The following is a 72,089-nucleotide window of genomic DNA, read 5'->3' as shown; positions in this document are numbered from 1 at the left end:
ACCGGAGGAGTTGTACTTACATCTTATGCCATCAGCTTGTCCTAGGTCACAGTTTCCTTCCACATAAAGCTTTGCAAAAACTGCATAAAAAGCGCTTGCAGGAACAAAAACGTAATATTCCAGAAACACGCTTTGCCGATCCGATCAGCTGTTCATAACACTTCCTACGTTGGAATAGAGTCAGTGCAAACTTTTGCATTTCCGCCATTACCTGCCCGAAACTGGAAGTGACGTCATTTTTGCGGAAATGTAGTCTTTTTTTACCATCAGGGCCTCAGGGCCTATACTGGTCTTTTTAAAAGTTATCTTTGACTTTATGACTTTCTGTGTCATTTCTGGGATGCTTAGGACTCATATTGCACTGCTGGAAATAGTTTATTTTGATGCATATGCTGCTTTTTTGCAAATTTGCAGTATAATATTTATTTTCATTTTTCCTGCAGTGTATAAAAATTGGTGTATTTCAAAAATAAAACTATGAAGACACTCAAAATAAATTTCCTGTGGTGGGAAACTATTTGTGCAACTTTTTTGTATTTACAGTTTTGAGGGATAAGCCTCTTAAATTTCTACACTACAAATATATGTTAAAAAAGCAAAAACGATTTTCAATTTTTTTGTAGTTTATTGCACTTTTTTACAATTTATGTAATTACTATGCACTTAATGAATACATATTATTAAAATCTGGGCTATAATGGTTGTATTGATGTATAGCAACTTGAAATGCTCCCAAAAATGGCTCCACAGCATGTAAAAATATAATATAAGCTCTGGTGGACTTGGTTCCATGGTAGGTCTTAAAGGGTTAAAATTATAAATATATATTTTAACTCAAAAGTACAGTTTTTAAATTTAATGTTGCTGAAACAAAAAAGTAATAAAAAAATAAATATATCTGATTGAGAAATCACTCATCTTTGGAAAAGAGAGTTTATTACAGAGAAATGGTTCTTTCCAAAATAAAAGCTATACTATACGCTTCTTCTGGGCTATATTCTCAGCAGCATATTAAACATATCAGGTCCCCATAAGGAGAATCATGTGCTAACGGCTGTCTAAATGACTCCTGTAAAGTTTGTAGCATGCGTGCTTGTTGTTTTTGTCTGCTTCCACTTGTCTTTGCACTAGGATGATGTCAGCGTAAATGTGCAGTCATATTCGTTGTTTTCCCACTAGTGCTGTCAGCGTTAATCTCGTTGAAATGACGTTAACTCCACAACACCACAAATCTCCGTTAACGAGCTACCGCGGATCGCCCCGTGCGTGGGGCTGGACGGCCAACACGTTAACGAGCAAACTGCACTAACACACTAGTTCCCACCAATGTAATTGAGCATTGCGTGGCACATCCGACATACTGTTTTACTTTAGTCCATGACGCGCTTACCTTCAGGGTCATACGTCACATGAAAACCAAAATAGTTCCAAACGCCAGATCTGAATGAGGGTGGGGGAGGTTCAATTTGCCATGTTGCAAGGAGAGCTTAACTTCTGTCTCGCTAGCTTGCCCTGCCCTCAGTGAATCTGCGTTCGACTACTCCGCCTAGGCTGCACTGTCGAGCGCTCAACACAGACAGCATCGTCAGAAGGAAAGTTGATAAAATAAATTAAAAATTTTGTATTGTTCGATACATATGCGTACCGAACCGAAAGCACTGTATCGAACGGTTCAATATCAATACGAGTATCGTTGCACCCCTAATATATATATGTCCAGAAGAGCGCAGTCCTGGGAACAGCCAAGATACTGGGCAGGACCCTCAAGCTCCCAGGCCTCTGGTAGAGGACCTGAGCTTGAAGGATAAACCGCCTGCAGGGGCGAGCTGGGTGTTTTTTTTTTTACATATATATAAAGCCAGGTAGAATATATATGCATATATTCTACCTGGCTTTTGCTTGAATCTACACTTTAAAAAAATTTTAAAGGAGGATTTTTATTTTTTTCAACTTTGTAAAATAAATGTTTTAACCAAATGCTGCTAAACACTATTTCGTTCCTGCAAACTGGAGACAGAGAGCTGCACTGTATGTCACTTTCAGCCATGTCCACTTGCTATTTTGGCTCTGTAATGATACCTTCAGCCTGGGGAATAGGATTAGTAGTGATGGGTGTGAATCCAGTTACTTCCGCAGGGGCAGAAAGGCTCCATTTGGATTTAGCAGCACACTTTGTGCTGCCACTGCTTTTCTCTCAGGCTGCACCCTAATTTTTGACAATAGGATTGTCAGGTATCCTTTATTGCCTGTTATGATGAAAAACATGATTCTAGGGCAATGCTGCATAAAATCCATAATTAATAAATAGTAAACTGATAATTATACAGCTTAAAAGCCCCAAAATTACATGGTTAGGTTTAAGAAAAAAAATGTTTTGTATAAAACATGTGTATTCACATCATTAATCCTGCACTTTGCTGAGCTGTACTGTTTGGGATACAATAGGTTGTTGTTTTTGTGTGTTTTATATATTAAGCTTATGTGTAAGTTCAGTGACGAAGATCTGCAACCACTCATCTGTGTTCTTTACTGAGTGTTCAGCTGCTATACTCTTCTTTCCAGCACTTCTGCTTTCACAATGTAAAACTCAATGCTGCCATCATTACTAATAAGCTTAAATGTAATTGCTCCTGTGTCATTCTGCCAGTCAGTCTCTGAACAAAAATGTGAACAGGGCATGCTAGACTGACCTCGCGACTGACATCAACATCAGAAAGTATACGTTTCAGTTAATATAATGGAACCTACTACAAAGTAAGGGGACTTTACTTCCAACAAAGAAGGTAAAAAGGACATTCTCAGGGTAGCTTACTTTGTCATTTGTAACATCACCATAACCACCTAGATCAGCGGTCCCCGGTACCGGTCCATGAGTCGTTTGGTACCGAGCTGCGAGAGTTGAGGCTCAGGTGTGAATTGTATAGTTTTCAGGGTTTTTATTGGTTTTCAGCATTATTTTGTTATCGTTTTTATCGTTAACTCGGTTTTCCTGGGTCTTTTCACATGTGTTATGAATAAATCTTCTTTTTTTCGGTACCGGTACTAGTTGTAGTTTGTTGTATTTATCCACGACATCGTGAAAATATTGTCAGGCATAAACCGGTCCGTGGCGCAAAAAAGGTTGGGGACCGCTTACCTAGATAGCAGATGGTTTACAAACTGATAATCAATCAGTACATATAACTGCAGAATTGTTTAATAATTCAGAAAAAAAACAAGACTAATTGTTATTACTGTCTAGAAATGTGGCATTAATTAAAAAAAAACAGTCATCTTACTGTACCAATTTATTCTCTTGCATCTCTGTCCTTAATACATTGCTTGGCATCCCATCTCGTCAAGGGCAAAAGCAATAACTTGAATGGGAGAAACAAAAAACGAATTAATAAATAAAAATATAAAGAACAAGCGACTGCATGTAATAATATTCCCAGTAAATCCCTGCGAGCATGAGAGCATCAAAATCTCTGGAAGGTAATAATTTTCTAAAGGATGTCTGAAGCTTAAAACTAATTTCACAACTGTTTGTAAAGTCCTTCTTCTTGATTTCTCTTCCTGTGTGAGTGGACGTTGTTAAATTGTGATCTTTTTGATAGCAGGCAGAGAGGGTTTTTTCTCTTTCCTTTTTTGCAAACACTGTCTAAGTCAGAGCTTGTGAAATAAGTGCAGAGACTAGATCAAAAACACAAGACTAAAGAGGGTTATGACTCACACTGAGAGGCAGCACAGCAGAACACGTCAGACATTTGTAATGTTCAATGTATTTTTTTTTTTGTTCCTTCTTGTCTTAAAACTTCTCTTGGCTTTAAACATTATCTTTGCCTTAAGTTAACTGTGACATTAAATGTGTGTGCCTATCATATGACAAATATTGCACTTACTCTGGATGTTCAAAGCTAGACTTTCTCCTATTAGGGAAGCATTTGGAGTTGGGGCTCAAAATCCAAAGTGTGCCTCTGTGATTTAATTAGAGGATTGCAAACGAGGAGGCAGGTTTGTCCTGAGATGGCAGGCTCATAACTCACCATTCCAATACCCCTCGGCCTTCTGTCCGTAAGACAGAGTATTCACGTGATCCAGTGCTAAAGTTACAGAATCCCCTTTGCTATGGTCATTTTAGCTCCTGCTCCATTTCTCTGTGACTCACATGAAATTGGTTGCAATCTTTTTCTTGTACTTTTTAAACCTCCCGTAGCTCCAAATGATATTCAGTTTTATTGCATTTATCCATAATTGTCCATGACTGTCCATTTTGAGCCCCATTAAGACCTTCAATAGGGATTTTTTTCCAACTTAGTTTCCTGAAAAGTGGGAGATTTGTGAAATTTAAATCAGAGCAAGGTTTTTTGCAGTCTTTCAAGACATGTGTGATGTCATCAAATCAAAACATGCCAGCAGAAAAATCCAGGGAATAAACAGATAAGGGCAACCAAAGTGATATGTATCATACTGGCTTTCTACTCTCTTTCACAGTTCCACCTAACTTCACTGGCAACATCTTGTTTGCTTTACCATGCATATAACTGTACACGGCTGAGCAGTAGAGAAACAACCCAGCAAGGTGGGATGTTATGTGATCATAATGATCAGACCCACTAAAGTGATCGCAACCGAAGGAAGACCCCTTAGGTGTTGTAAAACACTCGTGTGTCAGGACAGGACAGGGCAAAAAGAAAGACGCCCACTTTTGTTCTTGACCTATGTAAAACTGCGTTGGTATTATGTAGCATGATCTTGGCATTAAAATATGACAGAGACCTTCAAGATCACTGCCAATTTTGACAGGCTCCAAATGTTCTGTGAAATGCTCAAAAATCTTCTGGGTAGCTATTCTTAATGTTTTGAATCTCCAGAAGAGCTCTTTTACTAATGGATGTCCAAAAGCAACACGTCAGACTTCCAAAGCACTCTTGCTTCAAAATAACAGTAATAATAGTAATTTTGTTTTATTTCAAACTTGATTGATATCTTGTCAGTTCTTAAAGGATTTACACTGCTTAAAGCGTTTGGACCAGAAAGTCTGCTAATACTTATTAGAGACAGAAGACAAGCTGGGAGTTAGAAACTTCCAGTGGCAGATATCTGTCTGAGGTTTTGTTTTGTGGGATTTGTCTTGTGTGTGTGTGTGTATGAGTTGGTTTCTGTGTGCAGCACAAAGGCAGACTTGTAATATAGATCCAATTATATAGCTTGCCTAAAGCAAAGCGCAACGAGGCCTACTTGAGCATCTGCTACTATCTGATACAGTTTCTGACCTCGCACTGTCTTCTCTACTGGGGTATTATTTATCATAAAAATATAAAACAAAAGGAACCAAAAAGTAAAACTTTATCTCATTTTGATGAGATGAAGAAATTGTAACTGTATGAGAACCAGGTTGCATAACACTGTAAAGGAATATAGTTGTTAGCAGTTTTTTTTATGTATTTTTTTTAGTAAACTTATTGCATAATTTTAGTGCCTAAACTTGACAACACTGGTTTCGGGTAATAATAATCCTAACCAAATACTGAAGCCCCAGCATCTGGGGAACAGCAATTCGATTTGATTTTATTTATACAGCGCCAAATCACAATAACAGTCACCTCAAGACGCTTTATTTTGTAAGGTGGACCCTACAATAATACATACAGAGATTATTGGGCAAGCACTTTGGAGACAGTAGGAAGGAAAAACTCCCTTTTAACAGGAAGAAACCTCTGGCAGAACTGGGCACAAGGAGGGGGAATCATCAGTCATGATGGGTTGGGGTAAGAGAAGGAAGACAGAACATGCTCTGGAAAAGAGCCAGAGATTAGTGACAAGTATGATTCGATGCAGAGAGGTCTATTAGCACATAGTGAGTGAGAAAGGTGACTAAAGAAGAAATTCTCAGTGCATCATGGGAATCCCCCAGCAGCCTACACCTATTGCAGCATAACCAAGGGAGGATTGATCCTGATCCAGCCGTCACTATATGCTGGTCTACCTGCCATGTCTGTGTTGCTGTTTGGTGTTATCTATTCCCAGTCCCTCTTTTCCCTCTGTACACATTGGTGTGTATGTGAGTGTGCGGCGGTGTTTGCATTTAGCTGCAACACCAGGCATGTCGAGTTTTCCCGCTTTGGAGCCAACCACACCTGTGTTAAGTAGTGATTTCTTGATGATGGTGATCTCAACAGGTGAGTGTGATTACTCCAGTCGACAGTGGATTGTTGAGAAACACAGTCAGTTCTCCAGCTCATTAGGTGAAAGTGGTTCTGTTGGCCGGTTGTTTTGGATTGTACTTACTGCAGCATCTTTTGTTTCTGGGAGTATTGCGGAAATGTGTGGAGGGAGCTGAATACTAATGTACACACACACCAAAGGGAGCGAAATATTCAGCACGGACCACAGGGGGAAGTCACTCCACGGGAGCTGGGAACGGGCACACGACGAGAGCACGCTCTGTGTATTATTTGCACCATTGCTGTTGTTTCACCGAATATAAACATTTACACATTGTAGACATTGTGGTCAACAGTATCAAATGCTGCACTGAGGTCTAGCAAGACAAGTCCACTGTCAGAGGCCATAAGAAGATCATTTGTAACCTTTACTAAAGCTGTTTCTCAGCAGATGATCTGTTAGCTGTTTGACCATTACTCTCTCAACAATTTTTGAGATGAAAGAAAGGTTGCTAAGACCACTGGTTCAAGAGATGGCTTTTTAAGTAACGGTTTAACTACTGCAGGCTTGAAGGTCTGGTACATAGCTGATTAATAGAGATAAGTTGATCATATTTAAGATTGAAGCAATGATTAATGGCAGGACTTCTTTTGAGCAGTCTTGTAGGAATGGGGTCTAAAAAACACGTGATAGTTTGAAGGAAGTAATTATTGAAGTTAACTCCGAAAGATCAATTGGAGAAAAAGACTCTAAATGAATATCAATGGTACTGAAAGTAGCTGTAGATAATATTAAATCTGTGAGATGATTACGAGTATATTTTTCTCTAATGGTTAAAATTTTATTTGTGAAGAAGTTCATTAAGCCATTACTAATTAATATAAAAGTAACAGTTGACTCAACAGTGGTCTGACTTTTTGTCAGCCTGGCTAAAGTGCTGAAGAGAAGCCTAGGGTTGTTCTTATTTTCTTAAATCAATGATGAATAGTAAGATGTTCTAGCTTTACGGTGGGCTTTCTTATACAGCAGCAAACGATTTCTCCAGGCTAAATGTTGATCTTGATACGCCATTTCCTCTCCAGCTTATGAGTTTTCTGCTTTACTGTATGTGGTTGAGAGTTATGTACTTCTGATTTGAGGCTCTCTTTCTCACAGGGGCTACAGTATCCAGTTATACGTGGTGAGGAGGTACAATTTTTTAACAACATAATTGACCTCTGTTGGAGCAGCATTCAGGTAGCTGTGTTGTGTTGGCATTGAAGATGATAAGAGTAAGTGAATTATATTCTTAAACTTAGTTACAGCACTGTCAGAAAGCCATCTACTGTGATGAAATCTACAGCCCTTTCACAATACTGGGTCTGCGATCCAGAATTTGTGTTTCAGACTTTGTAATTATATTATTTGATTATTGTTTTTCATGGTTTTGGTTTTCTTTAGTTCTTAGTGATTGCAGTTCTTCCTCCCTTAGTATTTATCTTGTGATAAGCCTGTGTTCCCATGTCTGCTCTATGCTTTTCCTGTGTCCCACATTTCATGTCTAGTCTACCCTTGTCGCTATGTTCCATATGTCTCCTCAGATGTAGACATGACACACAAGCTTGACAACATGAAAGAGGCAGACAAGAAACACACGACATGTTGACACAGAAGACAAGAATGACATAAATCAGGAATTACAGAAGAAACAAAACTAGAATGAAACTCAACTAAATCCTAACTAATAATAGCAACACAAAAACTAAGCATATTTTCATCATAACATGAAATTACCTCAAGGGGCAGATTCCAGATGCCTGTAACTTTTGCAGACAAAGAAAAAAAAAACAACACAAGCCCCACCCTGGGCGTGTGGTGGGGCTCCAGCACAGTTCGTTTTTTTACAACCAAAATAAAACTGACTCCTCCCTTTTAATTCATCCTGACCAAACTGGGGCCCGTTCTTCGTACCTCGCTAAGTAAGTTAGCTGGATTAGATTGTTGACGATTTCGCGTGATCTTGGATCGTTCGGTTCCCCGAAGCTCATCCGGGACTTGCTGTCATAGCAACAGAGCCGTAAGCGTAAACCTGCTCGGGAGCAGGTTTACTTTATGTAGACAGGATTAGATCGCGGCCACGCAGGTATGTCCGCTTCATTTATACGAAAGCAACAGCGATATTCCACCACTGTTTCACCATAAATAAATAACATCAATGTAACTAAAGATAATGCAGCACTTGGTCCTTTTATTGATGTCACACAGATACATACAGGTCATTTCCTAAAAAAGGGAAATGTACTATTAACATTCTATTACATGTATGTGATTATTACAGATGTAATTCATATTTCAGAGTAGTAATTGTAAATTACTTCGTGTAATCAAGATGAGAGACCACGGCTATAAAAGCGAAGGTGGATCTGGGAAGTCTGTCGCAGCCATGTCCTGTCCGTATACGCGAGCCACCCATTGCGGAAGGTGCAAGATTGATAAGGAGAGTTTTCAGAATCCAGCGTATATTGCGGGATAGACAGGATCCTTTAGCTCAGCGCGACAGTGTGCTCATTGAGAGATATCGATATTCCCGTGAGGGTATTATTTACTTAACCAACTTGTTGACGAGGGGGTGCAGGACCACCACCTGTCTTTTTTTTGCTCTGCCCTTTTCTTGGTTGCTGTTATGAACAAACAAACAGATTATTTCAGGGTCTCTTTTCAAGAGACGAAAAGCAATATAAGTGATAAATATTACCATTCTGTAGAATATTCTTATATTTCACTTTTACTTGTTCCCATGTTCTAGTGGGTCCTGTTGTGGCTCTAATGTGAAAGAGGATATAATGTAACATAATATAATGTAATGTAATATAATATTGGATAATATAGTGTAATATAATACATCTACCCTACCGCCTACTGGTGTTGGCCAGAGGGGCCGATGGCACGATATGGCAGCCCGGCTTCTGTCAGTCTGCCCCAGGGCAGCTGTGGCTACAACCGTAGCTGCCTCCACCAGTGTGTGAATGTGAGAGTGACTGAATAGTGGTATTGTAAAGCGCTTTGGGTGCCTTGAAAAGCGCTATATCAATCCACTCCATTATTATTGTTATTATTAGATTACTTACGAGTTTAATTTGTCAGCAACTTTCTGCCAGCCCTCTCTCCTTGCTTTTGCAGCCTTTGCAGTGTTCCCTTGCGTTCTGATTAAACTCTGATTATTTATTTATGGTGAAACCCCTCACTCAAGAGTTCTTGCTCTGCTGCCGAAAAATACCGAGCGCGCTCCTTCGACATTTTCGCCGACCAATCAGAGGGTTGCCGATCAATGTTTCTACTATCGATGCGTAGCCCCTTTTACGACACCCAGTGATCTCACATTACTTCATCCAGCTGTACTAATCGTCAACAGCAGGTGTGTTCGGAGAACCGGATTAGTGAGCTCACGGTTAGCGCGATGATTTGGTCTTGGATGTGTCATTTGATCTTGGATGTAGTAAGCGACGTACGAAGAACGGGCCCCTGGTTTCATAAAAGGTAGGCACTAATAAACAAATACACGTAGATTACTTAATTTAATAGACTACTCATGCAGTAAAAACATTGAAACCATAATATTTTCTTTAGATGCGGAAAAAGCATTTGACAGAGTTAACTGGACATTTCTATTTGCAACTTTACACAAATTTGGTTTTGGACCCTCTTTCATAAACCGGTTTAAAATATTATATAATTCCCCAACAGCTTGTGTCAGAACAAATGACCAGACATCCTCCAGCTTCTCTCTCCTGAGGGGCACCAGACAGGGATGCCCACTCTCCCCTTCACTGTTTGCAATTTTCATTGAGCCACTAGCAGCAGCAATTAGACAGGCTATAAGAATTAAGAGCATAAAATGTAAGAATGTAGAACATAAAATCAGCCTTTATGCGGATGATGTGTTACTTTTTCTCCAAAATTCACAAACCAATATCTCTGGGGTAATTGCATTGATAAATTCTTTCTCAAGTGTCTCAGATTATTCAATTATCTGGTCAAAATCAACAGTTCTTCCGATTAATTGCTCCTTCCATAATTCTTCTCCTTCCCCACTGCAATCTGGAAATATAAAATATTTAGGTATTAATGTCTCTCCTAAACTTTCAGAATTAACTAAATTAAACCACATCCCACTTTTAAAGACAGTAGAAGGCGATCTGGCTAGATGGAAATCTTTACCCATATCACTCATGGGAAGGGTCGCCGCTATAAAAATGATGGTCTTGCCAAAAATAAACTATTTATTTTCAATGATCCCAAATAAGCCATCACAAGACTGGTTCAGATCTCTACTCATATATTTCTAAATTCCTTTGGAAAGATAAACCCCCACGTATCAGCTTAAAAACACTGCAAAAGACCAAGGATAAAGGAGGATTAGATCTGCCTAACTTTAATCACTATTTTTTAGCCAACAGGCTTCATCTCTAGATGGTTTAAACACACCCTCTTAGATGAACCTTGGATAGATGTAGAACAGGCACTATGTAATAACCTAGAAATTTCAGACCTACCATTTATCAGCTCAAACATCAAACGACATGAATGCTTTAAAAGCATCAATATCAGCTCTTCTCTGACAGCATGGTGGGAGTTTCTAAAAATGACAGTCTTCATTAATCCCATGCAAACGTACACCTATCTGGAACAATCCGGACATATTACAAAACAATAATATGATAAACTTTCCAGATTGGAGTTGCAAAGGAATTAAATACTTGGAACAAATATTGGAAGGAACAGACTTTATTTCGTTTGACAGGCTAGTTACACAATATGGGATCAACAAGAAACGATTTTTGGAATATCAACAAATTAAATCCATAGTAAAAAAATAAATTTAATCCCAGTGAAGCTGAATTACAAACACCACCAAGTGTGGTACAATTTTTTAGTCTAAAACCCCCCAAATCATTGTCTAAAATATACAGAACACTTTCTAAAATAGATGAATCAATATCCCTTCCTATTGCAAAATGGGAAGCAGATTTATCGATCAGCTTAGACCCAAACCTTTGGTCTCAGATATGCTTAAAAACCTTTCAATTGATCAGAAATCCCAGTTTGCAATTAATACAATACAAAATATTACACAGAGTGCACTATACTGGTCATAGGATGTTCAAGATGGGCTATACGCCTTCCAACAACTGCTCACACTGCACAGCAATTACATCCACGCTCTTTGGTTCTGTCCACCAGTTCAGAAGTTTTGGCAAGAGATATGTGAAGACTTATCAAAGTGTCTGAAATGTAACATTCCAGCCTCCCCTTTAGTATGCTTGCTGGGCAACTTGGATGAGGTCACTGCAGAAATAAACACAGCCCATGGGTCCGGGACGAGCGTGGAGGCTTGGGGGTCTGGGGGTGCTCCGCCCCGGGGTCTGGGGTTCTGGCTGGGCCTTGGGGGCTTGGGTCCTGGTTGTTGTGTCGCCAGAGCTGTGGGCGGGTGGGTGCAGGGGGGTTCAGCCCCAGTGCAGGGGACCTCTGGTGCGTCGGCCCTACTAGGGACCTCTCTAACTGGTGGGGAGGTTGTTATATCTTTGCAGGTGGTCTCCTCTCTACAGGAGCTCACTCTGCAGGTGGGGGAGAGATATAGGAGAGGTGGAGAATGAACTCAACCTGGGTGTCTATTGTCTTGTGTAGTTTGGGAGATGATTGGATGATGGGGTTGGTGCAGTTTTCTCTGGGGTGGAGTCGGGCGGGCTGCCCCGGACTCTGTGGGGCTGGGCGGTGCCCCGCGCCGGATGGGCCTGGGCTCCCTTGCCCTGGTGGGTTCCAGAGTGTGGGAGTGCCTACTGGGGTCAGCGGGGGAGCTGGCCCCAGGGAGGGGCCCCTTGCCCCTCCCTTTCTTCCCTCCCCATCCTCAGCTGCTTCCCTATTCCCGCTCTACCACACCCACCCACACACGCAGGGCTTGGGGTGCAGGTATGTCACCAGGGTGCAGGGGAGGCACTCCCCCTCTGTCCCCTTCTGGCCGCCTGTGCCTCAATTTTATTCTGCAACCTAGACATCCACATTACTCACACTCTCACATAACACATACATATAGGGCCTTGGGGGTGGGCACGTTCTACAGCATCCAGAGGATGGTCGGTGTATTCCAACCCACCTCTGGCGCTGGTGCCCTACCCTCAATTTTAAATGCATATAGACACTAAGAGTTTTCGGGAGAAGCCGTGCTGCTCTCTGAGAGGAAGCTAGTACCATGCTCTCCTGTGTTTTAAATGCACTTTAGAACAGCACACAGCAACACTACATATGAGCGGGCGTAGGGAGGTTTGGGGTCTTCACTCACCCCGGTTCTGTTAGCCGTCAGGGCTGGGGGGCTGGGAGGAGGTGCTACGTTGTAGCCACAGCTGCCCTGGGGCGCACTGACAGAGGCGAGGCTGCCGGACACTGGCGCCACCTGGCCCTCTGACCACCACCAGTAGGCAAACATGGGGTTGGTATCTTGCCCAAGGATATTTGGCATGCAGCCCGGAGGCAGCCTGGGATCGAACCACCAACCTTCTGATTAGTGGCTGACCTGCTCTGCCACCTGAGCTACAGCCACGCCCTGAGGGTACATCTCAGGCCCTCCAAAGTACGGAGGCCTATCTCCCCTCACCACACTCCCTGCCGGTGGCTGATGCCCTCAGACGTTGGTGTGTTGGTGGTCCTTGTCGACTGGGGCTGGGCGCTCATGTATGTACCGGCTCACTCCTGGTGGCCGATTGGCAAGGCCTGGCGCCTGTGGCCCAGCTGGGTCCCTTCTGGGGGGTGGGGTGCCCTCAAGCCTCTGGCCTCTGGGCCTGGAGCTCGGTCCTCTCTGGCACAGCTGGCTGCCGGCAGAGCCCGCGGGCGCGCCACTGCAACCCCCTCTGGCCTCTGCTCCGTAGCTGCAGGGTGACCTCTCGTTTGGGGCTCTACTCAGCTCTTCCCAGGAGGGTGGCACGGTTCCCCCCCTTTTGGTGGTCCTCCTTGGGTCCTCGTACTCTGGAGCCTCTGGATGTCTGGGGCCTGGATCTCCTCCATACCTGCTTCATGCCCTGGGGGACGGGGCTATGGCTCCCCACACTCCCTAGCAGATCGTTACATGGAGAAACCTTTGGAATACAAGCATACTAATCCATACAGGTATGCACACAGGTGTGCACACGGGTGTTCACAGACGCAGACTACACCTTTCTTGGCTGCTGCCTCAAAGCACATTGTGCGCTGTCTATCTTGCGTGCTGCACAATATCGTTTAATATTTAGTATCTACTGTTATCTACTGCTAGCTAGTTTATTGTGATGGTGCTGTATTTATTATGTTGCTCTTTTTTTGTTTGCTCCAGGTGTTTTGTTTGTTTTTCTTTCTTTCTTCCCCCCTTTCTCACCGTCTCTTCTCCCCTCTGGTTTTCTTTCTCTCCCTCTCTTTCTTTCATTCTTTCTCCCTGTCCTATCCCCCAGTCATGTCTGTCCCGTTTGTAGCAACCGAAAATAAAATAAATACATAATTATAATAAAGGTCAATCAAATGGACCAATATGGCAAAGCCATGATGATCCACTTGGTAAAATAAATCTGCTTGGCATCTTTCTTGGCCTTAAGACAACAATTCTGATGGCTAAAGATCCAAACGGGACAAAAAAAAACCCAAAACAAAACTGGGACGTGTTTGGCCCTAGGGGGACCTCGTAACCTCCAAGCCTGTGCCTCAACTGCATGTTCCTCACCTACAGTAAGTCTCCAGTGATCAGAATGGAAGGGTTCTTCCTGTTGCCAGTAATTACTCTTCTGATCTCCAGCTCACCTTCTTCTCTCACGATGGGGCTCCCGATAGAAGAAGAAGGATGCAACTTCAGGCCTTTGCCCTATTTTGGGGGCATCCCCCTTTGGAGCTCCACAAGCATCCCACCTCCTCAGCGCAGCTCAGCCCACCCGAGACTGTTCATTCGGAGGATTTTCATTCCAACTTTGTAAATGAAAGGAACTGCGTTCATCCTCCTCCTTCCATGCTATTTATCAGTATTGGGACAGTCCTAACACCCTCTGAGCTGGAGTAGACAGTTTCCACGAAGCGGGCCATTGTCATGTCTGACAGGGCAGATTCCGTGGAGTGATGAGAAAGACCCAAGTGCAGGCACTGACTTTACCGCAAGTTAGCTTTTTTATTTATTTATTTATTTTTTAAAGTGGGAGGTGAGATACAAACAGAAACAGAGATAGTGTCGTGATCCTGGGTCGTTGACCCAGCGTTTTGTGTTTCTTTTTGGGTTCATCTTGTGTTTGGTGTTTATTCTGATTCTGTATTAATTCTTTGGGTTGGTTGTCGTGTTTATTATCCCTACCTGTGTCTCCCCTCTGTGCTCCGTTCAGGTCCCTGTGTTTTTGTTGCAAAACAGTCTGGGTGTTTCCGGTTTTACTTTGTAGGTCTGCCTCTCATCATGTCCATTAGTGTCAGCTGTGTCCACCCCTGCATGTCATCTCTTCATTACCTAGTGTGTATTTATAGTGTGTGTTGGCTTCTGTTCATCGTCGGATCGTCTGTGTTTCTCGGTGTAACTACGTCTCTCTGCATTCTCCGCTCCCCGTTTCATGCTTAGGTTTGTTATTTAGTTTTCCCAGTCTAGGTTTTTTCAGTCATTCGTCTTGTCTCACTACCTGTTCAGTCGCTCCACTTCTGCAAATAAAACTTCATTCTCATCACCAGTCAACTGCCTGCATTTTGGGTCCTTTTCCTCCTACACCACACGGCTCACGCCGGCAGCCGTGACAGCACGATCCGACCATACTATGGACCCCGCAGGCTCCGCCCGTGAGGAAGATATTCTCCGCGTACAGTGTCTGATGAGCCGAATAACCCGCTCCACGGACCCACGGACAATTTCTGTTGGACTAAACGCTATTAAGGCGATCGTCGAAGGAAATCCTTTCCTTCGTGAGCTTTCCTGCTATGGAGATTTCATGGGAGAATTAAGCCGAGGCCAGGAGGCGTGGCGGGCTCGGGAGCGGTCAGAGCGCGTCGATGGAGATCTCTGCAACGCAGCAGCAGACTTTACCGCGGAGAGCTGTTTCCGTGCCGGTGCCAAGGAATTCTTCAGCCTCCGCGTCCCGCTCTGATCACTACACACCTGCCTCTTTCCTCGCGGCTATGTGGTCAGACGATGAGGAGCCAGCTTCCTTTTCCCCATCACCACTAGCCTCCTCTGTCGTCTTCTCCGCCTCCTCCTCCCGCAAGAAACGGCGTATGCGCCGCCAGCGCTTCTCTCCTCAGCTGGACTCTGAGATTATGACACAGCCAGCTGTGGTGAGTGGTAAAGACTGTCTTTCTGCTTTCTCCGAACTGCAAAGTGTTACCCCAGAGACTGAATCCAAAGTTTCTATGGGCTCAGGATCAGATATCACTGTCTCAGTTAATGCTGAAGCGGCAAAATTAAAGACTGTGGTTTCTGAGATCATTTTTTCCAGTCCCAGGGATTTAAGGGGCTCTCTTCATGCACCCTCTGAATCCAGGGATGCTTTAAAGGGTACGGTTAATACTGACTCCAGGATTGGAGATGCTAGCCCTGTTTTTCAAGGGACTGCGACCCCCTCCGGAGCCACCTTCCTCAGCTGATTCTGGACCCCTGGAGGTTAAGGAGCCAGGGCAGGTCGTTCAGGAGCAGTCGCCTTTCCCACTGTTAGCACAGCCGTTAGCTCAGTCTCCAGCATCAGCTGCTCACTTGCCCTTAGCTCAGTTACCAGCTCAGGTTGCAGGTCAGCTATTAGTTCCACCACCTGTTCAGCCATCACCTTCACCTACTCCTCCTGTACATGCAAGCCAACCCATAACGGACAGTTCAACAACTTCTTACTCTAAGCAGAGAGACAAACCCAATAACAATGGAAACATTCCTCAAGAGCTGGCCAGTTCTGAGACTGAGACACACTCCAGGGCCTCCCCAGAGGCTGGGTTTTGGCCCCCAGCTGACTCTGGACCCCTGGAGGTTAAGAAGCCAGCTGAGGACTGCACCGGACTGTCGCTGCCTGAGCTGAGTCACTGCTCAGTGCAGCTGCAGTCTGCTTTATGTTTGCCAGAGGCCCGTGTGCCTGCTGGTTCTGTTGAGTCCCTGCCAGAGGCCCGTGTGCCAGCTGGTTCTGTTGCTTTCCTGCCAGAGGCCCGTGTGCCTGCTGGTTCTGTTGCGTTCCTGCCAGAGGCCCGTGGGCCTGCTGGTTCTGTTGCGTCTCTGCCAGAGGTCTCCGCACCTGCTGGTTCTGTTCTGTGTGTGCCAGGGGCTCCAGTGCCCACTGGTTCTGAGACTGTTTTTTCTGGGGGGCCGGAGGAGCCCGTCCAGCGTCCTGCCTCATCAGCTGGGGGGCCCGAGGAGCCCGTCCAGCGTCCTGCCTCGTCAGCTGGGGGGCCCGAGGAGCCCGTCCAGCGTCCTGCATCGTCAGCTGGAGGGCTCCTCGGGCCCGTCCAGCCCCAAGACTCGTCAGCTGGAGGGCCCGAGGAGCCCGTCCAGCCCCAAGACTCGTCAGCTGGGGGGCCCGAGGAGCCCGTCCAGCCCCAAGACTCGTCAGCTGGGGGGCCCGAGGGGCCCGTCCAGCGTCCTGCCTCGTCAGCTGGAGGGCCCGAGGAGCCCGTCCAGCCGCCAGCTGCAGCCTCATCATCCTCGCCAGCTGCAGCTTCATCCACGCCGCGGGCAGCAGCAGCTTCTTCCACGCCTGCAGCGCTACAGTCTCCGGCTTCCACGCCGTCGCCTGCTGCAGCCTCATCATCCTCGCCAGCTGCAGCCTCCCTGTCTTCACCCACACCGTCGCCTGGTCCAGCCTCCCTGTCTTCACCCACACCGTCGCCTGGTCCAGCCTCCCTGTCTTCACCCACACCGTCGCCTGGTCCAGCTTCATCAGCTTCGCCGTCGCCTGGTCCAGCTTCAGCTTCATCAGCTCCGCCTGGTCCGGCCTCCTCATCAGTGTCATCAGCTTCGCCTGGTCCGGCATCTGCTTCAGCATCCTCCTCGCCTGGTCCAGCGTCTGCTTTGGCTTCATCCGCTTCGCCTGGTCCAGCCACTGCTTCATCCTCGTCTGGTCCAGCCACTGCTTCATCCTCGTCTGGTCCAGCCTCCGTGTCTTCAGCATTGCCTGGTCCGGCTCCAGCACCCTCATCAGCATCGCCTGGTCCGGCTCCAGCACCCTCATCAGCATCGCCTGGTCCGGCTTCTGCTTCAGCTTCGCCTGGTCCGGCCTCTGCTTCAGTATCCTCATCAGCTGCTGCCTCGTTTGGTCCAGCTTCAGCCTCCTCATCAGCTGCTGCCTCGCCTGGTCCAGCCTCAGCCTCCTCATCAGCTGCTGCCTCGCCTGGCCCAGCCTCAGCCTCCTCATCAGCCGCTGCCTCGCCTGGTCCAGCCTCAGCTTCTGCTTCAGCCTCGCCTGGTCCAGCCTCCGCATCCTCATCATCCTCATCAGCGTCGCCTGGTCCAACTTCAGCGTCGTCATCATCCTCATCAGCTTCGTCTGGTCCAGCCTCCGCTTCCGCCTCGTCTGGTCCAGCCTCCGCTTCCGCCTCGTCTGGTCCAGCCTCCGCTTCGCCTGGGGCTGCAGGGGCCACGCAGCCTTCAGGTCCCCTACTACCGCCTCCACATCGTCGGTCATCTGCCAGGCCGCTTGTTGGGCATCTCCGCCACCGTGGACGCCCTCCTGAGCACCCTCCTGAACGCCGCCACTGCCTTCCGTGTGGCCGGCCCCCGGATCTGCTCTGTCGCCGCCACTGCCTTCCGCGTGGCCGGCCCCCGGAACTGTTTGCCCGTCGCCGCAGTTGCCGTCCACACGGTCGGCCCCCAGAACCGAACTGTTTTGGCCTCCTGCGCTGTCGGCCTCCGGGTCGGCCCCCTGAACTTGACCTTCTGGGTCTTTCTGGGCTCTGTCCCTCCTTCCTGGTCCCCCGCCGACCGCCCTGGTTGGGTTGTTTTCTGTTTTTGGCCGTTTTTTGTGCTTCTGTTGGGCAGTCTGGGGCCCGCCCTTTAGGGGGGGGGGGGTACTGTCGTGATCCTGGGTCGTTGACCCAGCGTTTTGTGTTTCTTTTTGGGTTCATCTTGTGTTTGGTGTTTATTCTGATTCTGTATTAATTCTTTGGGTTGGTTGTCGTGTTTATTATCCCTACCTGTGTCTCCCCTCTGTGCTCCGTTCAGGTCCCTGTGTTTTTGTTGCAAAACAGTCTGGGTGTTTCCGGTTTTACTTTGTAGGTCTGCCTCTCATCATGTCCATTAGTGTCAGCTGTGTCCACCCCTGCATGTCATCTCCTCATTACCTAGTGTGTATTTATAGTGTGTGTTGGCTTCTGTTCATCGTCGGATCGTCTGTGTTTCTCGGTGTAACTACGTCTCTCTGCATTCTCCGCTCCCCGTTTCATGCTTAGGTTTGTTATTTAGTTTTCCCAGTCTAGGTTTTTTCAGTCATTCGTCTTGTCTCACTACCTGTTCAGTCGCTCCACTTCTGCAAATAAAACTTCATTCTCATCACCAGTCAACTGCCTGCATTTTGGGTCCTTTTCCTCCTACACCACACGGCTCACGCCGGCAGCCGTGACAGATAGGCAGGGACATAAACTAAAAAAACACCTAAATTGGGAAAGCTAATAAACCTGAAACCATGAAACGCAGAAGGAACAACAGCAGAAACAGAGACAAGATACAGGGAGACGAACCAGCAATAAACAGAGAAAAACACAGGGCTTAAATATACAGGCAGGACGACGAGAGGATCGGGAACAGGTGGGAACACAGCTGGGACATATTTTTAGGATGCCTGGGTCGTTGACCCAGGGTTTTTGAGTTTATTATATTATTTATAATTTCTAGTCTTTGGTTTCTTTGAGTTCTGTCTTATGGTTTATGTCTCTGTCTTCTCTAGTTGCTCTGTCTCCCCTGTCAGCTGTATCCCCTTGTCTAGTTCACGTCTCTGTGTATCCTTAGTTGCTATATCCCCATGTCCAGTCAGTGTCTGTGTCTGCCCTGGTCCCATGTCTCTGTTCCCTCTGTTGTAGTGCCTGCATGTGAGTCTGTGTCTTTTGTTCAGTCTGTGTTATGGGTTTCCTGTTTTACTTTGAAAGTCCATGTCTGATGTTAATGTGTCTGGTTTTGCTTCCCCTTGTCTCGTTAGGCCTGATTTGCCCCAGCTGTGTTTCCCTCCTGTTACCCATTCCCTGATTGCTTCCTCTGTGTATTTAAGCCCTGTGTTTCTCTGTGTCTGTGTCGTGATCTACTGTTTATTTAGCTGTGTGTTCTGTCAGTCCTCTGGTTTAAGTTTATTTTGATTTTTTCCAGTTATGTTATGTTTGAGTTCAGCATTAAAGCTATTTCAGTTTACGTTTGTCTCTGGAGTCTGCACCTTGCGTCCTATTCCTGTCTGCACACAGCCGCCACTTAACACATATTAGACATAACGAGAAAAAGGAAGCAAAGCAGAATATAGTGACATAAGACAAGGACTATCAAAGTAAAACAGGAGTACGAGACATTCGCAAAGATGCAGATGTGGAGACACGGACTTGACACTGAGATATGACTGACTGGATATGCAACATGGGACACAGGGAAGGCACAATGACTGAAAATAGCAGCTAGAACTACAAATACAAAATGTACAAATACTAAAGAATGAACAAAAAAACCACCAAGAAAAACAAAGCCATGAATAACAAATAATCAAGGAATATATCTTAAACAAACACAAAACACTGAGTCACAGACTCATAACCATAACTCATAACCATAACAGCAATTTATAATACTGTAAATGCAGAGACTGTTGTTCATGCTGCCAAGTCAGCCCATCCTGGCATAGAGTATTGAGTTTCTGCACCTCCTGAGTTTGTTTGTGTTCCTGGATTAATGGACACTGAGTTTAGTGAGCTGACTATGGAGCAATTATAGCCTGTTTAGCCATCACTGTCGTTCTCTAAAACCTAACAGAGAATTATGGATTTGATCAACTGGTCTCTGAACGCTATTGACACCCTCTTCTCAACGAGAAGTCTGGGCTCGGGAGAGCCCGAGTGCCCTGGAGGGACTTTCCCTGCCGGATACACGATGGATGGGTGGCAAACCTGGAGGATCTTGTGCCTGGCGGGACTGTCTATCGAGGACGCTGAGGATATTTACCTATTCGGAACCATGATAACAGGGTTCTTGCTGATCGGAGCTGGCTTGGCCCTGACTTATCGGAGAAATAAGAGAGCGAAACCAGCTGTTCAAACCCCCCCTAAGCTGACCCCTGGAATTGAAGCGATGGGACGAGGCGCGGCCTCCCACACCGAACGCAGCATGGTTAACACCTTGGAGACGCTTACAGCTGCCGTGAAGACTCAAACCAACACCATTGAGCGTATGATGGGATACATCAGAGAGGGGCCTGCTCACAATAACACCCTTGAGCGAAAGTTGGATAACATCGCAGAACGGCTCACTGCAGCTGTGGGGTCTCAGAACCAAAAGAATGACAACACCACGGAACAGAAGCTTGATACCATCATGGGGAGGCTCGCAGCGCTCCAACGGGAAATCGAGGCCCCAGTGTCAGAGTGCTAAATTCGCTGCTCGCATAAAAGAGAAATCAACAATATTCTACATTTGGACACCACGGCGCCAGCTGCTAGGCCCAAGGCTGGAGCCCACCAAAACAACTCCCTGATAACGACTGTGTGATGACTATTCTTCCCATCCCATGAAGGACACCTGGATTGGCTGGAGGACTGTTTACTTAGCCTGATACAGCGAAGGACACTGTCTCAGCTGAACTATGGACACGCACACACATACACTTACACTGATAAGCACGCACTCATCCCCCTCCCTTCCAAACGCCTTCGATGCTTGTTCCTGCGGGGGAAGGCAGCGGGTCTGCGTGCCGCGCTGAAATGATAGCATGGTGCAGGACGACTGCTGTGTTCCTTCGAATCACCCCCCACCCCCCTATCCATCCCCTGTGGCTTGTCATGTGCTCTGATGTTGTGATGTGGACATTAATGTGCTCTCTGTGCAGAGGAGTTTTTTTGTTTCCTGTTCTCATGCTGTCCTCCCATAGGTTGCCCAGCATGTGAAGAGGTCTCTTTTTTTCCTCTTGTACTTTTCCCAATGTTGTGTAATTTTTTCAGTGTTATTCTCTCAACGCTGCCGGTCTCCGACTGTATTCCCATGTGATGTCTTGTTGTTGTGTGTGTAAGTCGGGGGGGGTCCTATTCCTCTGTGGGGCAACCTGCATATGGCCAATAAAGCATTCATTCATTCATTCATTCATTCATTCATTTCCGCCGTCAGCAGAGAGCTCAGGCGAGCCATCTCAGCGGTCCACAGTAGCCTGTGCTTGGGAGCTTGGGTGAACTGTCTCAGCTGTCTGCAGCAGACTCCACTGATCCCAGCCTTTGATGGACTATGTTTTGCTGCAGCCCGAGAGGCATCCACCTCAGCCAGACGTCTCCGCAACTGCTGGCAATGCTTCGTCTCAGGCAGAGGTCCCTGCACCTGCTGGCCCTGCGCCTGTTTCTGCTGGAGGCTCAGGAGAGTCACTCCAACCGCCTGTTTCCGCTGGGAGCTCTGGAGAACCCCTCCAGCTGTCCGCGGTTTCTACACCGCCATCTGTGTCTGCTGGGGGCTCAGGAGAGCCACTCCAGCCATCCACAGTGTTCACGTCCCCGCATGTCTCCTCTGGGGGCTCTGGTGAGTCAATCCGGAAACCACCAGTTCAACCACCAGCCCAACCGTCCAAGGCTGCTATGCCGCCACAAGCTGAACTTTCAGCAACTACCATGCTGCTGTCTGGTTCAGCTGCATCTCTGCCAGAGGTCAGTGCGCCATCTGGCCCTTCCTAGGGCTGTGCGATATGATGAAATATATCGGATGATGAAATGAAAACATCTATAGTTTCAATATATCGGGATATGAGATTTTGGTCATATCGCACAGCTCTAGTCCTGCCTCATCTGATCCTGCGCCTCCACATACAGCATGGCCTTTATGCCCATGTCCACGTCCAGCACGGCCTGCACGTCCACGTTCATTGACCACACCACACCATCACCAGCCACCTTCCTGGCCATTAGACACTGAGCTTCTCTGTCGATGCTTCCTAAGCGGCCAGCTTTCAGACCTGTTCTGTCAGCCCCAATTTCCATGTGGATGTCCCCCTGAACTGTGTTTGTGCTGCTGCTTACCATGTGGCTGGCCTCCTGAACTGTTTTGCTTTGGACTGTTTTTCAAATTCAAATTCAAATTCAAATTTTATTTGTCACGTACACAGTCATACACAGTACGATATGTAGTGAAATGCTTGGACAACTGCTCGTGACCTAAAGAAAACAAAAAAGGAAAAGGCTATGAATAAGATAGGAAATAAATATGAAAAATTAAAAAGGGTAAATTTAACTAGGAAGGAATAAAATATAAATTAAGGTTAAAAATGAAATAACAAATTAGAATGAAGGGTAAATATAACTGGGAAGAATAAGATAAAGATAAATATATAAATTAAAGTTGAAAATAAAATAACTGTACAACAAAATACACAATACACAATATAGAACTATATAAGAATGTATGAAGAAATCTAAATATAAATAAATATATACACAATAACAGCAGCTGTACAAGTATTAACCGGAAATGAAGAATATAGTGACCAGTGTTGTGCAAAACCAATGTCCAGAATGTCCAGTGTGTGTGTAAGAACCATATGTGTGGGTCAGTACTGTGTGGTGGTGTGATTGAGAGATTTTTGGACTAGGTTTCTGTTTAAGACTATGCTGCCTCCTCAACGTCACGCAGCCATCCTGTTTCCCCGGCTCCTCGGGACAGTCTGCTAGGGGGGCAGCTAGTGGTGCCTACGCTACCCTTGGCTGCACCGGCTACAGGGGTCTGGCTAGCTACAGATTTTGCAAGGGTGCAAAGCCGAGTCTCCAATTTAGTGATCCTGTCCACCAACCCCAGCACCAAGTGTGGTATTTCTGATGTAATATTAATAAGTATTAAGTAACAGTGACAAAGGTTTTCAAAGCAGTTTTAAATGATGATTGATTGGCAGAGGATTTGCCAACCCAACACATAGTGCAGGGAGAAGAGTACAATACACAGGTAAATCACTTTGTTTCAAATCCGTTTGCCTAAATCAATCCTATTAGGAAAACATTGTGTGATGTAGAACTGTGCATTTAGTATACTCATACAAGGTGAAGATTTCCATACTGAGTAAGTGTGTAAATGCTGAAGAACGTTGACTTTAAATCCAGCTGGACAAAACACTTTCCATAGTTCACAGTGCCAATGGAATATAGGCTTAGCTCTGAGCATTTATGTATTTATTTATTTTTATAACACTGACTAAATTTTCATTTGAATATTAATTATTTATTTAAACATATATTTTTTTAAGTCATGTTCAAATCAAGACCACTACAGTGACAACCAATGCACAAAAAGGTCTCTCAAAGTTAAAAAAAAAAAAAAAAAAAGAGGTCCACAGCCAAACAAAACAACAATCCTCTTATTAAAACTTCAACTACACTTAAATCAGACATTTCCTTAACTTTGGTAATAAAAAATGGATGAACAGAACAAAAAAGTATGTCAGTCAGTCTAGAAATTCATTGACTTTCATTGAATTGTGAATGGATCATGATCATAAGCCTTCCTTTGGCTGTCTCTCTAAAATCTGGCAGGCATTTTCTCTGAAATTCACTCAACAGACCTCAGATCCTTGAATTTCAATGAAGGTATTATATTGCTGGAGATAGCTGAAATTCTTTAATTACAGATTAAATGTTTTAGGTGTCCATTAAATTGCATGATTCTTTCCAAATTGTGGCAATATAGCCTTGTATCAAACTGGCTCCAAGTTTCTAAAGCTTTCTTAGTTAGGATTTTAACTCTGTTAAGTCATCTGACTTTTAATATTCCCACAGTGATTTAAATAATCCATATTACATTTCCAAATGGCTGACTAGAAGCACACTGCTGAAGGTTTTATGATTCTGCATCTCAACTCCCAAGCTGGAATAAAGAGCACCTTGCATGCCTGACCTTATTTCGACTCAGTATACATTATGCAATCAAATCGCGGTTTGTGGACAATGTTAATGAAGCCAACTGCATTCCAGCATGTGTCTCCCGCTTGGGCAAACAAACATCTGCTAGTCAGCTAAAAGGGAAAACAGGAGAACCAAAGGATTAAATGAAGGCTTTTTGGGTTTCAGGCCTGACTGCTTGTTCTGCTGTCCTTCTTTCTGAATGCATCTGACTCACAAAATGCAATCAGTCTTGTATCCAGAGTGGTTATCAGTTTAGATTATTAATGGGTTTGAGAAATGGATTAAAGCGAGGGAACTCCACAGTGCCTGTAGGGTACATGTTATTCTTTCTAACCTAAATGATCCCATTTACTTAATAGCACATGATGCAACAACATACAGAACAACCTAATTATATACTATGGATCAGCATGCCTTTTCTTTCTTCTTTTTCGTTTGTTGTATCTTCCAACTTGGTTGGACTTTTAATTCCTACTGCCATAAAGGTAATGCCAATATTTGTGATTAAAATGAGTCATCCATAGTCAGACTACTGCCATATTGAGACAGAATCGTATTTCATCTTAAAGCTGCAGCATTAGAGTTCTCCATTTGCAGTTCAAATTAGCAGGCGCAATATTTAAATACTTATTGTTTTAGTCAGGGGCGATCTTAGCCCATTTTTGGGGGTGCTTCTGCTTCAGCACCCCCAAAAATGAATCAAAGCACCCCCAAAGATTTCTTACTTTTTTTTGACAATATTTGCTGTTTGTGTGAAACACTGCTAAAAATATAAAAAGCATACAGTACTGTACTTGTTTGAGACATAACATTTTAACAACAAAAGTATGGATACCCCCCCTCCCAAAATGGTTTTTTCCAGCTCGCCTCTCCCCTGTTCTGGCTCTAGCGCTCTTGCTGCCAGAGCATGGTGGCTGAGACGCAGCGGAGCGGAGGTGTAAGTGCCTGGCTTAAAACAGGACATATTAGCTGCATTTAACCTTCAGTTACTCTTTATATAGTTAGGTAGGAGTCCGACCATGTTTCTTTTTAGCTGAAAAGCATTACACCAGGAAACAAAGTGTTTTGCTTTTCTTTCACAAATATGGGGATTAAATTGTGTTAAAATGTGCAAAACAGTGATGTCATGTTTTGTGACGAGGACCCAGGCACAGAGAGACTTGATGAATTTAAGAATCTTATGATTTAATAAAGAAATTTGCAGACTTGCACAGAGATGGTAAAATTATGATGACTGATAACGGAGACGAAGACAACAGATGATGAAGACAGGGAGGAACAGGGGTTTAAATGCACCAAAGTGACAGTCAGAGAGAACTCGGGACAACATTTAAGGATGCAGGGACTGACAGAGACAGGTTTATCTTGCCTGGCTGGGCAGCTCTCTGGGTGCTCAGCACCCCCAAAGCTCTGATCCTAGAATCACCCCTGGTTTTAGTTTTTGATTTGTACAACCTGGTTAAGGGGTTAGAGGTCTTGAAGTTCAAAATTCATTTTCATTGACTTACTCTAATTATCAGTAAGATTTGGCAATATAAGTATTTAACATTATGTCTTAAATACTTATATTTCATTAATTTTCCAAGTTAAATTTTATATTTGATTACAGATAGTACATGTTAATTATATTTTAGAGTCTACTATAAAACAAATAACACAATAGCTAACACATGTGAAACATTTAAATATGCTAGAAGAGCATTAAGGAAGAGTAAAAATTTTGAATTTTGGATAACAGATGTTATTAATTATGCTAAGGTAAAAAACCAGAGTACTCACTCTGAAACAGACTAAAGAGGTCATTGCTTACATTTTAAAACTGACCTCACACATTTGAATTAATTTTTAGCAAATTAATTATTGTAAATGTGGAACAGCGAAAATTCTTCAATCCGCATCTTTATCAGACTCTTTTGGATCGGGAATCCACACCATCTGTCTGCTCAGAAAGTTCTGCTGCTCTGCACAACTAGCAACCTCCCCCGTTCTCCACGTATTCAGACGTATCCAATACAATGCAGGACAAAGTCATTAAGGATATAGTAACACAAGCCTAGAGACCAGTCTGCGATCATCTTGCAACCTGAGAGAACAGGGAATCTTCCTTGACTGGTTGCTGGAATTTCCCTAGTTATACAAGCCTTGGTCATTAGCATATTGCTGTGGTTACAGGTACTTTGCAAAAAAATAAAAAAAGAAACAAACAAAAAACAAAAACAGAACAACAGAATTAAATACAGGCTTTTCAGGTTTCAGTGAGATTTGCAGTGCACTTTTACAAGTTTTACCACCACTTGCCGACTATTTTTTATAGCTTGCAGAGAAATATGAAAAACTACAGCCAACTGATGGAAATCAACCCGTGATTGTATCACATTAATTATGGCGAACATATCTCGAGCAATATGTGTGCGATATTACGTGACAAACCTCATTATTTATCTATCAATCACATCTCAATAGCTCTGGCTCATTTTATAGCTGCCTTCAGATAACAAACCTACACTGTTACAGTTTACATTGATTTTAACAGGGGTCAAAAAGACTCCATTGGTGTTTTCAGTTATAAGTATTTTTTTTGTGCTCTTTTTCAAACATAGGAAAAAACATGATATACAAAAGCACTTAGACAGCACAACTCTCCCCGAAGGGCATGACCTTGACCTGAGTTTCACCTAAATTAAATCAGCTCAAGCTGTTATTGGTCAACACACAAAATTTGAAAATCATATCTTAGCTATCCAACAAATAGACAGACAGACAATTATTATTATAAGAAAGTTGTTTATCACTACATTTGTGATGTCATTTTGTAGTTGAAAAGAAAAAGGTTACATTTAGCCAGTAATGCCTTATTATAAATAAGACGTCTCTGGTGATGACAGAAGGCAGAGTTAATATTTAGTCAACAGAAGTAAATGTTACATAATGCTACAGTACAAATATTTATACGGTATTTAACATTAAACTTTACTTTAAAAGACAAAGTAAAGTTTTGGAAAGAGTTCTTTGCCATCTGTAAAATAAACATGACTACCTTTTTACTTCTATCAGTTTCCATTAAGTTTCATGCATTTTCTCTCTCAAATGGGTTTTGGGGAAAACTAGGCAAACACCAAGAATTATCCATATCTTCACTTCTACTAAAAAGCAATGCGATTTCTGCTTGTCATAAAGATGCTGAGTAAAGACAAGTGAGCTGTAACTCATGGTAATCCTATTCCCTTTCACTTTGAGACACTTCTTTCTCATCTCACCCCAGAGTGGCTGACCTTGGTTGGCTTATAGCTTGACAACATGCGGTGCTTTTAAATATTGCCAAAACAAATAACCTTGTATTTGAGTTTTCTCAGTGGGGAAAGCAAAATCGTGCATGTTGACTAAAGCAGGCTTCTTTTTTCACCCCACTCATTGCATTCTTAAGGTTTGGCTCTATTTTAGCATCGTGCCAGCCTCACTGGTGGAAGGAACTTGTGAAGAAGGTCACCGTCAAAGCTAAAGATCAACCTTGCTTGGTATTGATTTGAGTCCACTGATGGTTTTCTCAAAAGTGCCTCAATATGAGAAATAACTTAAACCAGATCAAGGTTTCTGCAGCAACTCTGCTGTCATCCCCCACAGTTTTTTTCCCTTTATATCGAGGGGAATTAAAAGATAAAGAGCAGGACAGAATCAGAACAGATAGTGAAAACTCACTGATTAAGGATTCAGAATATCTAGTCCAGATGCCATGAATCTGCGCAGTTTTGACACTGATTGATTCTGCTGTTTCATAAAAACATGAAACCTGCTGATCCAGAAATGGTAGAAAGTAATTGGGACATCATCTCTGCACAAACTTATTCCTTCAAATGACTTCACTCTCTTTTTAAACATTCTCATTTGAAATTTGCATCAATAATCCCAGAGCCACAATGAAGAAAAGGATTAACGTCAGCAGAATAATTGAAGAAATGGATTTTGGGATTGATGTTGCTTAGCAACCCCTTTCATTTGAGTTTCTAATGTTAGTTTTAATTTCAGTCAATTAAGTCACTCCACAATCATATGCACGGAAGGCACAATTTTGTCTTCCCACCTTGTTGGAATAACATTTTTATGAGTCAGGGGTAATGTACAATTGATGAAACTCTTTAAGTGGCATATGAAAGATTCATACTATTAACTGATGCATATGGGCCAACTGCATTCCTTGTATACCAATTGTTCTAAATTATGTCTTTTGTATATGTTAGCATCACAGTTATTAAATCATAAATGTAATTATTATCATCATCATTAACCTGTGCCTAATTTCCCCACTTTGGGCTGACAGATTCTCATCAGCTTTTGTAATTGCTTCACAATATCACAGCAGAAGGCAGCAGGATAAAGATGTAGATAACCAATGTCTTTTTAATGTGAAAGCATGTAATGACTTGTATCTGCGCAGCATTCTCTCCAAATGTGCAAGTTCATGGAGAAACAATAGACAGCACCCACATGCTCTGTTCAACTACAATACTTTGATGCAACCATCACTTTGCGCCATATATTTACAGCAAGATAAGCCCTGTTCCTGTAATGCCCTAAAAGTTAAAACTAGAATTTTAAAATGGATCCTAAATCTGATTGGTACCCAGTGCAGCAACTTTAACACAGGTGTCATATGAGCCCCCTTGTTCGAGTGGATCAGTAGCCCCGCTGCAGAGTTTTGAACAACCTGTAGACGAGCTAGCCCTTTCTTGTTTAGACAAGTTAACAGGCTGTTAAAGTAGTTGAGTCTTGTAGACTTCAGCATGTATTATCATCTCGAGTTCACTTGTTGACACGATGGATCTAAGTTTTGAAATGTCCCTCCAAAGAAAAAAGTTCATCAAAAATAACACCCAGGTTTCTAAGGTGTTTCTGCTAGGAACCTAAGTCTGGGTTTAGCTGTAAACAATTATTTTTCAACCATTGTTTAATGTTGGTTAAACAGTCAATCAGATTGGAGAGCTTATGAGCTTCAGCAGGCTTAAATCAGAATCAGAATCCTTTATTGATCCCTGGGGGAAATTATTTTTTTGTTACAGTGCTCCATTATAAACCAACATTAACAAGACAGACAATACGTATGTATGTACGTGTGTGTGTGTGTGTGTGTGTGTGTGTGTGTGTGTGTGTGTGTGTGTGTGTGTGTGTGTGTGTGTGTGTCATTAATAAATAGCTGGAAAAGAAACATGTGTAGTTGTAGCAGTAACCAGTGTGTTAAGTGGATGCGTTGTACAGGGAGATGGCCACAGGCAGGAAAGATTTCCTGTGTCGTTCAGTGGTGCACAATGAAGAGTATAGCTGAATATTGTCAGCAAAAAGATGATAAGATACTTCAGGAAACTGCTTTTAGATATATAAGATGAAAACCAGTCTAGAACAGAGCCAGACATCCCAACCAGGTCTCTCTGTCTGTTTATCAGGATGGTATGATTGACTGTATCAAAGGCTGAGGTGAGGTCTAACAAGACTAGGACTAGGACTGACTAGGTATTTAACCTGGACTCGCGGCGACAGTTGACGTGGGATTATTACTCCGAACTGGTATAGTCTGTGCGAGCAGTGTGAGCGTGTTATTTGGCTAGCGTGTGGCTAACGCTGGATTTTCCTTCTTTCTCCAGGAGGGGCGAGTGGAGAAGCGAGTTGGGGAGCACACACACTAAGGGAGTTACAACACGGAACGCACTGGGAGCAAGGGACGAGCACGATTGGAAAATTGCACTTTTGAGTGAATTGTTGGACTTGTCTGTTTCACTGTAAATAAACGCACTGTGTCTCTGTGGAGAAGAACCGCGCCTGGGTCTCTCTTTTCCGTGAAAACTTTACTGTATAAAGAGCTAACATCTTCAAAATTTCTGGAGTAGATAGTCATTATAAGAAGTGTTTATGAACTAAAAATCACGAGTGTGCGATACTGTTTGTCCATGATTTCAAAAGGCCAGTGCATGCTCCCGACACAGAGGAAACAAATTCTGTCGGGGATACCTAGTTTGGCACCACACCGGTGCTCCATCAGTTATAAGTCCAACAAGTTTGTCCGGGCAGTTTCATGTCAGTTGCACTTTGACATTCGTTTTCAAAAATGTCATTTCCTGTCGTCCCGTGCATCGATTAATGTCCAATATTTCCTCTCATGGATGAAGATAGCCATCTGTGCAATGTCCATCATGTCTGTACTTTCATCCACAGCAAGAGAGTATGCAACAAAGTTTTTGCTTCTTTCAGACAACTGTGTTCTTAAATCAGTGGACATCTCACAAACCCGATCAACAATCGTATTTCTCCTCAGGCTCACATTTGACAAAATCTGCGTTTTGTCTGGACACAAAATGTCGCACACCTTCATCATGAATTTCTTCAGAGTGGTAAATAGCCGGGCTGATTTGGTTATCTCCTCTGCTACAATAAAACTTGCTTTCACAACAGCTTCACTTTGTGATTTTGCTCTGGTGAAAAACGTCTGCTGAAAGGTTAGATTCTCCTTTAGCTGTTCTACTTTCTGTAGTTTCTGCTCTGCATTTAGGTTTTTCAGCTTATCCTGATGTTTTGTCTCACAGTGCCATCTTAAATTAAATCCCTTAATTACAGCCACATTAGCTCCATTAATAAACATGTATTCAGTCACCCACTGGTGCTGAAAGGCTAGGTTTTCAGAATCAACTTTTCTCTTTGCCAAAAAATCCAGGTTTTTCCCTGTGAAGAGCTCAAGCGGGCATTCAAGAGCACAATCCAACTAAATGCACTCCTCCTGGAACATATAGAAACTCCAATTTTTTACTACATACTTACGTTTCTGGGGAATAATAACAAAAATGATAATAATAATAATAATTCCTAAATGCCAAACTCAATCACAAGACTCAAATGACTCAAAAGACTAACATAAAATGGAAGATTAGTATTACATTACTCTGGTCTAAATGGACCTGCCAGAACCAATAAAACAAACAAACAAACAAAAATAAATGAATAGAACAAGTCTAAGGAGGTTGGAAAGAAAAGCAGCTGGACTTCTTTAAGTTTCCTTGAAGTCCCAAATGAATCCCAGAGTCCACAAATCTGGGACTCTCCACCAATTGCTCTTAGAACTGAAGAAGCTTCTCGGATGAGAGGTGAAACATATTCAAGGAAACTTAAAGAAGTCCAGACGCTTTTCTTTCCAAGCTCCTTAGACTACTATGACCTGGATGACTGAGAACCTTCACAGACAATACAACAAGTATTAAAACAATAACAAAAGTTAGCTAAATATGTGTGCTACCAATAGAGCTAAAGTATTAAAGATTTTATTGCTGTCAACATTTTTTTGGTTTGTTTTTGTATGTCATTACAATATACATAAAATTCAAGATACATACAATGTGTTCATCACAGGTTTAGCCTTCACACCCACTTACTGCTTTAAAGTTGTCTATACATCTTCCACTTGTAGGTTTAACTATAGTATTTTACTAGTTACTTAAGCACTAACTATCCAAATATGTATGCATGAACCTTGTACCTGCCAAGTTTATGAAGCAACTTGCTAACCTAGCTTGTTAATTTTAGCTAATAAATTAGCACTCCTCCCTTACATGCATTTAATGTCAGATTTTGCTACAAAAATATAAACATGGCAGAATTATGTTTATGTTTGCAAGTAATTCAGACATTGAGTGAGGTACATTATTGCTGAGGGTAATATAATTATAAATATCTTTTGCTGGATACAAGGTTAAGATAACCCTTAAAAGCCATCACTGTTTTCATTTACTTCTCTCTGTGCATCAGTCCCTGTATGCCTGCATGTTATTTCTATCACATCCATCTCTATGAGTCATACATTTTCAAAACTCCCTCTTCATATTTTCACAATTCACTTGGTCTGATGGCGTGAGAGGCAAAGAGTAAATTCAAAGCAAAACATTTTCATTTTCACTGTGGCCACGCATGTGTGTCCTCCTTTACGGTTAACCAACACTGATATCAGACTTGTTGTTTGCACAGCTTGAGTGATGTGGCACCAAAGTGACCTACAAAACAGCCGTGGTGGGGCCATAAATCACATTGGGTCTGGAATTAATCACTGTGTAGAGGACATCTTCTGCCACCGCTGTCCTCTCACAATCACTCTCTGCAAAACGCTTGCACGCGCCCTCTCTCCTTCCATCCATCCCTCTATTCCTCCATTGCTCCATCAGCCACCATAGCTATTGGTCTCTCGAGGAAGAAAGAAGAGAGATGTCCTTTCCACCACTCATTTAAAATGCAGGTTAAAGTTTATAGAGTTGCCTCTATGCTATTCACACAAATAGAAGAAAGCCAATGAGGAGACTTTTTTTTTAAAGAAACATAGTTTGACCATTATGATAACTGTCTTTCTTTCAAGACTAAAGGCACCAGGTAAGCGCAAGAAAAGTTGAGGTGGAGGAGAGGCATGTGCTTGATTTATTAGATGACAGACGCAGTGGGGATCTAATCAACATTACGTTGGATGCCAACACCAAGTCGGTGTGAGGCTTAAGGCGCTTCACTTCAAGGGCAGCTGCCATCACTTCAAAGACAAACACCCACACACACGTTGGCCATTGTCTTCACTGTTAAGCTCAGTCTGCTACTCTCCAATGCACCATCAATGCTGCAATACAGTACTGGAAAGTTACAGAGCTTACATTAGTAGTCTTTCATAAAAAGCGATTAAAAAGATTCAATTTTATTTTCATTGTGCCAGTTTGAGGACTGTGGGTTAAAAAACCTCACTTTTAATGGGAAAAAACCCCTGAAGAATCGGGCCAATTAAGACACAGATAAGTTGCCAAGTCAGTGCACTATTTTTTATTTTAAAAAATATATAAATTTGGCAAGAATTTACACGTTTATAAAATTAAGTTCCCCCCCCCCCAAAAAAAATACTGTATGTGCTTTAGGTTTAGCATGTTATAGAAGGCAACATCACGTGTATACAATGCATGATATTTAATGTAGCTAAAAACAGACTGTATATAAAAGATGCATCTGCAACAAATGAAGAATTAAGTTAAGCATTTTGGCTACTGCCATGTTCCATTTATGAAACCAGAAATGATGTGGATGAGAGGGTACCTCACTAGTGCTAGCTGCTCCTTAAGCTGTTTGGGTATAATAGAAGGTTTTTATAGTTAACTAAAACTAAATTAATGACTAAAAGTAATTAAAAAATAATAATTTGCTAAAATAAATGTAATAACTAGACTTAAAAAAAAGATTTTGTGAACAAAAATAAAATAGAGATATATGTCGGGATATGTCCATGTAATAGTCCAACTCACAAATCCATGCTTTCTAACACTACATTTTGACAGTTACTGGTGAACGGCTGCTGAATTAAAGCACTTTGAAATAGATGAAATATCCTTAGTTTTATAATCTGAAGAGGTTTTAAGATATTTTTTTTAACCAAACTAACAAAGTAGGAAGTAAACACACATACAGATGTGGCATTAACCAAGGGGCAGATAATATATTTAAAGCAAAAAGTAGTGAGAAAAAAAAGGTGTGAAGTACATTTTTGGGGTCCTTAATCACCAGAAACAATTAAGCTAGGTGGCTAATATGTATTTATATGCAAATATAAATGTCCCTCTGCTGATACTACAGCTTACTGCACATTTTGCTGTGATACTGAGTTGGATGAGGCACTTAAGTCAAAATGGAGTCAAAGTGACATAAAACTAAAAGCTAATTACGATATACAAAAGTAGAACAACTCTGGTGCAGTGCCACACCTAGCTGGTAACAAGTCTAGGAGACATGTTAATAAAATACCAGCATTTTGCTAAAAAATGAAACACAAACGTCTTGGACACACTGTCAGAACATTAGACACAAATATAAATCCTCAAAAAATGCATCAGTGACTGAAATTACCAAAGGACAGCCCTATTGGACAGTTAACTAAAAGACAGGTGTGCTAACACAGGGAGATGTAAAGCCTTAACTAAAGTCAAGCAGGTTAGTTAAACCCCCTGTAGAGCTTTTTATGAAGGAGAACTATTTGTTTTAGTCTTGCAAAATTAAGCATTTAAATATAGGAGTCTATGAGGACCGAGCCTCGAATGGCCATTAGAGGAACTGCATTTCTTTTCACTTCATTTTTTTCCTCCTCAAGAGATTGCTGCTTGAATAAGAAAGGACTCTTTTTAATTCTGCACAGTTGCAACACCTCACCAAATTGAAAGAGGAAAGACATTTGATCCACAGGTTATTTAACAGCTGAATTGCTTAATTATCAGTGTGAAGTTACACACATTGGGCATCACAAGAGAGTCCCGCTGCCTTTGGAGTACAGCCGCCCTCCTCCCCTTTCCCTCACACACACACACACACACACACACACACACACACACACACGCACGCACGCACGCACGCACGCACGCACGCACACACACACACACACACACACACACACACACACACACACACAGAGAGAGAGATTACATTCCCTTACTTCACTAATGTCAGCAACATTGAACTTGCTTGCACCCAAACTGCTTCATAGCTAGAACTATAAAGAAAGAATCCACAAAGCTCATCTGTCTGCATTTCTGACATGCTGTCATCACTTTAACAAGGTCCCTTCAGAATACTGAGAATTGTTTTTTAAGGCTTTTTCAATTCATTTTAGCATCCCGGTAGTGACTTCTTGAATGGAGTGTGTTTAACATGCCAAATAAGCTGACTCCCCTTATGACTGTTGCCCTCACTTATCAAGAAATGTTTTTTGGAATGTTGCTCGATTTTATGTGACAGGTTTTCCCATTTTTGTCATTTTTGGTTAAGGGAGTTTAGCCTTTATCCTCTTATTTTTTCCAAACTCAGGAGTCATTCAGTCCCCATATTGCCCCATTAGTTTCAATCTTTAACTACAGGATAGCAGACAGGTACATGTGCCTGTAAAAGCTGTTTGTATATGTCAAGCCAAATTTGCAACTGCTGTTGTAGAGCTGAGAGACAACTCTCACCTCTCACCCTGGAGGGTTGAGGCAGGATTGAAAGCTGATAATTAAAGCTGGCAGCTGTCTAACTTGTTTTTCAGAGGTCATTCAAAGGCCTGAGTTTGTGAAAAAACGAAAAATCAGAATCGATCTTTTTTTTTCTTTTTGAGAAAATTATTTTCATTATATAAGAAAATGTGAGGTTCAGCTTTTTAGTTGAAGCTAGAACACAGGCCAAGGTAATGCCATGACCATGTTTTCATGTTTTCTCACATTGCACGCGACCTTCACAGACATAGCCAAATTTAAGCTTTTTTGTTCCCTGTCATTCAGTGTGTAGTACAGGGGTTTGCTAGTACAGATAAAAAACAATAAAAGGTTAACTGTTAACAGTTCCATGAACCACTGAGCAGGGCATAATATTTTATAAATCTATTTTTAACTAGCCTGTAGACATGTTTATTTCTGATGTTAAGCTATTGTAATTTGACATTTTAAATACTTTTAAATGAAAACAAAATGAGGTATTCACAACTCAGAATTTTTTTTTTACACCAAATTTTTTTTTGTTGTTTGATGGTCATCTTTAATTCAGTTCAAATCATTTCAACACTATTTACATAGAAATGAACTGAAGTGAACTGCATTAATTCGATGTTCCCCTGTGGGCAATCACTTGGTGATAGTGGGAAGGAAAAACTCCCTTTAAAAGGAAGAAACCTCCAGCAGAATCAGGCTCAGGGAAGGACGACCATCTGCGGTGACCGGTTAGTGCCGGAGAGAATGGAGCAGAGGACAAATTTATATACAACTAATATAATATATGCTTATTTGTCTTTTCCTCTGACATGTTCTGACGCTGGCCCTTGAGATCCTCTTGTTTTGCAATACTGGCCTCTGTTTTCTCGAATTGAGCTGTGTGCTGTCTCATTTTGGGCCTCAGAACTTTTTTAATTCTGTAACACAGGCCTCTTTTTCTTAAATTGTCATGTGTGCCTTCTTGTTGTGGGCCTGGGATTTTCTAGTTCATTGACGCTGGCCTCTTTTTCTTGTTTGTTTTTTTTTCTCTCTGCTAATTTTGCATCAGATCTCATCTTGTCTGCTTCTGTTTCTTGGAGTTTGTTTGTGATATTTGCATCCATTGATGTTGGTAGGAAGCTTTGGAAGCTCTTTTTAAGTTCTGTGCCTTCAAATCTTTTTTTTTTTTCGCAAAGGTTCTCCTTGAATCGCTACCTTATCGTGGTGGAGGGGTTTGTGTGTCCCAGGGATCCCAGGGGCTATGTTTTCTGGGGGCTTTTGCTCCCTGGTAGGGCCTCCCATGGCAAATTGGTCCTGGGTGAGGGACCAGACAAAGAGCGATTCAGAAGACCCTTATGAAAAGAACATTGAGGGAACAGTTTACCCTGCCCGGGATAGGGTTACCGGGGCCCCGCCCTGGAGCCAGGCCCGGGGAGGGTGCCCGAGTGTCTGGTGGCTGGGCCTTAGTCCATGGGGCCCGGCCGGGCACAGCCCGAAGAGGAGACATGGGCCCATCCTTCCGCAGGCCCACCACCCGCAGGAGGCGCCATAGGGGTCGGGTGCATTGTGTGTCGGGTGGCGGCCAGGAGCAGAGGCCCTGGCGGACTGACCCCCGGCTGCCAAGACTGGGGTCTTGGCACCACCTCTGGTGGGGAAGGAGCCTGAGTTAGTGCGTGAGGTTGAGAGGTACCGGCTAGATATAGTCGGACTCGCTCACCTCTACGCATGGCTTGGGCTCTGGAACCAGTCTCCTGGAGAGGGGCTGGACTCTGTCTCAGTCTGGAGTTGCCCCTGGTGAGAGGCGGCAGGCTGGGGTGGGTATTCTAATATCCCCTCGGCTTGCTGCCGGTACGCTGGGGTTTTTCCCGGTGGATGAGAGGATTTGTTCCCTGCGCCTTAGGGTCGGGGAACGGGTCCTGACTGTCATCTGCGCTTATGCGCCGAGTGGCAGTTCGGAGTACCCAGCCTTCTTGGAGTCCCTGGGGGGGTAGCTGGAAGGTGCTCCACCTGGAGACTCTGTTGTCCTGCTGGGAGACTTCAATGCTCACGTGGGTAACGACAGCGAGACCTGGAGGGGCGTGATTGGGAGGAACGGCCTCCCTGATCTGAACCCGAGCGGTGCTTTGTTATTGGACTTCTGTGCTAATCACAGTTTGGCCATAATGAACACCTTGTTTGAACATAAGAGTGTCCATAAGTGCATGTGGCACCAGGACGCTCTAGGCCATAGATCGAAGGATCGATTTTGTAATCGTATCACCAGACCTGCGACCATATGTTCTGGACACTTGGGTAAAGAGAGGGGCTGAGCTGTCAACTGATCACCACCTGGTGGTGAGTTGGATCAGGTGGCGGGGGAGGACGCTGGACAGACCTGGCGCACCTAAACGCGTAGTGAGGGTGTGCTGGGAACGTCTAGCAGAGACCCCAGTCCGCGAGATCTTCAACGCACACCTCCGGCAGAGCTTGAACAGCATTCTGAGGGAGACTGGGGACATTGAGTCCGAATGGACCATGTTCAGGGTCTCCATTGCCGAAGCTGCTGCATTGAGCTGCGGCCGTAAGGTGGTTGGTGCCTGCCGTGGTGGTAATCCCCGAACCAAATGGTGGACACCAGAGGCGAAGGGAGCCACCAGGCTGAAGAAGAAGTCCTATCGGGCTTGGTTAGCCGGTGGGACTCCGGAGGCAGCCGACAGGTATCGACAGGCCAAGCGGAGAGGCCATGGAAAAAGACTTTCGGACTGCCTCGAAGAGATTCTGGCAAACCGTCAGGCGTCTCAGGAGGGGGAAGCGGTGCTCTACCTGCACTGTGTATAGTGCTGGCGGAGCGCTGCTGACGTCGACTGAGAAAATTGTCAGGCGGTGGAAGGAATACTTCGAGGACCTCCTTAATCCCACTGACACGTCTTACGAGGAGGAAGCAGAGTCTGGGGATGAGGGGAATGACCCGCCAATTTCCGGGGGCGAGGTCACTGAGGCAGTTAAACAACTCCTTGGTGGCAGAACCCCTGGTGTTGATGAGGTCCGCCCCGAGTTCCTGAAGGCTCTGGACGATGTAGGGCTGTCCTGGTTGACACGCCTCTGCAGTGTTGCGTGGAGATCAGGGGCAGTACCCGTGGACTGGCAGACCGGGGTGGTGGTCCCCATCTATAAGAAGGGGGACCGGAGGGTGTGTTCCAACTACAGGGGGATCACACTCCTCAGCCTCCCTGGGAAAGTCTATGCCAGGGTGCTGTAAAGGAGAGTTCGTCCGCTAGTCGAACCTCGGATACAGGAGGAACAATGCGGTTTTCATCCTGGTCGCGGAACACTGGACCAGCTCTTTATCCTCTCGAGGATACTTGAGGGTGCATGGGAGTTTGCCCAACCATTCTACATGTGTTTTGTGGACTTGGAGAAGGCATTCTACCGTGTCACTCGGGGTGTCCTGTGGGAGGTGTTGCGGGAGTATGGGGTGTCTGGCCCATTGCTACGGGCCATTCAATCCCTATACAACCGTTGCAAGAGCTTGGTTCACATTGCCGGCAATAAGTCGGACTCGTTCCCGGTGGGTGATGGGCTCCGCCAGGGCTGCCCTTTGTCTCCGGTTCTGTTCATAATTTTTATGGACAGGATTTCTATGCGCAGCCAAGTGGCGGATGGCTTTCGCTTTGGTGGCCTCAGAATCTCATCTCTTTTGCGGATGATGTGGTTCTGTTGGCTTCATCGGGTGAGGGCCTCCAGCTCGCACTGGAACGGTTCGCAGCTGAGTGTGAAGCAGCGGGAATGAGGATCAGCACCTCCAAATCTGAGGCCATGGTTCTTAGCCGGAAAAGGGTGGAGTGCCCACTCCGGGTCGGGGATGAGTTCCTGCCCCAAGTGGAGGAGTTCAAGTATCTCAGAGTCTTGTTCGCGAGTGATGGGAGAAGGGAGCCGGAGATCAACAGACGGATTGGGGCTGCAGCTTCAGTAATGCGGACACTGCACCGGTCCGTCGTGGTGAAAAGGGAGCTGAGTGTAAAAGCGAAGCTCTCAATTTACCGGTAGATCTACGTCCCTACCCTCACCTATGGCCACGAGCTGTGGGTAGTGACAGAAAGAACGAGATTGCGGATACAAGCGGCAGAAATGAGCTTCCTCCGAAGGGTGGCTGGCCTCTCCCTTAGAGATAGGGTGAGAAGTTCAGCCATCCGGGAGGGGCTCAGAGTAGAGCCGCTGCTGCTCCACATCGAAAGGAGCCAGCTGAGGTGGTTCGGGCATCTGACAAGGATGCCCCCTGGGCGCCTCCTGGGGGAGGTGTTCCGGGCATGACCCACCGGGAGGAGGCCCCAGGGCAGACCCAGGACACGCTGGAGAGATTATATCTCTCGGCTGGCCTGGGAACGCCTTGGTGTTCCCCCGGATAAACTGGAGGAGGTGGCTGGGGAGAGGCAGGTCCGGGCCTCTTTGTTTAGGCTGCTGCCCCCGCGACCTGGCCTCGGGTAAAGCGGATGAAGATGGATGGATGGATGGAGGTTCTCACAGGCGCAAGGTTTGGCTTTGACCTCTACAATCTCACAGCGAAATCTCTTTTCTTGTTCTCTGCAGTTTGCAAAATCTTCTTCCAGATGTTTTACAGTTTTAAGGAGTTGCTCGCAGAGCCGTTTGATCTCCTCATCCTCCTCAACAGGATGAGGAGATCGAACTGAGTTGGATCTCCAACTCAGCTTCTCTTGTTGTTTTCCATTCTGCAGAGTTTCTGTGTGGAGCCTCTGTGGTTTGTGTTGAAGCCTCCACACATGCACTCAGCTCTGCAGCAGTGGTAATTGTATTGCTGTCTTCAACAGGAGCCTCACTCAGCTGAAGGGTGAAGTTCTCCTCTGTGTTAAACTCAGGTCTGTTCTTGTGAGCCTCTTCCAGATGTTCTTGGAGCTCTTGAATCTAGATCATTTATACCAAACGAACAAACCACAACCAAACACTAAGGCTGAGAGGGACCTTTTCAGTGTTTAATGCTTTACCCCTTGAAAGCCCACTAGGAGCAACATTTGAAGCTTATTTCTGAACTGAGTGGTTTTTGTTATATTTCAGGCCTACTTATAGAACAAAATGACTGGGTTTGCATCAGAAGTTAGTGAGCGTGGTCTGTGCCTATGCATCTATCCTTGGAAAAGCCCTGATAGTAACAGTTAGTCAAACCATATATATTGAGGTATCAAAACTCATTATCAAGGGTACTGGTGAGGTCAGCAGATGTTGTCTTTATGGGGGAATCAGTTAAAGCCCATCATGCTCATATGGGGTTGAAACTCTCATTCCCTTTGTACAGTTGGTGAGGTTAGTGGGAATGGCAGAAGATCTCCAGCACTTTGGATTTAAAAGCTTTTGGACCTATTGTCACAATTCCAGCAAAGAAAAATGGATGAAATGTAGCACTACATATGCAGGAAGTCCTCTTTGAATGTTATCAGATTTAGACTGGGCAAACTGCATTTATTAGTAGACCAGCAGGTGCAAGTCATCTATTCATTCATCCATTCAAGTTAGATTAAACCTGCAACCTCTTGGTTTTTGTGAATGAGTGTATGCGAAATCTTAATTGGTATCTACCCAATATCACAACAAATAATTTAGTAGACCCATTAGTTGACTAAAATACCATGTAAATGTTCCCTCACCTAGGCTTTGTCTGACATATTTAACCAGCAAGATTTTTATTTTACCAACAATGACTAAAAAAAAAAAAAATCCACAAAAGCAGTTGTTAAATAAAAAATAAATAATAACATACCCACACTGGACACAAACTCCTTACTGCTGGGAGAAACTCTAGCAAATGACTAAAAAACATTATTATCTGCAAATTTGTTTCACATTTCCAGCAAACATTAGCTCCCCACCGCTGGTCTCTGACACAGCCACCTTTAATAGGGTGTTAATGACGTGGTAAGCTAACTGGGAGTTGAAGGAGACCCCTTTAGCTTTATCATGTGACTGATAACAACTGATAACAGCTGTTTAATGGGCTGATAACATTCAAAGCAGGAAGCAGGAACCTTCCTTGGGGAAAAGGAACTCGGTTCTCCTATCTGCATTTCAACTAGAAAAGTTACCAGGATGCCTTTGAAAGGTTCATGATATTTTGCGGTGGGGCTGGCAGTGCTGAAGATCACCTAACGAGTCAACTTTCCAGATTGAAATTCATGGTTGAGAGGTGTGTTATCTTTTGTTTTTCATTTGCTTATTTAAGTTGTGAAATTAATTCTAATGTCAAGTGTCTAGAGAAATGGGTGATCTAGGATTCAGTTATTAAATGCATTTTTGCTGAAACAATGCCAATATCAACAAAGAAAATACTTCATACAAAAGACCCACCATTGTAGTTTTGAGCCCCAGGTCATCTCTATCAGAGCAAACAGATGTGATGACCTTGGCTGTCTTGGTGCTAGTCACTCACATGACCTACTTTCTGACTAGCACAAGTGGAACACATTAAGAGCAACACATATAATCACAGTGTCTTTTGTTGTGATTAAAATTTTATTTATATTTCAAATGACAACACAGGCCATATTCTAGCAAAAATATATTAGAAACCATACATACACCCATAGACTATCCATCAGCCCCTTATAGTGCTAATCATTACTCAAACCACTGATGTCGGTTTATACAAAACAAGATTTCTCCACAAAATCAGGAGATTTTCCAGTCTGCTATAGGTCTCATATGATGAGAAAGCTACTGAAAGGTCGCATATAATAGACCCATATAACCAAATATACCTTGGTCAAGGAAAATTACTAGTCCAACAAAGTGGGTTAAAGCGGTACTGACTGAAATTAAGTGTAAGATTAAGATGGAATACAAAGTCAACTCTAAGCTCATTGGTGGTGTTTAGCTCATCTGTCCTTCTGCTTCTTTAAGCCACTTTGCAACCCACCTCCAGTCAGCTCCTGCTTTGCTTTGCTTGCTCACAATGTGTTTGACTTCGTGTGATATAATGTTTGTTGTCATTGATGCCTGCTCTGGTTTGTACCCGAGAGGGAGGCTTAGCTTGCTGCTGCTCTCCTTGCCTGAGGCTTCCCATGTAACTTCATCGAAGAGTCAGGAAGTGTGCTCTTTTCGCCTTAGGCTTTTTAAGTATGTACGGTGAAGGGCAGGGGAGGCCACAGAAGAGAGTTAATTAATTGCACATGGAAATATGAATTTTTCTGTGACTGAAATGCTCCTCATTGAAATACAGTATATCATTTCAGTTTTATGACAGTATTCCAAAACAAATCTTTCTCTATATTTTTTAAACTGACATTATCTACTTTATTCATTTGACATGCATTTGACCATATTCATTTTCTTTAACAATTTCCTGACACTACTTTTTACTGAAACAATAACACCTTGTACTGTCTTTCCCTCTTCACACTGCACAGAAGAGGAACCGGCAGCAAGGTTCAACACTTTTCTTCCATCAAGACTCTGAAGACCATTACTCTTTGTCCACAGGTTTAATGATGTAGAAAGTGTGAAACTGAAACAAACATAAGACAATTACAATTACAGTATATTCTTTAAATCTTACATATACACTGTACCTATAAGTCTACAATAATCAACATAGCGTAGCACTTTAGCTGCAGGAATAAGCATAGCCATGCTCTAAACATGTGGCTTCAACAACGTATCAAAGTTACACATTAAACTTCCCTCATGTCACAAAATACAACCACAGAACTACAGATAAGTATCAAATAAACAATATACATACAGATGATGAAGATGAAGAAAAGATGAAGTATTGAGGGCAGATGCATGTGGATTCATGGCAGTCTCCTTGGCCATGTGCAAACTTCACTAAACCTTCCCATATGGAAAAGAAATAGTAAAAACTTATATGAAAGTGGCCACTTTCTCATGACTTTCATACATTGTTTTAGTAAGTATCCAAAACATACAAGTTTCATTATATAATTTTTCAAGGGATCTTATATCTGTTTTCACTCTTATATGCTTTTCATACAAGTTTCACACAAGACAGATACAAACTTTATAAGATTTATATATATCTTTTCCATATGGGTTACTACCTCCTGCTTCCTGTGATGTCACCACGTATCAGAGCTATTAAAGGGACAGCTGCACTAACACTATCAGCACACATCTATTCCTACAGTCTGCAGTACAGTCTTTTACCAGGACCTCTCTTAACAAGGTCTTGCCCTCCTCACAAATCAAAGTTAACCCCTGAGACTCACAAGGTGAAAACAATAAGCTCTCATGGCTGGTAATCAATGGAAAAACAGATTAAATCTTAGTGCTGACTCATGGAAATGGTTGACACACAAAAAAAAAAAAAATCCAAAAAAACACTAATATTCCGGCAGCTGGGGCGTCAAAATAATACCATAAAATAATAGGATATAACTTTCTCATGAAAAAACAGTTATTTTCAGTAATGACAATCCAGTTTGTTGCCCTAATTTTACATGGGATTTTGCCTTTTTCAAGTGCTTTTAAACATTAAATTAGGAACATTTTAATGTGATTAAACAATGAAATTACCTATAAACAAGGTCAATGAATGCGGCAATATGAATATGAATGAATAATAATAGTTAAATGTACAGAAATATACAGTTAACGGTTGGTGTAAATAATAATGGATTGCATTCATATAGCGCTCTTAGGCTACATTCACACTGCAGGCGAAAGCGCATCAAATCCGATTTTTTTGACCCTATGCGACCCATATCCGATCATGGTATGACAGTGTGAACAGCACAAATCCGATATTTTCAAATCCGATCTGGGTCACTTTCGTATGTGGTACTGAATCCGATACATTCACAGTGTGTGAATGTGTGTGTGAATGGGTGGATGACTGGATATGTAAAGCGCTTTGGGGTCCTTAGGGACTAGTAAAGCGCTATACAAATACAGGCCATTTACCATTTACATATCCGATGTGAAATCTGCAACTATTCTTTGAAGCACCGCTCCTCTCTTAAACAGCAATAAGGATAATTATTAGGTTATTTACATTATTATGTAAATAACAAAATAACTTAAAGCAAAAATTGGGAAACGTAAAGTCCGAAGTCTTTATATTAAGGGCCATCAGTCAAACAATACTGTTTGCTCTGGGTCTAAACAGAGCGCGTTGTGTGTGAGGTCTGCTTTTGCGCATGCGGGCCGCTTTGAGCGTTCACACTAGAGCGCGTTTGCTGTCGCATTTTATTTGTAGTGTGAACAAGCAGACAAAAAAATCGGATTTGATCAAAAAATCGGAATTGAGCATTAAGACCTGCAGTGTGAACGTAGCCTTTGAGACCCTCAAAGCGCTTTACAATTCCACTTTATAATTCCCTTCTGGCCACCACCAGTAGGTGAAGTGTCTTGCCCAAGGAGACACAACAACCGAGAGTGTCCGAGCGGGGGCTCGGACCGGCTACCTTCTGATTACAAGGCGAACTGCCAACTCTTGAGCCACGGTTGCCTTAAATAACGATAATAATAATAATTATTTGATGCAAAAAAAGTTTATAAGAATCATTTTATATATTTGTCCATAACATTACATTTGAATTTAACAGTTCGATCTTTCAAATAACGGACAAATATTTGTGAAATTATGAGACATTTGTGAATGTATTTTAACAATCTAAATATGCATATGTACAGACAAATACATTTAACAAACAAGAAAATTATGTTTTATTACATTTACAGTGATTTTATGTTAATTTACATTTGAAATGTAAAATCACAGCCTATTTAATGTTATTCTAGAAGAACAGTACAAAACTGTAAAATACTTTTATATTACATTTTTTTTACAGTGCATTTATGTGTTTGTTTTCTGCCTCTATTTTTTCTGTCCTCTGTTTACAGGACTAAATTAAGAAAGTGGTTTGAATTCTTCGAGAAAAACAAACAAACCACTATTCAACCATCCCAAGAATCAAATGCATTATTTTCTGTGACATGTCACTCATTTGCCCCCTAATGTTTCACTGCTGTCACAACAATTAATCGGAAATGGTTAATCAAGATTTATGAAGGGTAATCCCCAACAGGATGTAGGACCTCTCCTCTGACTGGTGGCTGGCAAGTGGCAAATAGCTTTTGAAAAATCAATACTTTCCAATTAAGTGACAGTTACTCCCATGGGATGGTGAAATCCTATGATGGGTTCAATCGTGTTTTGTTTACATCTGAGGTTAAAATCAACAACAACAAAAAAAAAGACTTTTTTCACCCATCAACATCTCTCAGTTTGCAGAACAAATTTCACTAAGGGTAAAATACATCAAAATCCAAATAATAAAAAAAGGCATTGTGAGGCATTCAAATGGCTGTAGACAGCATGCTAAAAGCATTAGTTTCCAAGGTCATTATCTCCCATTGTAATGGGAACCAGCAGAAGTAACTCTAAAAAAAGCCAACATCCAAAACTCAGAGGAGTGTGATGAATTTAAGGGGAAATGAAAACAACCTCTAAAAGACTGTACAACTGCATGCCAAAAATGCCATCAGCAACAATATGAGGTCTGCAAAAAAGCAATGCTGTGAGAACACAATCTGTTTCAAGGGCCTGGTTCAATTGAAGTTGACAGTGCTGGTATTTCACTCAGCCAGTTGCATACACACATAACCACAAGCCCCCAACCACCGTCAACAACGTCTCTATCTAGGAAATTGCTAGTAGCTAGCTCCACTCCCAGAAGCTCAGCAGGCCAACGTAGAGTCAATTACGTTACTGGGTTAGCAGCCATAATGGCCTCAGAAGAGCAATAGAAATTAGGCACCGCGCTTACACCAAGGTGGGCTCGGATGATCGGTATATGATTGCAGCATTAGCTTATCTGCCACCTTCATCCACCTTTGGCGCCGACTCATAAAATACTTGGAAAATGCATTCCGATGTGTCAGGCTCCATTCTTGATCAGTAAAAGTAGGAATGAGCTGTGCACAAGTCTATTAATGCCATCCCTTGATATATGTGTCTGTAGCTCGTCTGTATGACTTGCACTGCAGAAGGACTATATAGCCTTATGTAGATGGCACATTACTTATAAAAGATCCTTTCTCCAGTCACCAAAATTCAATGATTTATTTTTAATCTACTTAAAACACTCAAAGGTTCTGCTTTTTTTTATTACAACAATGTGTTCCAAGCACATGCTGGGAAATCACCCTTTTATTATCAGAAGATGTCAATTGAAAATGATTCTGAGTTGAGACTGAGGGGGTCGCTTCCCGCAGAGTGCATGGTAATGTTGGATACCTGAATGTCTTCAAAACACAGATATTGTGAAAACAATGATTGTCCTCATCTCTGCCTTCAAGACTTTAGTAATTCAGAAAGGGCGGGATGTAGTCTGCGAGTATGCTGATTTATTCTTAGTTTGTATGTTTTTAGATATCCCTGATCCTGATGAACAAACAAACAAATAAATAAATAAAATCTGCCCATCCTGCATGCCTGGGGACATTTGACAATTGTAAAAGCCACATCCATCTTCGAGACAAAGTATTGAACCTCAATGCTAGGGGAAATCAGCAAACACATTCATTTCTGTCAAGGAAAACCGTTGTGGACAGGAGAGGTACATTGTTTCTATTTGCCAATGATCAATTTTTGATGAGAGCAAAAAGATCATTTCTTGGGAATGAAAGCAAAATGAATCTTTTCTCAACTCAGTATGAGTCGGGACTGTTTATGCAAGTACGGCATTAAGCTACGTAACCAACTTTCCTCTGCGCTGATTGCTGTATGTTGAAAAATTGAGTTATGGTTGCCAGATAACTGGCCCTATACGCTTTCATTTTAAATGATATATTAAACCATTTCTGCTTTGTCTGAAGGGCATGCAGCAGACAGTGATAGGGAAGCGAGAGAAATCAACTTTAGAATCCAAATTAAAAATGAATACAGGGCATATGCACAGGCCTCAGATGTCCCTTTAACTTCAAATGAGCTCCAGTGCGAGCATATTAATTCCATTTACAACTTGCTCATTTTAGGTGATTATAAATTTTTATTAATAAAGGTTGAGTTTCTTTGTATTAAGGTCAGTCAGGTAGTTTTATGAAGCATAGAAAGCTCAGACTATTCCCTTTTCTCCTCTCTCAAGGATTTTATGAGATCATGACCTTGTGCGCTTACTTGATTAGCACTTGGTTTTTAACATCATACACATTCTAATTGTCCTTTGACAACATTAGTCCTCCTGCGTAAGTGTCACCTTCCATGGGTGATGCCACAGTGCACAACCAGCCCAGCATCAACTAATGCACTTGTTACTATGAAAAGAATAAAGGCTGTTTTCGAGCTGCAGCAGATCAGGCATGGTGGCCTCATGCTGGTGAAGAGGTAATTTCATTGAGCGCAAGTGGATTCCTACCCACCTTTCCTGGTAATTTCACAGCATGTCGTGACATCACTCATGTCAAAATCAGTGTGAAGCACCCTAGAATGGAGTGACGGCACTAAATCTGGGTTGCAGTGCAATTTTTGTTCCAAAAGTAAGCTTGAGTAGTTCCCTTTTCAGAAAACTTCTTAGCACTGGTGCAAATGTTCAGTACATTTTTCCTCTTTTTCTTTTCCAAATGTCTTTATTTTTAATTGACTCCCATTTAAAGAAGCCCCCAATCAATGGAGAACAGTGTACAGTCTTTAGACAATTTAGGTGTTATGAGTGAAGGTATTAATAAACAATTCTGCTTTTAAAAACTGTTAAACCTTCTGAAACTAACGAATTAATGTAAATTAATGTAAAGAATCAACAGCCATGACATTAGGACCAAAGTATCTATGAACTGTGTTGAACAGCGATCAGCTAAAGTTGAACTAGGCCCAGGCTGCTCTGTCATGCATTACCATTTTGTACCACAAGGTTGTGTAGTGAGTTGATATAATCTTCATTTACATGTTAAGTCATTAACAACACATTTTCATTAACTAATTTATTTGTTGCTTAGCAAAAGGTAAGCCCTGTTTAGAAATGTCAATAGTTAAAAGAACAGCAGCGCCCACTGAAAAAACATCTGGACAGTCATAAAAAAAGAACTGGTGAATATTTTACTCAATTTTGGAAAGGGATATTCGAAAACATACTTTTAACCAAAATTTCTAACCCAATCTCAGAATGCCGTTTTGCTCAGGGTCCATTACAAATATCTATATGTCATTGTGTCCTATTTACACAACATTTAAAAATATTAATCTTTCTGAAATCTGAAGAAGCTGCCGAAGCACAGAGTTAATAATATATACATTGTGTTGATTTGACAGCACAAGGTAAATGTAAAAAAGGCCAGATCACAAAATCAAATTAAAGAAAGAACATTGCAATTTAAATGCTTCTAAGTGTTAAAAACAAATTAAATCTAAGGGATCGCTATAACAGAGTTAAAAAAAAAACATCAAGAAATGCACTCCTTCAAAAGTATGTCTTAAAGATGGGGTCACAGACTTTGCTAATCTCATTTCTTCAGGCAGTCCACTCCACAGCCTTGGGCTTTCAAAGAATAATCTCGGTCAGTTTTACTTTTTGGCTGCACCTCAGGAACAGATCTAAAACATCTGCCTCAGGTACTTGGGGTTCATGCAGGCTAAATTGGAACTAAGAGGTCAACTACACAGAGGCTACAAAAACCCTTAAAAGTCAACAGCAAGCCCTAAAATCTGTTCTAATATTCAATGGGAGCCAGTACAAGAACAGCCAAAATTGCAATAAAAAAATATCCCAACCAAAATGAACTAATGAAGTTACAACAACAACAACCTATAACTAAAAAAAATATATAGAAAATCACTCATGACTTTGTAGCTGATCGTGAACGTCTGGTTTCATAGGTAAATCCCTATTGTATTTATCACATTGAGGTGCGTGATTAAAGTGGCTACCCATCAGAGCAAAGACTACAGCTGATATAAAAGTTGAAATAAAAATAACTCATAATGCAGCCATTGTGTCTCTTTAAAACAGGCTGCCACACTGCCATGGATGGCATTGCCCGTGCACTGAAACAATCTTGTGCATGTCTCTCCTACACCAGCAGCATCAGACAGAAAAGAAGCATCCTGAATGAGAATGAGAATTTGATGCATATCCTGTACTTTCTCCAGTTGTCCATCAGAGGAGAAAGTACAGGATATGCATGAACAACTCTCTTTCAAAGAGTTGTTCATCTAAAATGCATATTTTATTTGTTTTATATCCTTGTAAAGCACAGTGAAACCAATGCAATGATTAAATTTATCATAAAACTCAGATTAATGACAAGATTGAAATCATTACATTCTAAAAATGTTACATGTTTTGCATCAATATACTTTACACACAGTTACTGATATCATTCACATAGGTTTACAGACTTCTTTAAAATATAATTTTGCTGTTGAATTGTATTTAAATTTATAAAATTCAAATTATGAAATTCTGGAATTTGTATTATTTTACTATACAAACTTGTAAACTAATCAAAATATCCACCCTTTGCTTTAATTACTGCTTTGCACACTCTTGGCTTTCTCTCGATGAGCTTCATGAGGTAGTCACCTAACATGGTTTTCCAACGGTGTTGAAGGAGTTCCCAGACATGTTGAGCACTTGTTGGCCCTTTTGCCTTCACTCTGGTCCATCTCATTTCCACTGTAATAAAGGAGTTAGAAAAGCAATTTATAAAATAACATCAATACATCACTCTATAAAGGCAGAACTGATCAATATCCACCTGACCCTTTTCCCCTGGACACATGACATCTAGAGTTGCAGAGGCACTCAACGTGAAAAGGATGACACACTATATTAATTAAATGATATCAGTGTTAATCTCTGCCAGAGAATTACTGACAATGAGACTATTATTTATGCTTAACAAGTAGACTGAAATTTTGTTGAAAAAAGTAAAACAGAGGTGTTATCTTTCTCAAAATGTACAAATATGAAAGAGAACATTTTAACAGGACTCTGTGCAGTCCTTTTAAAAACGAAGTATACCACTACTGCTTCCATAAAATTTAAGAGGGTAAGTAGCAGCCAGGTCATGCTAATCAAATGTACCTGATCAACTGATCATCAGCAAGTGTCACCACCTCCATCAAAGGAGAATTCTGGCAGTTTGCTGGAGCATTCAGGTGTATATCAACACAATACCACAGGAAAGGACATCCCAGCAAACTGACCCCAAGGTCAGGCTATGCTTACAAAATTTACAACCCCCCCCCCAAAAAAAACAAAACAAACTAACAACCCCCCCCCCCCCCCCCCCCAAAAAAAAAAAACAAAAAACAAAAAAACAAAACCCAAGAGCTACATTTCAGACTCTCCGGGCCTCAGTTAGCATGTTAAATATTACATTTCATGACAGTACAATTAGGAGTAAGATTTAACAAATATGCCTTATTTGGAAGGGTTGCCAGGAGAAAGCCTCTTCTCTCTAAGAAGAACATGGGAAAACAACTTAGGTTTGCCAAGTTGCATCCAAACAAACCACAAGACTTATTAGAAAGTATTTGGAGAAAATTAACTTTAAAGAAAGGCAGCATAATGGCCTAAAGGTTAACACCATCACCTCATAGCAAGAGGGCTTTGTATTAAGACTCATTAGCTGTTCCCCCCAAACCACCACCCCAAATCTAACCACTCAAGCAATAACTTCAAATTAGGTGTCTTTCCCCCATGATGAAAAATCCATGTTTGATTCCCTGTTAGAAGCGCAGTGTTCCTGGGCCACTGATCACTCCTTGTATCAGAGGTGATACTTAGAAAGTCAGTGTGCTGAAATGCTTAGTTTGTCCATTGTGGGATCTTTATAGTTTAAATCGCCTCACTTCAGCTCTAAATTTGTGGGTTATGAACTCAATGCATGAAATAAAACATCAATCTGTGTTGGGGAAGTTTCATTAGAAGACGTGTGCCATTTGAAATGGAATACCACCTCTGAGGAAATGATCGCTTTACAAGTCAATATTAAATATGACTGAAATTTAGCCTTGCTCACAAACGAGAGTGCATTGCTTGGGAACTAATCAATCGTACTTTGTAAATAATAAGTATTTCACATTTTTTATTTGTGTAAGCCACTGCAGTACACACCAAGGTCCCTCTTTTCATAAGCTGGTACACACAGGCAGAGACAGAAGGGTGAAACCGCTCACTGGCCAGACCTTTAGGGTGATTTTGTGACTAGAGAGTCTGGCCCTGCTGGGAACAATGGTGTCACAGATATGACATGGTTTGGATTAGATGGAAAACACTATAAATAGATTCTGTATGGCTTGGCATTAATCAAAACTGAGGAGATTAACCACTCTCAACCCAAAAGGCTGTGCACTTCATCCGGTGAAGCACAACCTTGCAACCAAATATTTGAAATGCAAATTCCAGCGAACTTAACAGCATGCAAATAGTTTAAACATGAGAGTTTGAGAAGAAGATCGAAGGCATAGCACAGACTTTTCAAATCTAGTAAGGTCAGTGAAGGTTTTCATCTGTATTTTCTTCATGTAAAAGCAATGTGGAGTATCCTTCTTGCTCTTCTTCTTCTATATTCCAAAAAAGAAGAAGAGTAGGATCAGGAAAGATATTCTAGAAGATAAAATAACAGTACTATAGGACACATCCTGCCTGATTCTTGTCACAAAGAAGTCATTACCATCGGGCCTCAATGACTATCCCTCAGATGGAGTTGGCAGACACGCAATCAGCTTACTGTCATGGGCTGGTCATGGGTTTCAGTCTCTGTTTTTTTTTTTTTTTGGTTTTTTTTGCTTCATTTGCTTCATCCAGAGCTACAGCCAAGTATTACCCCCCCCCCCCCCCACCCCACCCCAACATGCAATTAAATGTAGAGGTTGATGCCTTTGACTCTAGGGTGGGAGCAGTGCTGTCACAAGTGCCCAGAAGGTAAGCAACACCCATGTGCATTCTTTTCCTGATTTCATCCTACCATTGAGTGGAATTATGACCTTAGGAACCACCAGCCGCTAGCTTTGGAGGAATGGCGACATTGGTTGGAGGGCACTAAGCATAATCATGGCTAATCAAAGCAAAACAACTATTCCATCAATTATTTAAAAGGTTAAATTAAAAACAAAACAACCTTTTTTTAAATAAAATGCAAGATTTGAATTAAAACTGCCTTAGTTGTTAAATAAAAAGTCACTGTGAGCGCTACATAGTACAATAGATGTCCACATGACCTAGGGTACAAAAGAAAAGACTCATGCTTTGTGCCGTTTCTGTTGAAGGACTGATTCTTTTACAGCCATGTAAGCAATGAGTCTCTAATTGTCTTACACACAAAAAACACACACAAATTACTTTGGACACCTGCTCATGATTGATTTTCCCATAGAGACTGCCAAAGCAGCTGATCTAGAAACACACAGGGGTGGAGGGGTTAATGACGTGGCCCAACATGACCCCATCCTCTTGGGTGTTTAGGGCAGTTAAAACTAGCTGTGTCAGGCTCACATGCTTATGTGTGTTTTTATCTGCTTGTTTTGTCTTTTCCCCCCCTTTGCCTGCATAATTATGCATTTCTAATACGTGAGTGAACTTACTCAATTCAACAAAGCAGAAACATTTAAGAAAGAGAATAAGTAAAATTACCTTGGATTATTCATTTAGAAACAAATGAAGTCACAGATTTTGCTCATTTTGACTTATGCATGAATATGAACTAAAAAAAAAAAAAATCAAATCCTGAAGCGCAAACTTACATCAGCAAGTGTTGTGTATGTGCATGCGTATGTATCTTTGTTTACTGCTACATAGCTTTGGCAGAAAGGCCTGATGCGTCATTCTCACTCTTTCTTTTGGATGAGGAAGCGTGTAAAATTTGCATGAACTCTCGGTCACTAGAGGCGTTAGCACTGAGCATTGCACGCCGTTGGCATTAAGAGCTGAATTGAAATGTCCATTTTCATTTCAGCTGTCAACGGTCACAGAAAATGTCTGGACAATAAACCACACTGGTGTCTTGAAATCAGCTTGTTGTTTGCAGTCTCAGCAAGTGTCACTTTTCATAATTTCGTACAACCATAATATTTTCTCAATTACAAGTATTTTTCTTTGCTGTCACCATGAATAAAATTGTGTATTCTCCGTTAAAAAATACATTTGATGCTGATACCATTTACTTGGACTGACAAAAATTAATATAGGCAACAACAACAATGTATATGTTCTTTAGGATGTGAGCTTCTAAACTTTGATTGACTAAATCCTTGCTTACAGTATACTTAGTTACTCAGCAACAGTAACAAGCTAAACAATCTGCTGTTTGTTTGTTTTTTATTTACATATGTTGACTTCACCATTACCCTGTACCCTGGTGTAATATTATTACCCAATTTCACACCAAAAAAAAGAAACGATATAGTTTCGAGAGGTTATGTCACTATTCATGACAACTGTACAGAGTATTCTGTTTTTTAACTTGTCTCTTTCAGTTTTGATTACATCACGTTGCTGTTTCAGTTATGCACAATTGAGGCCACAAGCACTTTAAAAGATACTGACTGTTTGCCAGCATTCTTCTTAGCCGGAGGTGTCAAACACAAGGCCTGCGGGCGAAAACTGGCCCCCCAAAGAGTCTCAGCAGGCCCACTGGATGATATTGGGAAATGTGAAGGACTTTTAAACTTTTAACTCTATGTTTATAGGTTTTACAACCTTTCATACTGATGAAGGACTTCCATGGCTGTTCATAGTACATCAAAGTAATGAAGTGATAAACAATTAGATTACAGTAAATCTCCTGTTTATTTTCACTAGATACAAGATAAATTTGTGTAAACTTCCTTAGACTTCTTTGGTGCGGCCATACTTGAGATCAAAGTGGATTGTATGTGGTCCAACCAGTTTATTAATTTTTTACTTTCAGAACTCATAACTATTGGTACTGGGGCAGAGAAGTGCACAGAGGTAAACTGGAAATTTACTTATCACATGTATAGTTTCACCTATAAAACAAAAATCAAAAAGAATGCAATGGTGAGTCAGCAACATTTCTAATAAAAATATAGAGATACATAGTGCACTGAATACAGACTCTACATACTTGGAATGAACTTCAAACTAATTTGCCAATATCTGTTTATGTCCATTGCACTCATACTGTCTAATCAAACTTGCTTTCATTAGCAGTCCTCCCTCTCATTCAATTATGGTGATATTAGTCTGCAGATTAACCAACATAGTAACTAAAATTTGGACTTTCAGGAGTTTAGAAAACAGTGGATGACACTGTATAAAACTGTACACTTGAAGATGAACATAACCACCAGGGCTGTGTTCATCCAAAATACAGTTTTATGTTAAAAACGCAATGTGTGGGATAACTGATTGGCCTGTCAGCTTAAACTGTATTGGGTTAAATCTTGATAAAAAGAAGGTGAATACTGTTTAGTGTATATGCTCTATCTAGACACATGAAGGTTCTAAAGACTGCTTGTTCAGCTGCATGCTATTTCAAATTCAGTCACATACAGCTGAAAGCTACCTGATACAAACAGTAGTCCTCTACTGTTGCTCACTGAGTAGCTCCAGCGGAGTAATTGAGGATTGAGAGCTTTGCCCAAGGGCATCTCAACTGGAGTTGTTGATGGAAGGCAGTGTTAGTCACTTCCCCTGGCATTCCCAACTACTGTGAGGATTCACTGAAATTGATCAAAGTCAGTATAAGCGTGTTCCTTTATGAGAAATATGTAATAACAAACGATACTTGGTTGGACTCTTGTTCAATAAAAAGATGTATAAAAATGAACACACTATAAAGGACATTAGCTTAACAACTTACTTTTACCACTTACTCATGAACTGAAATGATCAGCCCCATAGAGATGTATTGAGGCGTGGGTCCATTCACTCTTAAATTAGATCATGCATTATTCCTTTTTAGTGGTAATCTGTAAAATGGTCTAGCATAGTGGATTTTGCACAGTGGGCCAAAAATTATATTTGAAATTAGACATTAATTATCAGCTTTTTTGGAACAGAACTATGCACTGCAGATTCTTTTTCTAATACATCAGAGGAGGAAAGAAGGTACTGAGCTGTACCCAAAGATCAAATGCAATAGTTAAACTAGCAGTTTGTGGTGTATTCTTTATTTTCACAGGATTATCAAAAATGTGTCCTCCTTGAAAACTTGCTACAGCAGTTGGTATTGTATGCACCGATATTAGAAAAGAATATATTGCACACATCTGCCAGTTACTTATTCTTAGTGTGAAAGTTGGAAAAGAATATATCATAGATGGACAAATGCCACACAATAGAGGCCATATAAATCTGCAAAAAGCTCAGCTAGTGTTAAACCACATGAAATGGCACAGAAATGAAAATCTTCTTTGTTGTTTTCTTTATTCCTTTTTTGCTGTGCCAAGTTATATTTAGCAGCTTTGTGAAAGCAACCATCTCCCCTGGACTCTGCAGAAAATATTAGTTTTGTTCAATAGCTTGTGGATACATGTCTGTTGTCGCTCAAAGATAAACCTGTTTTATTTATATTTATTATCAAATATGATTTATAATAAACATATTTTAAAAGTATTTTGCTTATCAATGGGAGAATGCAGAGATGGTTTCAGCCTTGGTGGTATGTAAAACATTCGATGCTGTGCTGGGCAAAATGAGTCTAGTTTGTAGAAGAGTAAGAATGGCAGGAACGTGAGAATGGGTGTTATGTTGACACTTCACTTGAGGCAAGTCATCAAACAACCGTTTAAAATTCACACACACACTCACACACATATATATATATATATACATCCATCCATCCATTCGCTTCCGCTTATCCTTTTTCAGGGTCGCGGGGGGTGCTGGAGCCTATCCCAGCTGTCATAGGGCGAGAGGCGGGGTACACCCTGGACAGGTCGCCAGTCTGTCGCGGGGCTAACACACAGGGACAGACAACCATTCGCACTCACATATTCACACCTAATGGCAATTTGGATTTTCCAATTAACCTATCCCCACTAACTGCATGTTTTTGGACGGTGGGAGGAAGCTGGAGTACCCGGAGGGAACCCACGCAAACACGGGGAGAACATGCAAACTCCACACAGAAAGACCCCGGCCTGATGGTGGAATTGAACTCAGGATCTTCTTGCTGTGCGGCAACAGTGCTAACCACCGTGCCACCGTGCTGCCTTATATATATATATATATATATATATATATATATATATATATATAAGAGATGGCACGATGCCACTTTTTTTATGTCCGATACCGATATCATAAATTTGGATATCTGCCGATACCAATATGAATCCGATATAGTGTTTTTTAATCAATAAAACTTTTTTTTATCTTGCTGCATTTTGTATAAGTTCATACTCAAGTTTAAATAAACAACAACACTAAAGCTATTCTGTTATACTTGTATGTAAAAAATACACTGCACCCAAAATATTTCAAAGTTCAGCAATACTAATCAATCTAATAAACTTAAACCTACACCATCCTTCCTATTCTGGTATTTTAAAGAGTACTTAGCGGAAATATTAAGCAACCTAACTAATAGGGTTGCAAACTCCCAGCAAAAAAATAAAAAATAAAATAGGGAACCACCCACCCCCCACCTCATGATGCTTAATTGACATAATCAATTTTAATTTGATGCAGTGTGGAAAAAATGCACAGAAATCAATTATTTTTCAAGAATAATTAAATAGATTCAACATCTTTCTTCAACAGAATTGCAGACTGCACAGATGGTATCTTCCCAAAGGAAAAAGTAGTATAGGTTACTAGGGTATATTACACTTAATAGTTACTATATACAGTAATGGACTTCTACACATTTTACATTAGATTAAAACGTTGGGTGTAAGATTTGGATAATTATTTATTAAAAGCTACACATTTTAAATGAGAATAAGAAAGAAAAGTATGTCTTTGTGCCCCCTTTTCCCTGTTCATGCCCCCTGGCTAAACTTTGCTAGATCCGCCCCTGGACAGTTACCAGCCGTCAGCTGCGTAGAAAAGGATCCTGGTGTAGAAAGTAATATTAAATAAATTCTAACAACAGATTATCAAGGTTAAATGTGCTGCTGTTGTTCAGCCGCTGGTTTCCTCTTTCTGGCGCGAAGTGGGCCAAAAACAAACAAGAGAGACGGACTCGGGACAGAAGAGCGGATCAGCTGATCATTGATCAGTTTCACGATTGAAGTAGCAGCAGGAAGAGGCACTCGCTCCATATATCTGGTTGTTAAGCTTAACGTGGGAATGCTTTACAAACATTCAGAGATAAACTTACACACTTGCTTTACTTCTCTCTGGGATAACTTCCTCGGAGGCTACAAATACACACAGCCGCTCTATCACGTGATGCATACTGCTCCGACGTGCTACGGTTATGAGCCGAGTTACGCCGTGTCGCAAGTTTTGTGAGGTGCTTTTTTGATATTTAATGGATCGGATTACATTTTTTATTTCTCTCCGATATCCGATCCAGTAATTTACGTCAGTATCGAACGATACAGATACGTAATATCGGATGTTTTGTCACGAGCTAGCATCATTTTGTAGCAACATTTCTGGATGAACTGCAGTTTTTTCATCCACCTTTATTTATTTTTTTGGCATTTAATGCCATTATTAGACCATACTGTGTTCTTTATAATGAAATACTGCAAGCCTTACAGAAGCATTAGTGTCAATATTTATGGTCATCTGTTTTCCGTCAAGAAAAAACTCCTTGGAGTTCAACGTGAAGACTCACGGCATTAATAAAACATAACTGTAACATGGGATTAAAAAACGGAAGCAATAAAAATGTATTAAATAAACGAAGCAAGTGCACTATTTGTTTATAGAGTACATACCTTCATTTAAGTTCATCAAAGAGTGAGTTGTCCAAAAACAAACATACAATTTGTCTCTTACACATTGTCTATATCTATCTCCAGCACACTCATGCATCCTGCCTTTTGCTTTTTCTCCTGAGAAGACCACTTTTTTGCTCTGATTGGTGTGCTGCAGCAGAAACTTGAAGCAGGGTGTCAGGTACTACGAGCTCTTCATTAGACACAGCACTTTCACAGCTATACCCAGCACCATGTAATAGAATTTATAGAGTGCTAGTTGAATTACGCTTTCCTCTCCAAAAGGTCCCAGCTGAATGAGAGGGGCGAGAGATACTGAGACTATCCAAAGCCATCAACTGTGTGCTGTAAATTGATTTCAGGTTTTTAAATTAGCAGACGCTGAGCCGAGGTGCTGCTATTTCGTTTGGAATCTCAAGTTGGGAAACTCATTGAGATTGTCATATGCTATTAGTGAATGCCTAGCTGAATGCACGAAAACCACTCTTGACAGGCAGTGTCTAAGCTGACATCATGTTCGAGCCGAGTGGATTTAGGCAAATAATAGACCTATTTTTAATCTGCATAATCACATAATTTGCTAGCTTTGAGTAACGAAAAATACTTGAGTGAGATTTCTGCCCAAGGGGCAAAACTACTTTATATGTATACATATGTTTATATTAAAAAAATATAACTATATTCTACTCTATTAACTCTTTTCAGAATTCTTTATCATTCTTAAAGGTGCAACCTTTCAGAGGAAATGCGAGCATATTGCTAGTAGCACTAGCAGTGTTGGGTGTGTGGGTGGCTTGTCATGCTAATGCAATCATTGTTGAACACATTTAACCACATGTGGCAAAAGTCTACAGAAGAAGATGAATACACATACATATTTTTGATAACTGACTGTCCTTGAACTGATTCTGATATGACTATTAACTTAACCTTTTTAAGGTTAAGTTATCATCTTCAATGCTAGTGGGTAGTAGTAGTAGCAGTGCAACACTTCTCAGGCTTAAATACGGCCAAAAAGGCCAACAAGTAAGTGTTCTGGTGTTTCAACCATGTAGTCCCTTATGGCTACCAAACACTGCCTTCAGTGACGGATAGCTTCCAAAAGAGCTCATGGAAAAACAAATGTTTTACCTGAAGAAGTTTTGACTTAGATAGCCCTAGTCTGTACATTGTAGTTTGGTTCTGTTTCTCTACTATCACCTCTTTATTTTCCAATTGCTTGTACCTGAGAAATTGTTCAACTAAACTTTAGGCAATATCAGAAAATATTAACACAGGAATGTGAGCAGAATTGCACCTACTTGCAAAAACTACTTGGTAAATTCAATTGAAAGTATAATCTTTGATTGTTAAGGCAAATTTGTACGTGAGCCTTGGAGTGAGTACTATAGGGAGATTAGTAGAAAGTATTATTTGTATTAGGCAGCTGCTCTATGCCTATCTAACATTAACATGAATTTTATTATATACCCCTTCCTCTGTGAAGGTGGGACATCCCTGGCTGATGAAGATTTATCTTCACACATCTCTTAGAAATGTAAAAATCTAATAGATATTTATGGTTGGTCTCTTTTTAATCTAAGAGGAGTAGAAACATCTGCGACAAATTATGGTTGAATAAGAATTTCAATTTGTCATACACATGAGCACAGGCAGTAAAAAAGATCTGTTGCTTGGAATAAGGTAGGATGTAAAGCCATTTGGCAGTGTTCACGTAGTACTCTATGGTATGTGACCATTGAAAGAATAACGATTGTATTTCATTACATATCACAAATTGGCTTCATTTATTAAAGGAGTAAATGCAACTTCTTATAAACACTGATAACTAAGACTCCAGCTAGCAGGATTTGGTTCATAGCCACTGCTTTTCATTTGACATCCTGAGCATATATCTTTCATGCTAATGGATGTGATGCTGCTAAGCAGCTACATCCAATCTTTCATCCCATGATCTGAGAAAAAGCTCATATGCAAGGTTGATGATAATTCTCAGTTAAAAAAATCATCTCACCACATTATACTATCATTAGTTCCACTATGATAGCTATTTCAGTGTAATAAGCATGTGGCTGCTTTCAAAACAAGACAAACAAACAGCAAGTGCTGCTTCAAATAATGCCTGAGAACACATCAAACCTTTTAATTCAACATGAAGTTACATAAGGTACATCCAACCTCTCAAGAATAGGAAGGCCAAGGTCTGTCAGCCCCATTATTAAAACACAGATTGCTTCCTTTCCGTAATAGGAATCTCACACATTCACTAGCGAAGCATATAAATGTGTGTTAGGCTTGGCACTAGGTCAGAAAGAATTAGTTTCATTTGCATTATTCATCGACCTAGGAGTATGCATCTATCAAGGCTTGGGTGACTTGCTGTTTATAAATATTACCTGTTAAGATATACACACGGTATTTATTGAGGCAATTTGCTCTTGGAGCAGTTTGATTATTCACAACAGTGCATACACACCCCAGAATCTTGGCATACTGACAGCAACCAGATGAACTAATAATTGGTTGATTTCTGAACGGTTGGTGAAGTTTGTTGGAGGGAAAGAGCTGACTCAATTAAGAGACAGCCACCTCAGTCTTACTAGGACAACAACTAAACAGTGCTACGATGAATGGCACTCTGCCATTGAATAGACTGGTATGCTGTATCAAATGCAGCATACATGGTTAATCAATACAGTGCAGTTTACTTTCCAATAACCCCATCATTTAGGGTTGATTACTGTGATCAGGACTAATGAAGCAAACTAGAGTAACTCCATCCATATGAGGACAAAATGGATGGGTTATCAGCTGTGCGGTGCGACTCTTATTGTGGCTCTGAGGTTTACCGGTCTTTGTAGAGTTGGCCTAATGAATCAATACTACAGTATATAAAAAGATATTATATGGCTTCATCATTATTGGCATCATTACTGCAAAATGTAGAACACCAGAAAATCAGCCACTGCACGTGTTTAAACCATACAGTATTCTCCCACAGACTTTGAATATTTTTTTAAAATCAAGTGCATTTAGTCTATTTAAATGTTCCAGAGCGGTGTTCCAGATATAAAAAGGACACTTATGCAATTGATATCTCACTTTAAAAAGTTTCTAGACAAAGTAGCTGTAACTTTAATCTTTGCAGAGGCCAACCTCAAAACCTATGGTTTTATATTTAAAGACCTCCCCTACCCTTAATTACGTATAGGTGTCAGTATATAACAAGTGGTCTGACAGTGTTAGAATAGATTTTGGATTTCTCCAATGGTAGCTGCATAGACAGAGAGCACCCTCACTAATTTCTGATAAACACACAGTCAATTTGTTCTATAAGCAGACCTGATATATGACTGCTCACTCAAGAAAATAGTTTAAGGGTTAATCCAAGCAGGCTTGGGTAAAGAGTTGTAGTATAATGTGATTTCTGCTGTAATCAACTGAAATGGAAAGGTACCTATATGTTGTTTTCCTTGTCTTACGGCCAACTCAAAGTGTTTCAGACAATAAGCAACAGCAATTTATTCTATGGATTATCAGTACACCTACTGACCAACTGAGTTCACATGCATGTGTTTGGACTGTGGGAAGAAAGCCACACAGGAACAACATCAACCTCCACACACAAATGAAGGCCCCAGCCAATGGGGATTCAAACTAGGAACATGATTGTTATGAGGAGACAGTACTAATCACTGCTCCACCATGCTGCTCAATTAATCTTTCCAAAGCCTTCAACCACCAAACAGTGTTTACATATTCAAATACGGTTGTATTAGATGTGGATTACCTACATTTCTACAATCTGTCCTCAAGTTTCTCTAAAATTAAGCAAAGCAAGAAAAATAAATACTGATGAACATCACTGAGGTGATAGCATGATGCCGACTAAGAGAGAATGCCATATAAACATATTTATTCATTAAATCTGCCATATTTTTGTAACCATGACAATAATAGAATAATGGAAGGAACATTATGTACTAATAATTTGAGAAATATCTATGGCCATCCACTACTTGTCTTACCTCATGTATTGCTGGGGATCCAAGTATATCCAGTGCCAACTGAGGTCATCTAGATATGCACTTATCATATTCTGGCTAAAAGTTATCTGTTAATTGTATTTCCCCTACAGTAAGTGCTGCCTGTGTACTCTGTGTGTAAGGCCTTGATTTTATAATAGAGAAGGACATGACCAGCTGGAGACACCATGGCTGACTGGTCATTCCTTTTATACTTTTAAAAAGTCTAGTTGAAGTCTGCCATGTGGACGCATGCAGAGTTGTGATTCGCGCCATGTTGCGTACTTGTGCAGTTAAAAAAAAACTGATAGGAATGCAGATGTCTGCAGGAATCATCAAGCTCACTTTCTGATGATGACATTTAGCAAACTTGCAAATGCATAGTTTAAGGGAGAGGGGTATGCACACACCATTTGATTGACTACTTTTGCTAAGACATTAACAGTATCACATTTGGAAGACTTATGCTTATGTTTCTTTTTAGTCACCATGTATTTATACACCACTTTGCAGTTAATAATAATTATTAATCTCTGGCTCGCTTCCACACCATGTCTTTTGCTATGTCTTCCTCCCCTCACCCCCAGCCAGTCATGGCAGATGGCTGTCTTTAGCCTGGCTCTGCCAGAGGTTTCTTCCTGTTAAAAGGGAGTTTTTCCTTCCCACTGTTGCCAAGCGCTTGTTCAAAGGGGCTGCTTGATTGTTGGGGTTTCTCTCTGTACTCGTAGGGTTTTACCTTACAATATAAAGCACCCTGAATCTTTGATTTGGCGCTATATAAATAAAATTGTATTGAACTGAAATGAAATGAATTGGATGTTTAACTATGATCTAAATGCCAGCGCTTACTACGAACTAAGCCTAAGCCGTATTCTAACTTTAACCCTAAGACAATGTCTTAAAATCGGAATGTGTTTGTGAAGGGATGTTAAAAAAAGTGCTTTTTCAAGCTGAGATTCCTCTGTGTGGCTGGTAAATAACCAGAGAACCTTTTTCTATATAGCTGACTGAACACATCTATTATTATAGCAATTAAACACCTTTGTTTTGCTGTCTGAAATGGTGTATGAAATGTTTCTTCTGAACCAGCAGTACATGCCAGAAAAAGTTTGAGAACCTTTGGATTAAAGTGACTTCTCAGCTATAAAGTTTGGCTGTTGCCTCTTTCAAGGACATTACACTCAAAATCCAACTTCTCTGTGGGGCTTTTAATTGTTTCCTCCTCAAACAGGTCTCAGCATCTGGAATGTTTGTTTCTTTTATCCTTTCCAAAACAGTCAGCTCCATACTGTACCGCAAGACAGATTGCATCAGAGTCTCCATATTAGCAGGAAGAACAATAGACAATAGTGTAAAGGGGAAGGTGGGATGGTAATGAGTTCCGGATCACCAACCACATAAACAATACCCTTAACAGATGGGCGCCAACAAGTACCAGCTGCAGAGGCAGTGGAGTGAGGAAGAGACTTGTCGTTTGAGAGGACTAAATAAAACCCACTTCTGCTGGGTTTGGTCTTGCAAGGGACAGTTTCAGCAGTGACATCCTTTGAGGGAAGCCAACCTGTGGCCACTGACGCAGAGAGCCAGGTGGAAAGAGAGCGACTGCAGACAGTGTTGTGCCCCCGCGAGGATGGCAGCTCCACTTTGATCCAATGCATGATTCATCACGGTCTGACTTGACCAAGGACGGCCAAGGAGCTTCCATAGAAAAACTTTTCATCACATTTCAAAAAGTACAGACTCGGTATATATATATATATATATATATATATATATATATATATATAAATGCTAAAGCTGGAGGGCTTATCAGGGATTTCTTAGGGAGGTTTGTTTGAATATGTTAAAGAGGGTAATAAGGCATCACTGATACAGTTTTGTCAACATTATGAACCCCAGTATTGGCATCATTTTAAAAAGGAGTGGCACAGTATACAAGTGAGTGAGAAAAAAAAAAACATAATGCATTATTAAAGTGTGGTACCACAACCCCAAGTCTCTTTACTCTTTTGAAGGCATAGAACCTCATTATTCTTCAAATATTTTCCTTCGTTTCGTGTTTCCATAATGTCCGTTAGTGGAGTCTCTTGACCTCTTAAACAAGTTCTGAATGTCCTGTTTAGGGTGAGGTTCACATTTAGGGTTGTTACATATTTGGGAAAGCCTATAAAAAAATTTTTTAAGGCAAAGTCCATGTAGCCATAATTTGAAAGGCGACATAGTTCCTAGTTTCTCATAATATGACTATTTAGCATGTGGCTAAAATGCAACCTAACCCCAAGTTATGAATATACCTTAACTCTAACAGTAATGTTGGCCATCACACAGAAAGAAATTAGTTTTGGTTGCATCATAAGGGACTGTGGAATATCAGTGACTTACATACATATTTAGTGACTTACAGTGATGACAAGCAAAACAACCATTACTGAGGCAACTTGGTTGAGTACCAATTAAAATGCTACTGGATTATTGGATGTCCAGTATAATGGCCAACAGTCAGCCATAAAGGAATGAAAAATGAGGGAATAACTTGGAGGAGGCTTGACACATGAGCTCAGTATGTCTCATAGGTGTTAAGCCATGGATGGGTGGCATGTTTATCGTAGACAGAATCTCACTCACATCTCATCACATACTGAAACTTGTTCACAACCCCCTGCTGTCACTTTTTCAAGCTGTGGGTACAGACGAAGGAGAAGCAGGGTTCTGCAGTGGATGCCATGCCACTGTGGCAAAATATTTTTTGGTGGTCTTGTCGCTGTTATGGGAAAGAAAGTACAGGAGAAGAATTGCATGTTGACCTCTATGGGGCAGCTGACATTGTGAAAAACATGTTTTACCACAAAGTATATCTTTTATAAGCTTAACTAAGAAGTTCTGAAATGGAAAAGTGAAAAATAAAAATTCAAAAGGCAAGTTTTGCCATTTGGTTTAATGTCTGGAGACGTGTGCCTCTGCCACTCTTCCTGTTTCATTATGTGAAGAGTTCAAGTTGTTTTCTTTCTATTTGTCTCTAGTTGCCCATTATGCTGGAATCAGTAAATGTCTAGTGTCAACATTTTCAGCCAACAACAAACTCAAAGAGTTTTTGATTTATTTGACAATTTCAAGAGATAAACAACAAACACAGGGTGGAAAAAAAGTCTACAATCAGTGACGGAACTATGTATTTGTGTGCAAGCGTTTGTGAGTTACCCTAAAGATTACAAAATTGATTCACTTGTTTGCTCAAAGCAAAAGAAATGCCTTTTCAGATGAATCCAAGTGAAAAACCTGCTCTGTCAAACCTTTTGTCACCGCTATGAGTCATTTAGTATCATTGGATGTAGTCTCTGCTGTATCTGCTTCATTGTGTTCCATTATCTCAACCCTCCTGGTGACCTTCAGACAAGGTGAGTGCAACATTTGGACTTAATCGTGAGGCTTTACGTAATTATTCCTATCCATTTTGTGAGTGATTGAAAATGCATTTGGCTGATATATACTTTTTAGGTATGACATAAACAGCCAGCAGCATAAACAGAAAAAAGTGCCAGACACACAGATTGCAAAAGTCCCTCTGATTAGGGTGGCAGATTAGTTTCAATAAACCATCATTAAAAATAATACCCACTGGCTTTCAAACGCTTCGAAGAAAAAGCCTGTGCAGCAAACATAAACGGCAGGGGTATAGCCTTGTGTTGATACGTTGCTCGTTTTTAATCTGTGCCTATGCCCACCTGCACGATGAAGCATTTGGACAGAGACAAACACACACTATGAAATACTTAAGTGTGTCTTTGCGTTATATTTGTGTTTTTGTGTGCATATGTGTTTGCTTGGAGCACTGTGGAGTATTGTTGCTAGGTGTGACTTGGCAGTTTTCAGCCTCAGCCCCCTGGATATGAAGCACACAACTCTTGTCACTTGGGTGAGGTTATTATATGCACAAACTGAGTTTGTAAGAAAAGCTTTTTATACATAAATAATGCCACAGTTGTGTATGGACATACTGTATTAGATATGACCCATTTGTCTACTCCTTGATCTGTTTGACGTCAGAGAGAAGATGCTGTTCCCAAAAAAACACGACATTTGATGCAGTGTTTAAAGAGGCGAACCACAAGTTCAAAGTAACACATCTGTTGTCGTGTCCTGATCATTGAACTTGAATGGCTCACCTATGATTTCAAAGGCAATGGGCGTATTTTCAAGTTTAACAGTGACTTCTAAAACATGCAACTTTAGAAAACACCAGCAAATAGAAAAATGCTGCAAAAAGCACACAAAAGACAACAGAAACAGAGAAATCCTTATTGTCTCAGTTGTGTTTTATTCAACTTCCGTTGTGATAGTGTGCTTTTGCAGAGTTTTTCTAGTTCCTGGTATTTTCTTAATTTGCGGCACATTTAACCTCTCAGGCACACCGTACATTTCAATCTGATAATTAAAAAAAAACAACATTAGGGGGTGTCTTCAGAAGCTTTGCACATTTAAAGGCAGTTCCAACTAGAACCAATTTCTGTTTGGAGAAGTAAAGACAATCAAATACAATCAAATGAAAGTTGGGTTAAAGGCCTTAAAGGGAAGAGAGCTAAAACAGCTTGTTTAGGACACAGAACTGACTGCTGGATAAAAGGTCCAGTAATTGGTTTTATTTTGTTATTTTTTTTTTGAAAAGAGACAAGCAAATCTTCTCTATTAGCGTTGAAGAATCACTGTATTATTACCGCTTTACTTGAATTCTAGTTTTAGAGTGGTACATTTTCCTTATATAAGCTGTAACAGACAAAACCAGCATTGGTGCTGCCATTAATATCTCAGCTATAAAAAAAAATGTGTATTTACACAATTATATATATTTCACTTTTACATGCAATAAATTTTCCCTATAACATAAGCATATTCAGAAATGAAGAGCATAGCTTAATTTCAGAACAACGTTAGTTGTGCATACATTTAAAAAGAAGTACACTCCTACAACTGTTTACGGGGTGATTTTTTTGTTCCCCCATCACTGCACATTTTAATAACCATGGTTCTTTGGTAAAGATCAAGCTGAGCTGGGAAAATAAAAATAAATATGTAATTAGGATTGAATTAAGCCAAAACACATGCTTGTTCCCAGCAGGAAGCTACGGTGGCCCCTAGAGACAAAGCACGTACAAACTCCAAAACACGTACAAAATACAAAACACGTGCAAACTCCAAAGCACTTACAAAATACAAAACACGTGCAAACTCCAAAACACGTACAAAATACAAAACACATGCAAACTCCAAAACACGTACAAAATACAAAACACATGCAAAATACAAAACACGTACAAAATACAAAACACGTACAATATACAAAACACGTGCAAAATAGAAAACACGTGCAAACTCCAAAACCCTTACAAACTCCAAAACACATGCAAAATACAAAACACGTACAAAATACAAAACACGTGCAAAATACAAAACGCGTGCAAAATACAAAACACGTACAAAATACAAAACACGTGCAAACTCCAAAACACATGCAAAATACAAAACACATGCAAAATACAAAACACGTGCAAAATACAAAACACGTGCAAAATACAAAACGCGTGCAAAATACAAAACACGTACAAAATACAAAACACGTGCAAACTCCAAAACACATGCAAAATACAAAACACATGCAAAATACAAAACACGTGCAAAATACAAAACACATGCAAAATACAAAACACGTGCAAAATACAAAACACGTGCAAACCCCAAAACACGCGCAAACTCCAAAACACATGCAAAATCCAAAACACAACGGAAGTGCTCCAGGACGCTAGGGGCAGTGTTGAGCTTTTATTACCTAGTAACTACACAAGCCAGGAAGTACCAATGACCGGATTTGGGGTCTGCAGCCTTAAAGGCCGCATTTTAAAGCCGATTATGTCACAGCGACACGACAAAGACTGTCCCAATTCAAAGGCTGCTCGAAATGCGTACCTCAAATGCGTCCTTAATTTCCCTGAATTTTAAGGATGGGTCTGTGTAGCCTTCATGGCCCAACATATCCCAGACTTCATAGCGCGGCGGTGGTTTGGATAATTTTGCCGAAAAAAAAACGGCGGAAGCGGAGCGGACGAAGAGTAAACTTCCAGAAGTAAGTACTGAATATTATGTCACTTATTTATGCGCAAATGTTTTTATAATGAAGAACATTAAAACATTACTGTTGGCAACATGTCGGGAAAGTTATGTGACATTAGCGACGTTTGTACTAACTTGGTTTTAAAGCCTTCACTTCAAAATATTCGCCGTTCAATAGCTGACTTTAATCTTACAGAGAATGTGATGATTTTATGCGTAATTAAAGTCAGTCATGTCAGTCAGCTGACGGTTCACTCCTTAAGCTGAAAGAAAGATGCTTTAATCACAGGAGTCACACATGTGTCCACTGTACCATCTGGGAACTCTTCTTGTTTAGCACTCGTAATGACACAAACACTAAATCCTCCTTCTCTGGTGCTGTTTTGTAGCAGTGTGTACACCTGAGACTGTCACCTGTCTGTCTGTCCTGCACTCTCTCTCTGTTTCTTTCTCTCTGATTGTGGAATAAAAGTATGAACATGTATTTATAAGTCACACTTGTGTTTGAATCCTGCAGCTTATCACACATTTGATTTCTATGTGTGACACCTGCAAGTGTCCAGAGTGAGGACAGACTGAGGGACCCACTGCATTACATCATCTGTGAGGCTTTGCACCCCTGATGATCCACCAGGACAATCTCAGCAGTATGTGAGGAAGAGGAGGAGGAAGAGCCAGCAGCAGCTGACAGATGGAGAGAATAGACAGACTGTTCCCTAGAAAAGTTTAACATAACTAATTGTCTGTCCTGAATCAGTCTTATTAGGTAATGTTCAAATAATTTTATCATTCCAGTGTTTCCAGTGTGGGAGAAAGTACTCAGGGCCTTCAAGTTACGCACTATGAAAGGCAGCAACAAGTTTAATGTTCAGAAACCTAAAGTCTGTATCAGCAGCAGAATGGAACTAAAAATAAATGTTTGTTTCAGTTCTATGAAGCTTTGAGTATTTTGGATCAGTAGCACTGCTGTGTTTGTTGCATCATATTGCTGTAATTGTTTATATGCTTTATATATTCTGAGGTAAGTTGATCTATAGTGTTACATCATATTCTATAAGGATGTTATGTGTTTGTATACTTTCTGCCCAGTTTGACCCATTTAGCAGACGTCAGCCTGTTTAAAGCTCTGATATCTATTCTGTATGACTTAAAGCAGTTATGACATGGTCTGATTTTCTCACCCAATAAAGGAATATTTAATACATCAGTCTACTCTTCATTTTATCAGAAACATATATATACTATTATATATTGTACATATATTTATTAGTTTCAGATGTAGCCATTCTTGTATTTTGCTTGTTTACATTATTGTATTTTGCACAACTCTGTTGCTTGTGAAGCTCGCACACAAGAATTTCACTCACATGTGCTGTACCAATGTACCTGCACATGTGATGTGACAATAAAAGTGATTTGATTTGAAACAGCTCACAGCTTGTACATTTTCTTTTTACACATGTCTGTAAGCATTTGAGCCAAATTTAGTAATGCCAACATACTGAAGGAACAACATTTGTCTCTTATATATGATACACCTATATATGCACTGTCAATATACATTTTGAACCAGCTGCAGATGTCAGAGTAACAACTGACTGACCCCCACATAAAGTGCGTTACAGTAGTCCACAGGGGAAGAAATAAAAGCATGGATCACGGTTTCAAAGTGCTGCCTAGAAAGAAACGATTTCACTCTTGCCAGTCGCCTTAAATGATAAAAATGGACTGGTCCAACTTAAAACCAAGGGCAGTAACAACAGGTTTAAAATAAACCTCCAGGGGTTCCAAATGAAAAGAAGAGGACTCACAGGGGCCACTGGGTCCAAACACCAACAAATCTGTTTTCTTTTCATTCAAATTTAAAAAGTTTAGAGCCAACCAAGCTTTAATGTCATCTAGGCATGTCAAGAGAGGTTTTATTCAGATGCCATCCTTCGGCTTCAGTGGCAAATAAATTTGGCAGTCATTCCTATATACTTGTCTTTGAGTGAAGATTTAAGGTGGTAAGACATGTAAATAACTGCAACTTGAATCTGTACTGAAGCTCAGTATTTGACAAAGAGTTCATGTTCACTGCTGTAATACCTAATAATGACTAATATAATAACCATAATATTGGCCATATTATATTTACATTACCAAAGTGATATGACTTTAGTCTCATGAACAACATTAGCTAATTGTTATTTACTAGCTAATCTTAAATGACTGTTCAGTACAGAAATGAAGCCCAAAAATCATGTTTTACTGTCCTGTGGTCTCAGCCTCAGATACTTATCAAATCACACAAAGCTCTTGTAGAAACAAACAAACAAATGAAAAAAAATATGTTCTCCTTCATTTCTGTCAAAAAAAGTTGTATGACACGTTTCCAGCTGTTAGTATCATAGTTGCTAGGCAACCTGGGAAGCGCAACGGAGACTAGAGCCCATGTGTTTGCAACAAACTTGCCGTTTATTTTACAAGTCGAGCTCAACACTGCCCCTAGCGTCCTGGAGCACTTCCGTTGTGATTTGGAGTTTGCATGTGTTTTGAATTTTGTACGTGTTTTGGATTTTGCACGTGTTTTGGATTTTGCATGTGTTTTGGATTTTGTACGTGTTTTGGATTTTGTACGTGTTTTGTATTTTGCATGTGTTTTGAATTTTGTACGTGTTTTGGATTTTGCACGTGTTTTGGAGTTTGCACGTGTTTTGGATTTTGTATGTGTTTTGGATTTTGTATGTGTTTTGGAGTTTGCATGTGTTTTGAATTTTGTACATGTTTTGGATTTTGCACGTGTTTTGGATTTTGTACGTGTTTTTGATTTTGCATGTGTTTTGGATTTTGTACTTGTTTTGGATTTTGTATGTGTTTTGAATTTTGTACGTGTTTTGGAGTTTGCACGTGTTTTGGAGTTTGCACGTGTTTTGGATTTTGCACGTGTTTTGTATTTTGTACGTGTTTTGGAGCTTGTACGTGTTTTGGATTTTGTACGTGTTTTGGATTTTGCATGTGTTTTGGAGTTTGCATGTGTTTTGGATTTTGTATGTGTTGAGGAGTTTGTGCGTGCTATTTTGAATTTGTAAGTGTTTTGGAGTTTATACATGCTTTGTCTCTAGGGGCCACCGTAGGAAGCGAATGCTGGACACATTCACAATCTCGCACCTGCAAGTCAAAGAACACCTACGGACTTTGGCTGGTGTATAGCATAAATGTAGAAGTAGGTGTGCATTTGTGTGCGAGGATGTGAGAGCGTGTTGTTAGTGCCAGCATGGATTCAAACTGCCACAGCTCCAACATGCTGGAACAGATCACTGCCTAATGTTAATAATTCAAAGTAGAATTTAATTAAAGTTAATTATTTAAGGTGGTAAGAAATGTGTACCAGCATACGTTGTAGATCCTATATTTAAGTCATCTGTCAGTGCTTTGCTTTTTCTATAAAAACCTAGTATAGATCAAGCGGAAATACACTCAACAAAAATATAAACGCAACACCTTTGTTACTGCTCCCATTCCCCATGGGATGGACGTAGAGACCTAAAATTCATTCCAGATACACAATATAACCATCCCTCCCAAACAGTGGTCACAAATCAGTCCAAATGTGTGGTAGTGGGCACATCTGCTATATTGAGATAATCCATCCCACCTCACAGGTGTGCCACATCAGGATGCTGATCTGACATCATGAGTAGTGCACAGGTGTACCTCAGACTGCCCACAACAAAAGGCCACCCTGGAATGTGCAGTTTTGTCTCACAGCAAAATGCCACAGATGCCACAAGCAATGAGGGAGCGTGCAATTGGCATGCTGACAGCAGGAATGTCAACCAGATCTGTCGCCCGTGCATTGAATGTTCATTTCTCAACCATAAGCCATCTCCACAGGCGTTTCAGAGAATATGGCAGCACATCCAACCGGCCTCACAACCGCAGACCTCGTGTAACCACACCAGCCCAGGACCTCCACATCCAGCAGGTTCACCTCCAAGATCG

The sequence above is a fragment of the Astatotilapia calliptera genome, chromosome 23 (genome assembly GCF_900246225.1).
Source record: "Astatotilapia calliptera chromosome 23, fAstCal1.2, whole genome shotgun sequence".
NCBI lineage: Eukaryota > Metazoa > Chordata > Actinopteri > Cichliformes > Cichlidae > Astatotilapia > Astatotilapia calliptera.
The sequence above is the reverse complement of the archived record's forward strand: the minus strand, read 5'-3'. Positions refer to the sequence as shown.